This window comes from Rana temporaria, chromosome 3, assembly GCF_905171775.1.
Source record: "Rana temporaria chromosome 3, aRanTem1.1, whole genome shotgun sequence".
NCBI classification, from domain to species: Eukaryota; Metazoa; Chordata; class Amphibia; order Anura; family Ranidae; genus Rana; species Rana temporaria.
Genome location: NC_053491.1, coordinates 346,347,232 through 346,419,320, shown reverse-complemented (window position 1 = coordinate 346,419,320; position 72,089 = coordinate 346,347,232). Strand labels below are relative to the sequence as shown.

Here is a 72,089-nt window from a genome sequence, read left to right as displayed (position 1 = left end):
TGTAAAGGGGTCCAGAGGTGCAGTTGTGGAGAGGGGGTACACAGTAGTGACAAAGAGATATTGAAAGATGCAGGGGGCACAGTGGGGTGTTTTTACATTTTAACATGGGGGGGAGACACTTTTAACCCCCACTAGCAGTTGAAGAAAGGGTTAAATGCGACTGTGTATCGCCGCTGCTGAAGCGCACCCCCCCTGAAAAAAAATTCTGAGGCTGTTCACTTAGTAAAATGATAGCAACTGGGCATATGCTACATACAGTGTTTATGTCAAGCATGTCAAACCGGTGTACTTTGAGTTCTAGGCGGTCCTCTTACAATTCCTTTGTAGACCTTGGCCAGCCTTAAAGCTGAACTCCAACCAAAAATAAACAGTGATTAGCCAAATAAACTATTAACAATTTGATTCTATGCCCTTCATTTGACCATCCTGAATGGTATGAATTAAATACACTCCCCTGGGCTTTCTGCCTACTGATAAAAAGCAGCCAAGATAAATCTGTAGCATCAAACAGTTCTATATGAATTCATTTGTATTTCTACCATGCTCTGCGCAACCTTCAAAAGACCTAAACATTCAAACCATGTTACTTAAAGTGGAACTTCAGTCTATCAATCAACACTGACTATTTTTGATCCTTATGCTGCTAGCCAGGAGCGGACTGACAACTCATGGGGCCCCCAGGTAAAAGGAGATTATGGGGCCCCCGGGCAATAGGAGATTATGGGGCCCCTGGGCAATAAATTATGGGGCCACACAGTATACATACACACACATACAGTATACATAAACAGTATACACACAATATACACACACAGTATACATACACACAGAATACACATACACACACTAAAAAAGGTACTGGAGAGGCGGGGCAGCTTGTTTTACTGAGGCTGGCAACCCTGATGGGACCCCCTAGTGGCATGGGGCCCTCGGGCAGTGCCCGGGAGCCCGAATGGTCAGTCTGCCCCTGCTGCTAGCATTAGTAAAATCGATAAAAAAGTATATCTTTACTTGTTTTAAACCTTTTCCTTTTTTTTTTACATTTCTTCAGTGACTTTCTGGTTTGCAGGCCTAGGCATATGATAGCATACATCCCAGGAGTCTTCAGGAGTGAAGGAGGGATGTTCTCAGCTAAGCACACCTTCCTGTCTGCATGCCTAAGCTAAGGGCAGATGGATTCCTAGAAATAAATGCTACATGCCTTACTTAAGATGGCCATGGGCAGAAATGCTGAGGGGGGGGTGGATTTCTCAGCAAAATAAAGCATGAAGGCATGGATGGATAGGTGAGTTGGCTTTGAATATTTAAAATGAATTGAATAGAGTTTTTGGTTTGTGGTGCTCAGATGCAGTGTAGTTCCACTTTAAGAAAATATCATAGCTGTCTTTGGCCAGAATTCAAATTCAAGCATAAAATTAATTTGTCTGTCCACAGACACATTCCACAGCTAGGCAGGGCTGAAATTGAAAGAAATTGGCTTATGTAGCACCCTTCATGCTATAAAACCTCTCTTTTCTACAACGTGAAAACACCAATACATTGGAGGCTGGCACAGAAAATGTATGGGTATATGACACTGGATCCATTTTAATTGTTCACTGATTGCAAAGATAGTGGATAAAAACATAGGGCCAGATTCACAAAGCACTTACGCCGACGTATCTAGAGATGCGCGGCGTAATTGAAAAATGAGCCGCGCGTATCTTTGCGCCTGATCCTCAAAACGAAATACGCCTGAAAACCAGATTTTTCCGTCCTATGCTAATATGCAAATGAAGGAGATAGGGCTATCCACAAAAGTACGCTTGTGCGGCGTAGACTACGCCCTGTGCGCATCTGCTAGTTTCATGGTGTAAAATTACACCTTATAAAAGCTGCCCTAACTTTACACTAGCCGTGTAAATGTCAGCTAAAGCAACATCGTTAGGGAAGAGCTGAGCACACACACTTGCAGGACAAAAATCTGTATGCCAACATGCCAGGGGCATCCATGCTCATAGCTATACTAGTGACTTTAGTAACCAAGGGTACCCCCTCTTCTGAGGGAACAGCAGCCAGGAGACTCCTCGCAGAATGCATCTTTGCACAGTAAACACGCACATTAATCATGGCACAATGAGAATGCATGCATGCACACCCACTGTGGTCCCTAGCACAGACACATCACATGCACATCGAATTGGATTAGACCCAAGTACCCCCCGATGGTACTAGGGAGCAGCCACGCCACGGCTCCAATTATGTCACTGTGCATTCATACACCATTCACATGGACCTGGGATCACTTCTCCCTGGTCCTGGGGATCCCTAATCCACCAAAACTGAGGGTGAAACCCTTTTTCACCAGGAATGTCACCCCCACATTCATACATCATTCACACACATAAACCAAATCATAATCACAGTATAATAAAAAAAATAATAAAAATAAAAAAACAAAAGTACAACCAAAATTAACGGCGGCGGCCTGAGCTACGCCTGTGCCGGCCATGGGCACGGCCACGGCCAACCAGGGGAGACTCATGGGGGGGAGCAGGGGAAGGAAGAGCCTCCCCTGGTGACTGTCCTCCTGCTGGCCTGCCCTCCAAGGCCACGGCGATCCTGGTCAGACCCACAGTGAGGGCAGCCGTATTGGCCTGGACAGCCTGGGTGTTTGCGTGGACAGCTTGGGTCAGGGCACTCACCTCCAGGGACACGCCTGCTGTGGCGGTCTGCAGGTCACAAATGCAAGTTATGACCGCCAAGGAGTTTGTGCCCACATCACTGACCGAGTCCTTAATTGAGCCCAGGCTGTCCTGCATCTGGGCCAAAGACCGGGTGAGCTGACCCAGCCTTCCTGCCTGCAGCTGAGGCTTGTGGCCTGGGAGGAGGGGAGAGAGAGACCCTTGGGGCGGGAGCCCTGTTGGGGGAGGAGTGGGAGGGGAACCACATCCGTAGTTAAAAGGATTTCCCTGGCAAGGTCCATCCGATCATCCCCATCCTCCTCCCCCTCATCCTCCCCCCCTCAACCTCCTCATGAGGGGAGGTGTGGCCACTCCCCTCCCCTGAGGACTCCTGCCCTTCTTGGGGCTCTTCAGCAGCCTGTTGTCCTGGGGGTGGTGCAGCCTGGCCTGATGGCCCAGCAATCTCCTGGCCATCTGTGGAAGACACAAAACATTCACAGGTTGGAGGATCCACACACTTGGCACATATTCCCTTCCCCCCCCCCACACATGCTACACACCAGATAGAAATAAAATAAAACGTACCTGTCCTCACGCCCTCCTCGGAGTCAAAGCCAGGCAGGCCCACCACTTGTTGTCTGTGGAAGCACCGGGCCACTGCCCACTCCTCCTCAGTCAGCCTGACGGAGCAGGGTGGTCCTCCGTCAGTGCCGTGGCATGGGCATTTATCTTGGCCATCTTGTCACGGACCAGGCTCCTCAGGTCATTAATCTTCTTGGCTATCCCACTGGGGGTCCTCGTCTCCCTCCCCCTCCGCATTGATCTGATCCGTTATCTCCTGGATGATGGCCCTCTTCCTGGCCGGGGGGGTTTTCCCGGCTCTCAGGGCCATGCAAATATCACCCAAATCGGGTGATAGCCCTGGCAAGGATTTGCTTTTCTCTCACGGAAAAATTAAGCTTTCGTCTCTTTGGTGCCATAACACCCAACACTCAGCACCAAACACACACACAAAAATCTAACACAACAAACAAACACAAATACACACAGAACAAACACACACAAAAAGACACAGAACAAACACACACAAAAATCCAAACGCAAACACAAGACAGCAATATCAAACAACACAAGCAGACAGCTAATACAAATTCAAAAACAAACACAGAAAAAACAAACAGAAAAAACACTCAGAAAAAAAACACAACTACTACAACCTCCTACTACAATAAATCTTTTAGCTAACAATACACTCACCAACAAACACCAACAGACAACAGAGCAAAAGTAACTTGCTTTAGGAAAGGGGAACACAGGGATGTACTTTTGCAATGGAAGTGCGTTTGTGTGGGGCTATTTATACACATGGTGGATCTCACTTAGTCTGCTTGGCCTTTTTCCTATCTCACTGATTGCGCCGGCCCGAGTTCTGAGCATGCCCAGTGAGGTGCAGATTCCTGCGCGCATGCGCAGTACGGCCGGCCCTTCATTTGCATGGGGTCACGGCTCATTTCAATGGAGCACGCCCACTTCCTTCCCACTTGCAATAACCCTGCCTTACGCCTCGGTATTTACGTTACGCTGGCGCACATTTGGGCGCAAATGCTCTGTGGATACGGCACTTACGTCACAAAATTCAGCCGCCTTAACTTAACTGACATACGTTAGGACAAACTAAATGTGCGCCGCTCTACGTGAATCTGGCCCATAGGGCCAGATTCACAGAGGAGATACGACGGCGTATCTCCTGATACACCGTCGTATCTCCTGTCGTATCTATGTGGCTGATTCATAGAATCAGTTCCGCATAGATAGCCCTAAGATCCGACAGGTGTAATTGACTTACACCGTCGGATCTTAGAATGCAATACTTCGGCCGCCGCTGGGGGGAGTTTGCATCGTATTCCAGCGTCCGGTATGCAAATGAGGATTTACGGCGATCCACGAAGGTTTTTCCCGTCGTTAGGTCGTCGCTAGTAATTTTTTCCCGTCGCAAATTTACACCTGCTTTAACATGGCTTAACTTTAGTCGAGCCATGTTAAAGTATGGCCGTCGTTCCCAGGTCGAATTTCAATTTTTTTTTGTTTTCGCGTAAGACGTCCGGGAATACGAATGGGCGCTACGCACGTCGCCGTTCTAAAAAAATGACATCACATCGCACAAAGCACGGCGGGAATTTCAAAACTGAGCATGCGCAGTACGTCCGGCGCCGGAGCGCGCCTAATTTAAATGGTGCCCGCCCCATTTGAATTGGGCGGGCTTGCGCCGGACGTGTTTACGATACACCGCCGCAAGTTTACAGGTAAGTGCTTTGTGGATCGGGCACTTACACTGAAAACTTGCGGCGGTGTAACGTGTTACGGCCGCAATTCTACGAGACTCTAGCCCATAGCTCCCAACTGTCCCTTATTTAGAGGGACTGTCTCTTTTCTTGAACCAGATATCTTATTCCCTCTTTCTTCCTCAGCTGTCCCTCTTTTTTTAGTCTAGTGTATTGATCTCTGTTAAGAAAGTTGTATTTAACGATCAAAAGAGTTTCACTGCAAGAAAATGTATATCTCACCTTTAAATTATTCAATATGTTATTTTTTTGTGCATTAAAGCTTACAGTGGGGATCGAAATTTTGGGCACCCCAGGTAAAAATTTGTATTAATGTGCATAACTAAGCCAAGGAAAGATGGAAAAATCTCCAAAAGACATCAAATTACAGATTAGACATTCTTATAATATGTCAAAAAAAGTTAGATTTTATTTCCATCATTTACACTTTCAAAATTACAGAAAACAAAAAAATGGCATCTGCAAAAGTTTGGGGACCCTGCAGAGTTACTTAATATCTTGTACTGCCCCCTTTGGCAAGTATCACAGCTTGTAAACGCTTTTGTAGCCAGCCAAGAGCCTTTCAATTCTTGTTTGAGGTATCTTTGCCCATTCTTCCTTTCAAAAGTCTTCCAGTTCTTTGAGATTTCTGGGCTGTCTGTCACGCACTGCTCTTTTAAGGTCTATCCATAGATTTTCAATTATGTTGAGGTCAGGAGATTGTAAAGGCCATGGCAAAACCTTCAGCTTACGCCTCTTGATGTAATCCCCTGTGGGTTTTGAGATGTGTTTAGGATCATTATCCATTTGTAGAACCATCCTCTCTTTAACTTCAGCTTTTTCACAGATGGCATCAAGTTACCATCCAAAATTTGCTGAAATTTTATTGAATCCATTTTTCCTTTTACTCGTGAAATGTTCCCTGTGCCACTGGCTGCAATACAACCCCAAAGCATGATTGATCCACCCCCATGCTTAACAGTTGGACAGAGGTTCTTTTCATAAAATTCTGTGCCCTTTCTTCTCCAAACGTACCTTTGCTCATTCCATCCAAAAAGTTCTATTTGAACCTCATCGATCCACAGAACTTGTTTCCAAAATGCATCAGGCTTGTCTATATGTTCATTTGCAACGTTCAAACGCTGATTATTGTGGTGAGGATGTAGAAGAGGTTTTCTTCTGATGACTTTTCCATGAAGACCATATTTGTACAAGTATCTCTTTATAGTGGAATAGTGTACCACAACTCCAGTGTCTGCCAGATCTTTCTGGAGGGATCGTGCATTTAAATGTGGGTTTTGAATTGCTTTTCTCACAATCCTGCGAGCTGTTCTGTCTGATATTTTTCTTGGTCTTCCAGATCTTGCTTTGACTTCCACAGTTCCTAATGACTGCCATTTCTTAATTACATTCCGAACAGAGGATATTGACATCTGAAAATGCTTTGCTATCTTCTTATAGCCTTCTCCAGCTTTGTGAGCGTCAACTATTTTCAGTTTCAGTTTTCTAGACAACTGCTTAGAAGAACCCATGGTGCTAATTGTTGGGGCAAGGTCAGATGAGTCTGGGCATTTAAAGCCTTTGAGATTGACATCACCTGGTGTTCCCAGACGATGATTGAGAACAATCCATGACACTGGCAGTTCTCAGCTTTGCAAAGGGGGCAGTGCATGCTATTAATTCTGGAGACTGCCCAAACTTTTGCAGACGCCATTTTTTTGTTTTCTGTAAGTTTGAAAGTGTAAATGATGGAAATAAAATCTAACTTTTTTGACATATTATAAGAATGTCTAATCTGTAATTTGATGCCTTTTGGAGATTTTTCCATCTTTCCTTGGCTTCGTTATGCACATTAATACACATTTTAACTGGGGTGCCCAAACTTTCGATCCCCACTGTAGGTTCAGGTGCACAACTTCTGTCCGAAAACACTCCTGCTTCCAGCAACACAGCTTTCGTCGCCACTCTAGGCAGAGTGGGTATTGCGCACCCGGATTGGCCTCTCTCACTAGCCTAGCAGCCAGGATGGCACACGGAAATTGGTAAAGTCTCTGCCACAGACCTTCCCACAGATGGAGGTATGTTCAGTCCAAAATCTTCTCAACACAGGATTCCACACCCGGACCTCTCCCGATTAAGTTTTTGCAAACTTAGAACTGACAGGCGAACATCATTCAGCCTTTCAGTAAGGGTGCGTCCTTCGATGAAGTTCAAGGCCTCTCCTGAGATACCAGCCTTGTGCTCGGTGCTCTCCAAGACAGGTTCTTTATCAAGTGGCTTCCTCCCTCAGGACAGACAGCACAGGACCACTCTGCAAACATAGACCCTGTCTGACTACTGGGCCTACTTAGTAGATCACAACCCCGGAGCCAGGGACACATGAACACACACCCCCCGGCCAGGAGAGCCACTCATGGGGGGTGGTGGGATGACAGACTAGCAATCGATGACCCCGGTCCAATGACGTCTGTCCTTAAGTACTCCTCCCCAGCATGCACAGCGGGACGATCAACCCCCACTGATTGGCTGCCGAAGGGGAACACCCAAAACACCTTGACCTGACTGCTGCCACCCTTGGCCTTGGGACATGCACAGTTTAGAGCCGAGGGTCACAGCTATATTTTTTACTGGCAACCTTTTCTTGTCACTGGCATTGACTGGCAGGAAAAAAGTGCCAATTTTTTTCTGACAGTTTGCAACACTGAGCTGAGCATTTGCAGCTCGGTGAATGTTTAATAGCAGACTGCAAGTGGATAGGTAAAGCGCCGTACACACGATTAGATTATAGTTAAAAAAATATTGCTTTTAATGCGATCGTACGATAATCTGATCTTTAGTACACAGCTGTCATCCAATATTTTCCGCGTTTCACATCATAATTTGATGCTTACTCACACCTATGACTAAGCATCAAATTATGATATGAAATGCGTCAGCCATTTGTCCCTGTATGTCCACTTTCTGTCATTGACTGCTTTTGGATTATATTTTTGGATTTTATCCTTTGAAGTCCAGGATGTTCCTTCTTTCCATACACATTACATCACTTCCAAATTTTTATTTTGTCGTATGAGAATTTTCGTACTTTACTAAACTATTTGTATTCGATATGGAGACTAGCGTCCGAAAAAAAAGAAAATTCGGCCAATAATCTTATCGTGTTTACTAGGCTTAAAGTGTGCCTTATTGTACAAGAGACAGCAAGTCTCTTCTGCAATAAAGAGCTACCTGCTTGCAGTTTACATTATAGGTTTAGATCCACTTGATAAAACTATGGCTTGACAGTCCTGTGAATGACACCGGTATTTGAATACAGACAAGTCCATTTTACAGCAGCAGAGGGCAGCATAGTCCATTTACATGTAGATGTCATTCAATTGGAAAACTAACACTACACAGGCTTGGCAGAAATGACATCTCGTTGGCTGGTCACACTCTATAGGGAGAGAGATAAGGAAATAAATTTGTACAGTGAGATTGTAATCTTAAGTGTTTTTCTTGGCCTTCTTCCTAGGTGCTGTGCTTTTATGTGCTGATAAGCAGTGATTGCAGTGTGGATGTATTTATAGGGAGAGGAGATGTAGGTGTGATGAATACTCAGTGTAGATCCTGAGCTGCATTCTGCCAGTGGCTAGACTCTTTTGTACAGTTACTATGGCTAAGCTTGCCCTCTGCTATTTGCTTGCTTTTGCAGCTATAGCCCATTTCACTGATGCCTACGATTGGAAGACCTGGAACCTTGCTACGGTAAGCAGAGGTGGGGGGATCAGTATTTTCTAGATCAGCAAATTTTACATCACACAATTCAGGCTTATTCTGTGAGCAGAGCCCTGAATTTAGAAGGGACTGTGCTTGTGGAGCCAAGTTCCTCTATTCCTCTAAGGCCCCGTACACACGATAGAATCCATCCGCAGATAAATCCCAGCAAATGGGTTTCTGCGGATAGATCCTATGGTGTGTACACGCCAGCGGATCTTTTTCCGCGGATAAATCTCCCCTGGGATGGATTCCAGCAGATCGGATATTTGCTGACATGCACAACAAATCCATCTGCTGGAATCCATTCCAACGGATGGATCCGCTCGTCTGTACAGACTCACCGGATCCATCCGTCCAAAGGGATTCCCCGCACGCGTCGTAATGATTTGACGCATGCGTGGAATTCCTTATATGACAGCGTCGCGCCCGTCTCCGTGTCATAATCGCGGCGATGGCGCGACACATCATCGCCAGAGGATTTCCGCGCGGATTTCAATGCGATGGTGTGTACACTCCATCGCATAGAAATCTGCGGAAATCTTTGAGAGGATTTATCCGTGGAAACGGTCCGCTGGACCGTATCCGCGGATAAATTCTCTCGTGTGTATGGGGCCTTACGCTGGGTACATACAGTTCATTTCTTTTTGTTTAGCCGGTGGGTTAAATGAAAAAAAAAAAAAAACAGATGTCACCCCCCACATGAGCAAGGTGGATAGTGAAATCCTTCCCACTGTGTTATTTTATTCTGACAGCAAGGACTCCTCTGTCAGAATATACTGATCAGTACTGCAGCGGCTAATCAAATTCAAAGCGAAACTTTACCCATAACAACATAATACAAAATAATGTTCTCTAGCAAGGAACATACATTCCACATGAATAAGTATGCTACCAAAATGATTGTGTGCTGTAAATTGCCTCCAGCATGGTTCCTGTTTCTTCTTGCTGGAGGCTGCCATTTTGCTGAAGCCCAAAGCCCCTGAACAGCAGTAAATCATAAAGTCGTACTAAACCAATCAATTTAGCTGTTTTAAAAAAATGTTACATTCCTGGAATTGCAAACTGTCGCATTTGCTTGTGTCCTCCACCAAACTGTTGAACCCTCAAATAGCTGGTGTCATATCTGATCACATGTGCAGCACCATGGCAGTTGCAGATCAAACAGAAGCAGCTTCCTTGGCTGTAAAGGATAGGATTGTAGTTTGCACTTGTAGTGCAAAGGGGATTTGCCTTTCCTAAATAACCCCCAGTGTATTGCTGGATTTTAAAGCGGTAGTAAACCCTGCTTGGTTATTTTTACCTATTATAAGGCTCACCTGTAGGTAAAATTAATATCTCCTAAACGTGCACCGTTTAGGAGATATTCACCCTGCATGCAGTCAGTCATGTCACCGGCGAATGCACTCTGAAGGTCCAACATTCTTTACCAGACCTTCAGGGCTTCAAGAACCATGGCCTCCCGTGCGCATGTGCGAGAGTGACGTCATCGCAGCTCCGACCAATCACATAGCCAGAGCGTGCAAACCCAGAAGACAGACAGGGGGAACATCTAAGCCCTGTCAGCGGTGACCATACAGCTCCGGAGGGCTTAATTTCAAGGTGAGTATGCCATTGCCTTGCAGGTGTTTTTTTTTCTTTTCACAAGCCACACATCTGTGGTTTACAACCGCTTTAAACAGTATAGGCACTTGTTTTTAATGTTTTACATAGCTATACCTGAAAAAGGAGCCAGCCTAAAGTGATCCAGTAGGACTTAATTTTCTGACTAAAGTTCCACTTTAAGTTTTCAAACAGTCCCATTTGACAGAAGCCGATCTACTGATTGACTTTTGTTGAACAGGGAGGACCACACACAGATCTAAATCTGAAACTTGTTCCTGTTGAACCGGCCAAATTTCTATCTGTGTGTGCCCACCTTTACCTGCTTAGTTGTCCCTCTTTTTGATCTGATGTATAGATCTATATAAGTGCTGAGTGGGTGTAATTAAGATGACATACAGATGTGTACAGCATATGATTTTGTATGCATATGTATGCAGCGTTGTTGAAGTCTATGGGCCCATTTAGACAGCTGAGCCTAGCAACCTAATGTTCTTCTGCGTTGAGCAGTGTAAAAGAAAAATAGGACACAGCTGTATTTGGGGTTGTATTTTAACCTGTATGCATGTAAATATTTGTGCTAACATATACATGCGTCCAGAATACATTTATCATATTGGTTGCTAGAACACAGGTGGCCCCTGCTGCCTAATGTCCTTGGTTGCTAGGACGTGGACGGCTCTTGCTGCGTAAAGTTCTTGATTGTTAGGATGCAAAGCAGCTCAATGCCGCCCTGTGTGCTTGGTTTGTAGGATGCAGGTAGCCCCTACTGCCTAGTGTCCTTTGTTGTAACCCAAAAATACATAATTTAGGTGCCCTTCAGGTAGAGAGGCAAAGTCCAACTAGACCGTTGTGAGTGCAGGCCGGGACAGGGAGCTCGTCCAACTCCAAGCTGCAGCAATGTCAAAGGAATAGATCCATAAGCCACACATCATATAGCAGACCCATTTGCATGAAGTGAGATGCATGGCAGCCTCAGCCAGGACTCCAGCCAGGCCACACTACTAATGTGTTTTACTCCACCCCTTAGCGTAATCATGGGGAGCTAGAATGCAGATGGTTCCTACTCCCTAGTGTTCTTGGTTGCTAGGATGCAGGTGGTTCCTACTCCCTAGTGTTCTTGGTTGTAAGAATGCAGATGGTTCCTACCCCCTAGTGTTCTTGGTTGCTAGGATGCAGATGGTTCCTACTCCCTAGTGTTCTTGGTTTCTAGGATGCAGATGGTTCCTACTCCCTAGTGTTCTTGGTTGCTAGGATGCAGATGGTTCCTACTCCCTAGTGTTCTTGGTTGCAAGAATGCAGATGGTTCCTACTCCCTAGTGTTCTTGGTTGCTAGGATGCAGGTGGTCCCCTAGCGTCCTTGGTTGCTAGGACTCAATCACCTGAAGTGGTGGCACATGTGTAGAATTATCTCAGCAGTCATTCATAAAATCATGAAGGACCGAAGGCCAGTTATTCTGCACACGTGGCACTGCCAGATGAATGAATTGCTTAGGACCAACACGTTAACATAAGTAGTGTGTATTCTGTAGTGTCTTTTGGATATATACTTTGTGGTAAGTGATGGTCTTTCTAATCTCAAAAAGTTGGGAGGCATGAGTAAGTCAGGGTACATGGTACTGATGAGTTGTAAAATACAGTCACCCACATCAATGTATATAATGCTAGCCAAACATGTAACCAAATGATTGCTTGATAGAGGTTGTTTTGGCAAAAATATCTGTGAACAGAATACTACACTGCTATTTGGTTATATAATGCCAGTTTACATCGGCTGCCAGGATTCAGGATTGGCACAGGTAACCGTGGATAAGGCATATGCTTCAACTTATCTTGGAGCCCTGATAGGCCTGTGCAATGTTGTCAATGTTTTTGGCCATAGCACCATTTCTGCCATCTGTATTGTTTTTGACTCTCCAAGTCTTTCTTCTCCACAGCAAGTAAAAAGTATCTCCTGGGAGAACTGTGATTCGGGAAAGCTTCCAGGCACAATCAAAAGTCTGTCCATTAGCCCTGACCCTGTATCCATCCCAGGAGAAGTGGTCGTCTCAATGGTACTGAACACCGAAGTCCCTCTAAGCTCTCCACTCCAGGTGAGAAATCATCCTCAACAACCCAGTTTAGTAAACCCGCATAACCAAACATACTGGAATCATTAGATGTACAGGGCCAGATCCACAAAGGTCTGCCTATCTTTATGCAGGCATAGCGTATCTAAGATACACTACGCCGCCGTAACTTACTTTTTTTTTTGGAATCCTCAAAGAATTTGCGCCGTAAGTTACGGCGGCGTAGTGTATCTTTGGCGGCGTAAGGGCACGGAATTCAAATGGATGTGATGGGGGCGTGTTTTATGTAAATACGTTGTGACCCGACGTAAACAACGTTTTTTTTTTTAACGGCGCATGCGCCGTCTGTGGGGGTATCCCAGTGCGCATGCGCGAAATTAAACCGAAACAAGCCAATCCCCTGATGAAGTCACGTGATCGTGACGATACGCGTCGGGATTGGTAGGCAGGACACACCACAAACATCTGACGAACGGACATACGAGTTCGCCGCTCGTAAGGATTGTTGCTGAGTTTCCGCACTGATATGTGAGTTTTTATTGTTACTTTTAATAAAATCGGTTTATATTGCTGACTGGGCTATACTATGGGTATGTTTCTTTCACCCCTTTTCACATTGCAAACGCCATCTGAGCGCTCCATCTGAGCTAATGAGAGAGGGATAGGAGTTACTACAAGCCCACAGCAGCTGAGACAGTGTCACACACTGAGAAACCCTGGGGAGATCAAAACAGCCAGCATCTGAACCCTGAGAATTAGTGGAAAGAAGCAGAGGAAAGATAGAGGGACCGACGAGTGCGGTACTCGTGGATATGAGTCTGAGATCTCTCACTCACATGTGAGTGCATTCCCATTCGCCAAGATCCCATTTGCCAATATCTTTTTTGTGACGGTATTTCACCATCAGCCTCTTTTTGTCTTTTTACTTTGTGTTTTTTCATGTTAAACATCGGATGGAGACTTACATGTGTTATTTGTGGATTATAACCATCTAGACCATTTTAACCTGGACATACTGTGGTCAACTCGAGGTGAGCAGCTGGGTTCACCAAAGGTGTTTACATATAACTTTGGTGTTGGCTCAACTATCCTATTTTCACCTATATTACGGATCTAAGGGTCTCATATATACTTCCTTCAGGACTGTTTTCCGTGTACTTTCCGTATCTTCATTTTTTGATTGCATTTTTATTTTTACACTGGAGATTAGGATCAATCTCCGTCTGGAGCACATTAATGCACGGCAGGACTGCACTGGATCTGGACCTCCCTGGAGTGCAGACTTGCTCATTAAGGACTGTCTTTGTATTGGTCTCACTGTTATAATATTGTTTTCACCAAATAATATTTTCACTAGTCACTCATAAATATTATTGTCCATTACATATTCCCTGTTCCACACCCTACAGCGCAAGTATTGCAATTTAATCTTTCCGAAACAAGCCAATGTTTACGACGGTGACGTCATTCTACGCAAATCCCTATTCGCGAACGACTTACGCAAACGACGTAAAAAATTCAAAAGGCGACGCGGGAACGACAGCCATACTTAACATTGAGTATGCCTCATGATAGCAGGGGTAACTATACGCCGGAAAAACCCGAACGCAAACAACGTAAAAAAAAATGCGCCGGACGTACGTTCGTGGATCGTCGTAACTAGCTAATTTGCATACTCAACGTGGAATTCGACGGAAACGCCACCTAGCGGCCGCCGAAAAAATGCACCTAAGATCTGACGGCGTACTAAGACCTACGCCTGTCGGATCGATCCCTCATTCTGTCGTATCTTGTTTTGTGGATACAAAACAAAGATACGACGCGGGAACTTTGAAATTACGCGGCGTATCAATAGATACCCCAGCGTAATTTCTTTGTGGATCTGCCCCACAGTGTATATGCTGATAAACAGGGCTTTTTTTCTCAGAGGATAGGCGCCAGAACCCCCCCCCCTGAGTCACTCCTTGTTTCTGCCCCCTACCCACCTCTTATCACCATTCCTTGGCTCCACCCCCTACCCACCTCCCAGTACGTCCCCTTTTTGAGAATACAGAACCAAGTACCATTTTGTGGTGCTAAGTAATTTTTATGAAAAGTGTTAATGATAACAGGAAAGCCATTAAAATAGATCCCCTGCCGCTAGCAATAGTAGACCCCCCCCCTGCAACAACAGATCCTCCTTCGCAATAATGGACCCCCACAGTAACAATCGACCCCCCCTCCCCAACAACAATAGTTCCCTCCTCCACCAACAGATTCTCCTCACAACAATAGACCCCACTCCAGCAACAATCGACCCCCTGCAACAAAATAGCACCCCAGCAACAATAGACCCCCAGCAGCAACAACAAATATCAACAGCCAGCATCAATAGAGCCTCCAGTAGTCAGCATCAATAGACCTTTCCTTCAACAGTAGAGTCCTCCCAGCAACATAGAACCCCGCCCCCCAGCAACAATAGCCCCTATGCAAAAATAGATCTCCCCAATGACAATAGATCCCCCAGAAGCCAGCAACAATAGACCTTCCAGCACACCCATCACCCCTTGCCATTACATGCATTCAGTGCTGTAACTGTGTTCCCCCTGAAAAAAAGCCCTGTTGATAGATAATTCTACACAAAGGGGGTTATTTACTAAAGGCAAATCCACTTTGCACTGCAAGTGCAAAGTGCACTTGAAATTGCACTGAAAGTGCACTTGGAAGTGCAGTCACTGTAGATCCGAGGGGAACGTGCAAGGGGAATAATAAACAGCATTTTAGCTTTCACATGATTGGATAATAAAATCAGCAGAGCTTCCCCTCATTTAAAATCTACCCCTCAGATTTACCCCCTACCAATCACAGCCTACCTCTTAAACATTCCCCCTGCCATACTGTTATAACTGTATTAGAAAGTGTATATAACTATAAAGTGTCTAAAACATTGTATGTTCACAACTACTCTAACTGTTTGCTGACCGCCCCATGTACAGTGCCTTGAAAAAGTATTCACACCCCTTGAAATTTTCCACATTTTGTCATGTTACAGCCAAAAACGTAAATAAGAAGGCCAGTATGGTGGCCTGAGTTTATGGGAGGAGCCCGGAGGGTATTTAAGCAGCCCACTCACACATGCTCTTTGTCGGTTCAGTGTGCGGTACTACACGTCACTGGGCCGACTCTTCCCAGCTCACCTCATGTCCGTGAGTCTGCGCATTCAATCGCATTCGACATCGCAAGCGCTTTGCGGCTTCTCCCTTCACGGTCTTCGCCGGCGGTTCCCGCTTACTGTCGCAGGTAGGATTCAAACCTTTTCGTATCTTGTGCAATCTTGCAATTCGTTATGCTTCCTATCCTGCATCCCTTTTGGGAAAAAATCTGCTTCTGAGTTACTTTTGCTCATGTTCCAACATCATTCGGCTCAGGCGTAGTACATTTGTAACTTCCTTCTGCCAAACATACGATTCATTTGTAAATCCATTTGGAGATTGACATGTGTTTGTATGGGTTCTTTGGCAGATTGAGGTGGTAATTGGACTCACATGGTGCCTTGTCTGCACTTGATTAGCCTGGGGGGATGGGTGGTTGGTAGGTGTTCGGTTTCAAAGCAAGGGGTAGCATACACTCTACAACCAATTCGTATCAGATTCGTTCAATACTCCTTACTATCAATTCGTATCGGATTCATTTCATGCATTTTACAACCGTTTTGTATCAGATACATTGCATACTTTCTACCGTTAAAAATGAAAAAGTGAAGGGGTCGTGGCGCTGTCTGAACTAGAGGCTGAGTGTACCAAGTGGAAGGTACAGTACTAACTTGAATGTGATCCAAAATGAGTGAGTGATGGATCTAATAAATACAAGTGCCTAAGTGTATTGATACGTGAAAGCCTAATTGGCATGTATTGAACACTCTAACATACATGTGATGAAAGCATGGTGTGTAATATGCAAACGCTGAAAATACAAAATAAATTGTGGCACTTGGCCGCAAGGGTGGTCGGCCACTAGGTGAACTACTAGAGTGAGTAGCCACCAGGGGCTGTGGTACTAAGTGAGTTAAAATAAAACTAAACGGTGATCGCCTAGCAGCGGTGAGTGAAATACAAAAAATACCAACGTAATGGTGGATAACCAGTGGGTATATAACACAGCAATAAAAAATTAAACTATAAACAAATATAAATATATATAAAAGTCCAATGGCTAAGGCTCAGCAAAAGCTCATCAGTCCACATAAATAACAAAGTGAAGGTGTTCGTGGGCCGGTGCACCCACTCTGGGTGATAAATCACAAAGTACAGTTGTGTGAATTCGCACAGTGTTCCGGTGCTCCCCCTCCTGGGTCCCTACTCACCGAAGGCACTCACCCCTGCAGGGGTAAAGTGCAAGTATAATTGCTCTCCAGCAGCTGCGATTTCGTCTTCCTGGGTCCTATGGGTGCGTGGGTCTCCTGGTCTGGATGGCTCCACTTCTTTTTAGGTTATCCAAGAGTCCTCCAGGGAAAAAGACAATCTCATGGCGCAGTATGTTCAAAGTATAAAAAAGTTTTATTTAGCACTGCCAGATAGGCATGTGCAACAAAGCAGGCAGTTACAAAAAACTACTAGAACCAGGTTCCATATGAGATAAAAACGATCCTGCCTGGATATGTGTGATTTGATTAATTGGATCTCAGCTGCGGAGGTTTCTCAGGTGTAAACCAATTAGTCACTCTAATATTTGATAAGAGTTAATGGTTTATATCATCACAACCTCAAACGGAGTACCAACAAAATCAATGAGCTTATTATTTCATAAGCATGTATTCTGCAGCATAAGAGTTAAGTAACATATGTGAATGAGCCCTTATTATTTATGATGAGCGTTGTAAAGATTCAAAACAAAGTCTCTGAAGCAAACAGTGATAGCGAATCAGTAATTAGGCAATCCCAGGTTATACAGGTATAAGTTCAGGCAAAGTTCAAACTGAGTAGCTATGTCTATATGATAAGCAAAGTTCCACGTGACTACAGCATAGCTAGATAATGCTATTATGTCTTATAAAGATACTTGCGGTACTGCTGGTTTGTCAGTTCAAGAAGGTAAAACCACGTCTCCTGAGTGCAAGGCTGAAAGGAATCCTCCCTGTAGTGAGTTGCAATGCTGGGCTGCTATGCCTGGAGGGTTGAGCCTGTAAAGGGTGAGCTGGAGACCGGAGAGGTGCGGATGGGTCTTCTGGCTGGGAGGACTGAGCCTCACTGTAGCAGGTTCTCTGGGGTCTGTAGAGCGGTTCCCGGGGGACGGCAGGGGTCCGACAAAATAGTGGAACACCCTGCCGTCATTTCTATTGATTTAAATAGCCGCCAGGGCGCGGGAAACAGCAGAGCACGCTGGGCGCGCTTCCGCGTTCCAGCGTGGAACGCAAACACTGGCGCGGCGGAAGTGACGCGACCAGTGCAGAGAGAGGAGCGCAGCCGATGGAATAGGTAAGGCTGCGCTCGTCTTATACTGAATAACGCCAGTGGCATTACACTCACTCATTTTGGATCACATTCAAGTTAGTACTGTACCTTCCACTTGGTACACTCAGCCTCTAGTTCAGACAGCACCACGACCCCTTCACTTTTTCATTTTTATTTTTCTCTGCGTCCCTTAGGGGATCACTTATCAGGGGGGCTGCAGTCTTTAGCCGCTCTCACACCTAGCGTGTTTTGAGTTTATTCATATTTATCTTTTGGTCATTACCTTTACCACCCAAGTTCTTTGCTCCACCCACACTATTCGCTCCTAAGCGCGGTACCCTCCCTACCTACTTTCTACCGTTGTCATTCATTGTTTCCCCCATGTCGTGTGTTTTAGTTCCCGCAGCGGAACTTACGAATTGCTTGTACACGGTTCTTCTCTCTCATTTATTTACCAAAGTTATTGCCTGTGTGTCATGCATGGCACCACACCACACTCTTGGGATGTGTTGCACATCCACTCCAGTCCAAAGCAAACCCAGTCGCATGTTCACTGTCCCAGGTAGGATTCGTTAGCTTGTTTGTCATGTCAAATTTGTGGCCACTCATGGTGTCACCTATACCATATGTTTGGTTCCCGCAGTGGAGCTTGCAAAGCTTTGATACGCACTTCTCGTGTACTATTTTCTACACCAAACCTCGTTGTTTTGCCCCATGCATGGCATCACGCTACACGTTCCCGACATGTTTCACTCCAGCCACAGTCCGCCGCAAACTCACTCGCATGGCCCACTGTCGCAAGTAAGATTTGTTATTGCATTCTTTATGTCTTATCAATTTGCTACCATTCATTGTCTCCCATATCGTTCATTAGTGGCCCCTGCGGAACCTACGATTCAAACAGGCGTTGTCCTTCTACCTTATACTGCTTGCTTAAGGTACAAACAAACCAGGTGTTTCTATAATTTCTCAGTAACCCAATTATTATTGATTGAGACCTTGCAACCATGCAAATCATCTAAGCAGTCTGATACCCTTGCTGAGACCCTTGCAACACATGACCCTTACAAAATGCAAAAAAGAAAAAAAATATATAAAACGCAAAAAACAAAAACAATTGCCACCACGTAATCTCAGCCCAGCAACCTGACACCTGTTGAGACCGTTGCAACGACGCAAAATTCGTCTCCACAGCCTGACACCCTTGTTGAGACCCTTGCAAACGCAATACCGTCTCAGCAGCCCCATACTCATCGAGACTCTTGCAACCACACAAAATCGTCTCAGCAGCCTGACACCCTTGTTAAGACCCTTGCAACACATGACCCTTACAAAACGCAAAAAAAGAAAAATGCAGAAAAAAAATTGTCACCACACAATCTCGGCCCAGCAACCTGACACCTGAGACCATTGCAACCATACCAAATCGTCTCAGCAGCCTTACACCATTGTTGAGACCCTTGCAAACGCAATACCGTCTCAGCAGCCCTACACTCATCAAGACTCTTGCAACCACGCAATACCATCTCAGTAGCCTCACACCATTGTTGAGACCCATGCAAACGCAATACCATCTCAGCAGCCCTACACTCATCAAGACCCTTGCAACCACGCAATACCATCTCAGTAGCCTCACACCATTGTTGAGACCCATGCAAACGCAATACCATCTCAGCAGCCCTACACTCATCAAGACCCTTGCAACCATGCAATACCGTCTCAGCAGCCTCACACCATAGTTCAGACCCTTGCAAACACAATACCGTCTCAGCAGCGCCACACTCATCGAGACCCTTGCAACCACGCAATACTGTCTTGAGCAACCTCCTACTCGTCAAAGACCTTTGTGACCATGCAGTCTTGCCCCAGCAACCTGGCATTCATTGAGACCCTTGCAGCCAGACAAATCATCTTTGGCCTCATGTACACTTCTGTTGGTAAACAGACGTTTAGGAACAGTTGGGTGTTTTTCAGACGCCCCTGATTTCTCCTCTATGTTATCTTATCAGTACATGTACACAGGATCATTTATAGTCGTTTCTAGGCAGTTGAGTTAGAAACCTTCCCGGAAAAAAAAAATGGGTTCAGACGGATGTTCAGAGGCATTCGAAACGCCAATGCCTGTAACAGCTTGTAAACACTGCCAGATGCGGTAACTCGTGTTTACCAGCGTTTCATTCACAGTCGTATTAAAAAAAAATAATAATAAAGGGGAATATTGTCTCAGCAACTTGACACTCATTTGAGACCCTTGCTAAATGTAATATCTCAGCTACCTCACACCCGTCTAGACCTTTGCAACCACACAATCTCATCTCAGCAACCTGACACCCGTTCAGACCTTTGCAGCCATACAAAGTCGTCTTAGCAACCTGACACTCATTTGAGACCATTGCAAATGCAATATCGTCTCAGCAACCTGACACCCATTCAGACCCCTGCAGCCATACAAAGTTGTCTTAGCGGCCGACACTCATTTGAGACCATTTCAAAACGCAACATTGTCTCAGCAACCCCTCACTTGTTGAGACCCGTGCAACCACACAATGCCATCTCAAAACAAACCTCATAATCATCGAGACCTTTGCAACCACGCAATACCATCTTGGCAAACCAGACTCAGACCCTTGCAACCACGCAATGCCGTCTCAAAACAAGCCTTCATACTCAAGGCCCCTGCAACCACACAATATCGTCCCAGCAACCTGACACTCATTGACACCCTTGCAACCGCACAATATTGTCTGCAGTAGTATAAAACACTTTGCGGCACGCACCTATGTGCAAACCCGAATACAAACTAAACTTGCAAACACACCTCAGTGACAAACAATCAGCCACACAAACACACAGTGGCACCCAGTTGGCCATTCATCTTCAGTGGCACGCGGGCCACTCATCTTTTCTCTGTGTTTTTTCCCTGCGGTTAGTTCAGGTTTTCATCCAGCACCAGCGAGTGCACGTTGGCCTGCAAATGCACGTTGGCCTGCAAATGCACGTTGGCCTGCGAGTGCATGTATATCGTCTTGTTGAGCACCTGTGTATTGTCTTGATTTTCTCACACCAATGCAAGATCCAGTCCAAGTTCTCAAACAGACCAAGCATCAGTAGCAGACTTAGCTATGTGGGACAACTTCCCCACCTGATAGAACAGCATTTCAATCTTCATCCTGGCAGTGTCAGCCGAGCCACCAAAGGCTTTTGCAGCCATTTTTAGGCCGCCACTGGTTCTCCAAACCTTGGCCCCCAGAAATTCTCTTAAATTTTTCTTCACCCAGTCTTCATCACGCCTCGTGCTGCACCCCATCGTGGCAGCTGCCCAGGTCTGGGACCACACTTGAACAGGACAGACACTGTTCTTCACCACAGACAATCAGGCCACAGCCGACATCATCAATTAAGGTAGATATAAGTCACTCCCCATCACTTCCTGCGTAGGCTCGCGCAGCTGTCACTCCGTCACCAGTTAATATCTTATGTAGACCTTTTCCAGGCAAATGCAAAAAGCAGCTGATGCGCTTTCCTATTCCAACCTTGGAATGGATGTTTTTTCCAGCAAGAGCCTGGAGCCGACCCAACAACTATCCCTGTCCCACCATGGACATTGCTGACGATGGACTGAAGTCGCATCTCACCAACGCAATCCAACTTATTAACCACTCCTTGGCACGCAACACACTGAAGGCCTATCGCACTGCTTGGAACACTAATCGCAAATTTTTGGCCCCTTGCCCCGGAGCAGCAATAGGCAACGTTGGACACATCCTAGACTTCATATCGTATTGCCACATGCAGCTGACCATTTCTCAATACTATCACGCCATATCTAGATGGCATCCAGCATTTCCTGTCCCTGCAGGACCCCAGTAAACCGTCAGTATTCTCGAGCCCATGCAGTCAAGTCCCTCCTACAGGGCATACAGAAGCACCAACCTGTAGTCAGTGGCAAGCGCCTACCTTTCAAGAGTCCCCTCTTTAGGGACATGTCTAAAATCCTTACTCGTTCCCTGTTTGGGGCTTTGCCCAGACTAGTCACCCAAACAGCCATCTACCAGGCCTTCTACGGTTCCCTACAACCTAGTGAATTTAGTCAGCGGCTCCGGCAGTCACACACTGCTCCGACGCCACCCGACTCGCTTTCGAACCACTACACTCTCACAGTCTGCAAACGCAACAAACCAGCCCCTGGGGTTGACATCAACCTGTTTCAGACTGACAACGCCTGACGCCCAGTGACGGTGCTCGACCCACTACTGCTCCATCTACCCAGCCAATCTGATTGTAGCTTGTTGCTACCCTTTCTAAACCAGCTCCCTGAGTGTCAGCCAGTGTGTCAAGCATGTCAGAATCCTCCTAAGTAACTTGGGCTTCAAACCCCAGTCAGTTCTCTGGACATTCTTTCCGAATTAGAGCAGCCTCAGTTGCCTCCCAACAGGGAGTACCAGACCACGTAATCAAGATACCAGGCTGATGGAAGTCTCCTTGTTTTGCCACATACATCCCAAATCCTCATGAAGGAATGGCACAAGCCTTTACCAAGCTGGCTCAATAAATACAAGAAATCAATATAAACTATTTCCCTATGTGAGTCTTTTGCCCCCTTTTCTTGGCATACTGACCAGACCACCAAGGCACACTTCAGGTCTATTTATGTTGTAAGTCTTGTTGCGTGTTTATGTGATCCACATCTCTCTCGGTCAGAGGGTAATGACCATAAATGTATTTTATTGGATTTTTATGTGATAGACCAACACAAAGTGGAAGGAAAATGATAAATGGTTTTCCAAATTTTACAAATAAATATGTGAAAAGTGTGGCATGCATTTGTATTCAGTCCCCCTGAGTCAATACATTGTAGAACCTCCTTTCCCTGCAATTACAGCTGCAAGTCTTTTTGGGGTATGTCTCTACCAGCTTTGCACATCTAGAGTGACATTTTTGCCCATTCTTCTTTGCAAAATAGTTCAAGCTCTGTCAGATTGGATGGAGAGCATCTGTGAGCAGCAATTTTCAAGTCTTGCCACAAATTCTCAATTGGATTTAGGTCTGGACTTTGACTGGACCATTCTAACACATAAATATGCTTTGATCCAAACCATTCCATTGTAGCTCTGTCTGTATGTTTAGGGTCGTTGTCCTGCTGGAAGGTGAACCTCTGCTCAAGTCTTTTCTTGCCCAGTGTTTTGCTCCATCCATCTTCCTATCCTGCTGAAGAAAAGCATCCCCACAACATGATGCTGCCACCACCATGTTTCACAGTAGGGATGTGTTCTGCTTTTATGCCAAAAAGTTCAATTTTGGTCTCAACTGACCAGAGCACCTTCACATGTTTGCTGTATCCCCCACATGGCTTCTCACAAACTGCAAACAGTACTTCTTATGGCTTTCTTCCAACAATGGCTTTCCTCTTGCCACTCTTTGATAAAGGTCAGCATTGTGAAGAGCACAACTAATAGTCTTCCTGTGGACAGATTCTCCCACCTGAGCTGTGGATCTCTGCAGCTCCTCCTTTTTTTTTAAAGACATGTAGCAGAATTAATTTTATTAAAAATAAATACATTTTTAACCAAAAGAAAACTATTTGTGTCAAAAAAAATGATATAAAGTTAATTTACGTACATTGTTGCATGACTGCGCAATTGTCAGTTAAAGTGCTGAATGCAAGAAATGGCCTGGTCATGAAGGGGGTAAAACCTTCTGGAGTGCAAGTGGCTAAAGTCATTGTTGTAACCCCTTCACAGTGCCATAAGAAAACATTAAAATCCTGTGTTTGATACCACTGCATGAGACAACACACAATGAATGTAATGATGTATGGTCACTTCTATAATATTTATGGGTTGGGTGGCATGCTGAGGAAACACAATCTATTACAGAGGTGCCCATGGTAATTGCTCTTCGCTACAAGGAAGATGTGAAAAGGCAAAACAATTCTTCTAAGTTTGACATTGGTTTTTCTTCTCTTATGAACAGATCAAAATTACTGCAGAGAAGGAGCTGTTTGGCGATTGGCTGGCTGCCCCCTGTATTGATAAGTTTGGCAGCTGCACCTACACTGAGGTTTGCGATCTGCTGGATGCTTTCTTTAAGCCAGGACAGCAGTGCCCAGGACCCCTAAAGACTTATGGACTTCCCTGCCATTGTCCATTCAAAGCTGTAAGTAGCCTCACTCCAGGTGGTTGTTATTGTATAAGGTGAAGTGCAAGTATACTGTAGATCAAACGTAAAATTTCATGTGCGTTCTTCAGCTTTCCCCACTTGCTGTATTTTTAAAAGGATAGAATGGGGAAATGTGCATTTATTGTAGAGATGTAATGAGAGTGCAGTTTGACTTACTCTTTATACACTGTCATTCAAAGTGCAAAACGCATTGACAAATACTTCCTCTTCTAGAGGTATTTTTAGTTTAACATTAGGGCTCTATTCACACCTATGCATGTGTGATGGTGTGCATGTTTTTTTTGCATATTTTCATGCTTAGCGTAGCCCATTCATTTCAATAGGATGCCTTTACACACCTAAGTTGCCCAAAAGAAGTGCATAAACCTTTTGAAATATTGTGCCACACAATAAATCGCTTGGTACTTTGCAGGGATGTGCAGTCAGGGGAAGCAGATGAGCTAGAGTGAACATTTAAAGAAAATCAATAAATCGAGCTTCGAGGGTCATAGCTCGTCAAACCTGAGGTCACAGAGACCCTAAATTTGGTAAAACACTGGTAAAAATGTAGGGCTCCTATGACTTATGGTTCCGGAGATTTGGGGCTCCTTGCGCAGCCTGTCAGAAGCTACATACAGAGCAGCCAGTTTAAATGCAATCTGGCACACACTGTTTGCAGCAGACTGAGAGGATGAGCTCACAGTGCCTCTCCTCACTTCTTGTCAGAGGCACTGAGCTCAATGGACAGCTTGGGGTCTTGGACCAATGGTAAAGTACCATTGGTCCAAGCTGTCCAATAAAAATGCTGCAGTGGAGGCTCTCTTCTCACTGCAGTGTCATAGAAGGGACATGTGTCTAAAAGACACATACTCCCTTTCAGCCCAGCCCTCTTAACTACAGGAAAAAACATGTGTTTATGGGTATAAGAGTGAAGCGGAAGAATGAATTCTGCTGCTGCTGAAAAGGTACAAGCTAAATCATATTTTGGAAAGAAACTCATGAATAAAAAATAAATAAAAACACTAAAGTTTGCCCGTTTTTTTTTTTTGTATACTATGAAAGATGATGTTACGCCGAGTAAATAGATACCTAACATGTCACTCTTTATAATGCGCACACTTGTGAAATGGCGCCAAACTTCAGTACTTAAAAGTTTCCATAGGCAAAGCTTTACATTTTTTTTTTTACAGGTTACATGTTTAGAGTTACAGAGGAGATCTAGTGCTAGAATTATTGTTCTCGCTCTAACGATCACGGTGTATGTAACCTGTGTGTATCTGGCTCTGATACTAGCCAGTGCCTCACCAGCCACTGACCTCACCACACATCCCTGGTACTTTAATACCATGCATTTTGACACACGCACGTTAGAAATTTGCATGAGGATACCATTAAGGGTTATTGGCACCTCTGTGTGCTTGCAAAAGGGATGCATGTTTTTATGCATTACAGAAACATGGGCAATTTTGCATATGCAATCCTGCAACGCATGAATGTGAACGTAGCATAATAATGGTGGAAGTCTCTCTTGTGTAGGTACTTAATTTCAGTGTTTAACGTGAACATGTCCTATGTACAAATGTTTACATATTCTGCACATTCAGTAAAATGTTTTTGAAACAAGCCCACATTTATCTCTGTAGCTAAAGGCACTGTGGAGAGATTGCTTTTCAAACTTCACAACTGAGGCACTGAAATATCACCTTTCATGAGAGCAGATTTTGACAGTCTCCCATCAGTCCAACTTAAAAATAAATAGCACAAAATACCCAGCAGGCTTCTAAGCTGTTAGAAACCGACTGAACCCCAACTTCAAAGTCTTGTTATCTTTGAGGATCTTTTAAAGGAGAACTTCACCCCTATGTTTTTTTGTTTTCACTGGAGTTATCTACAAAAAACATATTTACATGCCCAGCAAGTCCAGCATCGCCTTGCTGTAATTTGCTGTTGCATTCCGGATCTCGTGCTGCTGTCTTCTTTCGTAAAGTCATCGGGAGCCATATTTTTCCTCTATGTTCTTGCAGCCCACCCCCTGGTGACATCCTCCTCCAGCTGCACTGTGAAAGCATATGCCCCATGGGATATCTGATGTGGAGATAGCATGAGATGAAGTGAGAAATAAAATAAAAAAGTAAATATGCTTTTTGAAATTAAGGTTTGTTTTATGAATTAATTACTTCACAGAACAAGCAGGTAGAGAGGTGAGTGAAGGCTTATTTTAACCTCTATGGCTACAACGTGACTCTCCAGTTCTGGGAGGGCATCCCTGGATGTCCTTCCAAGAACACGCATTGGGACGTGTCTTTGATTGCTGTGTCCCTTGGACACAGCAGATCACAGATTTAGGGTAAAGGGCCAAACACAGTGCTCCCTTTTACCATGTGATCAGCTGTGTCCAATCACAGCTGGTCACATGTAAACAGACTTGCCTTTTATTAGCTCTCCTTTCTCAAACAGAGATAGAGAGTGAGGAAAAGAGAGCTAATCTGACAGGGCACAGTGAGTACAGCATTTAACCCAGGTTCACACTGAGCTGCGGGAATGAAGCCGTGCGAGTTCAGCTGATCGCACGATTTTACTCCCGCATGTCAGTCAAAATTTCAGGCTGCAATTTCAGAGACATCTGTGCAGGTGTAAATCCCAGCCCGAAATCGCAAAAAGTATTACAGAAACTAGTTTTTGAAATTGGTGCAGTGCCACAGATGCGGCGTTGCATCGATTAGGACGGTGCCATTGACGGCTTACACTGGTTATCAGTTTAGCCCATCAGTCCCTCACCAGCAAACCCCATTAGTGCAGCCTCATCAGTGCATATCAGTGAAAAAAAGTTTTTTTGCAAAAATGTTGGTCTTTTTAAATTTTATTTAGCAAAAATAAAAACCAGAGTGTTGATTAAATACCACCAAAAGAAAGAAGTCTCTATCTGTCTCAAAAAAGGACACAAAATTCATTTAGATACAGTGTTGTACGACCGCGCAATTGTCATTCAAATTGTGATAATGCTGAAAGCTGGAAATTAGCCTGGGCAGGAAGGGGGTGAACGTGCCCGGTATTGAAGTGGTTAAAGCTCCCTTTTTACTTGTTAAGAATATGCAATGACCATGGTCAGAGCGCAGGTGCATTTTAAAGCCTCGTACACACGATCGGATTATCCAACAGGAATTGTGTGATGGCAGGCTGTTGTTGGAAATCCAACCATTTGTATGCTCCATCGGACAATTGTTGTCGGATTTTCCGTGGACAAATGTGGGGTAGCATGCTTTAAAATTGTCTGCCAACAAATATGTGTTGTCGGATTATCCGATTGTGTGTAGACAAAGTGCAAACACGCATGCTCCGAAGCAATGCTCACCATAACATTAGCAGAAGTTGCTCAAATGGTGGCGCTAAAGAGCTGAAAAAACATGTTGTTTCGTGTTTGTTGGCCCACAATCTTTTGCAATTTGTATGCAATACAAGTTCCTGGCCAACGCCCTTCGGAAAAAAGTCCTACTCTTTGTCTGCAGAAAATCCGATCGTTTGTATGAGGCTTAAAGTGTAGCTTGAACTATACAGTAATAGTATCCTTTTCTCTCTCTTTGTTTCTCTCGTCCAGGGTTCCTACAGTCTCCCCACAACCAGTTTTAAGATACCCAGCTTCTCTCTACCATCATGGCTTGCTGAGGGCAACTACAGAGTTACTGGAATTCTCAGCCACAACAATCAGGAAATTGGATGTGCCAAATTTACTTTCACTCTGGCCGAACCCTCCTCCTGGTGGTGGTAAGAAGGATGCCTAATTCACTGGAACAAAGAAGACATTTTATCACTTACTTGATTAACCTTCATCTCATCTATGACAATACTAGACTCTACCCTTGCCAGCCAGCATGGTCCCTGCCTTCCCCATTGGTGCCTGCACATTAAACTGAGACTAATAATGCAGATTTTATATGGCTGTCTTCAGTGCAATATAGCTTGGAAAACCAATTAGAACAGTTGATTTGTCCACTCCGGGATCAGTTACCTATGGATTATTTTGTGAGACCACAGAACACCCATCTTTAGACTTACAAAAAAAAAACGATTTTCCTTAATGTGCGCCACCACAGCCCCCCTCCCAACATGCACAGTTGTCATTTATTTTCTCTACTTTTTCCTTTCGAAAAGTCCGTTCTGCCAACAAAACAAAATGAACTACCTCCCTTGCCTCTCACTTGCTATAGAAGATCCTACGATCCTGCCACCTCAACACCACAAAAGTGTCTCCATATGTCATGTGTGCAGGAGGCATAAACAAATATATGGCTGAATTACAGAATTTCTTTAATTTGTTCATTAACCACTTGCAATACGGCAATGCGTCGCTTTAACTGACAATTGCGCGGTCGTGCGCTGCTGTACCCAAATGCTATAAACAATTTCGAAAAAAACACAATATTTTGTACTTGTTGCCATACTAAATATCCCCAATTTTTTTTTTAAAAGCTATTTTTTTTCCTCAGTTAAGGCAGATATGTATTCTTCTACATATTTTTGGTAATACAAATTGCAATAAGCGTATATTGATTGGTTTACGCAAAAGTTATAGCATCTACAAAATAGGGAATAGATTTATGCCATTTTTATTATTATTATTATTTTTTACTAGTAATGGTGGCGATCTGCGTTTTTTATCAGCACTGCAACATTATGGCGGACACATCGGACACTTTTGACACATTTTTGGGACGATTGACAATTATACAGCGATCAGTGCTATAAAAATGCACTAATTACTGTATAAAAGTCACTTGCAGAGAAGGGTTAACACTAGGGGGCGATCAAGGGATTAACTGTGCTCCCTAGTGTGTGTTCTAAATGTGGGGAGAGGGGACTGACTATAGGAGATGACAGATCGTGATTCCTAGCTATTAGAAACTCACAATCTGCATCTCCTCTCCTCACAGACACGACCCTGTTCAGCCTCTCGTGCCCACGATCGCGTGTGGCCGGCGATCATCACGACTGCCGGTTACGAGCATCGGCACCCCCGCAGTCCCACTTAAAAGAGCCAACGTACAGCTACAACGGCTCGCGGGATCGTGCCGACCAAAAAAAGAAGAAAACAAATGTAGCCACTACATCTAATGATTGGTAAGCTGCAGCATTTACTTCCCCTGTCCTCGTGAGCAAGCCAGTAGTGGTGAAACGTGTGAATTACAGGGGCTTTGGGGGTAGGAGATATTAATGTATGCTGTTTTTATCTTTTGCCAAATTAAATGGAAAGAAGATCTCTTTTGGAGTGCAGCTTACCTTTACTTTTAAGCTGCAGTGAATATTACATTTTTGGTTTTGGGTTTAATACAGCTTTAATTTACAATACTAGAATAACTATTTACTAGAATTGTAATCTTCAGAGAAAGTAATCTCTTCTTTTTTCAGTTTTGCATATTTGCTACATAGAAAAACATGTTATGGGTGTCTTGACATACTAACAATTACAATAATAAATATATTTTTGGCCTGTTTAATAAAAAGGAATTTGCAGCGATGGGAATCACCCTTAGCAACCAATCAGAACTGCTGATCTGTAGCAGGTTGATTACTGCACACCATTTGTTCCACCATTGCATTAAAGTTCTATGAGACTAAAAAACATTTCTGGAGTTTCAATTACCGACCTCACTATTATCTAAAATATATATCTCTTTACCGAAATGCTCTTATAATCATTATCCAATCAGAAACAATAATGTTCTATCAACTTTATGTGTTTGTTTGATGTACTTTATTTTTAAACGCAAATATTTAGAGCTCGTTCACACTTTTCACTTTCTGCAACACACTATGCACCTGCTCTTTGTGTGGTGCATTGCCTTTCCGTCAACTATAAATGGTCTAACGCTCCCCTTCCACCAGACTGAAAATGCTGTTGTCTAAAGGTGCCCCCTGTTCTCCTTCATCCAGAGTGGGGGCCCTCTAATACAGGAGGTGTCTTACTGGTCGGATCACCAAGTGAATACAGAGGGGAAAAAGGCCTAAAAAAAGAGAACTAATGCCGCCACCACATCTAATGATTGACAAACTGAAATATATTACATATTTGGTTTTGGGTTTGATATCACTTTAAATTAGCACAACATTTTTTAGTCTCCAAAAATAATTCATACACACCCACTACTTGATCTTCTGCTCACATATGCATATGTGCGGCGGGAAAGAGGGTAGACTTTAACGCCCACAGGTGGCACATATACGCCCATGGGCGTCAAAGATATTTCTTATTTTATACAAATGATTGGGAGTGAACTGAACCAGCTGCTGATCATGTGACCACTGAGACAACCACAAAGAATTTGCACTTATTCAGCGTGCGGGGCTCCGGGAGTAATTATTGTGAGTGGAGAAACCCAGCTTTCTCTGACTTTTGTAGTCCCAGATTGGAGCTTGAAGGCTTCAAAGTGTCTTGGGTGGGACAAGGCCCAGACTGGCCATAGGGCATTCCATGCATTTTCCTAGTGAGCGGGGGCCGCATTTTCTAACAAGAGCTGGCTAAGGTAACAGAGAGCTCCAGAGGATAAGAACCACGATATGAAATATGCAATTATATTGCATATATCATGTAACTGGCTCTCACCCGTGGGTCTCTGTCTGCCACAGGCCATGTAGGCCTCTAGGTAATGACACTGACCGAGCAGGACTCTGAGTTCTCCCAGACCGGTCCTCTTTTTGGCCTCACAGCAGCACAAGCCTGGAGGGGGAAGACAGAAAACAAAATCTGTTACATGATGTGTGTAGCCAGATTCTGTTTTCTACTTCCATACTGGGTCTGGTGCAGGCCTCCAGGGAGGGACTGTGACGTGGGCAGGAACATACTCTGCTCAAGTAATCCTCCCACTTCAGTGTGTCACCTCTTGCGGCGCTCAGTAGAGGATGCCTGCATTCAGCGAGGGACAGTAGCAGGGCTGGTGCAAGGAATTTTGCCGCCCCCCCTGGTTCCACCCCTGACCCCACCCCTTTGCCCTGCCCATGTATACCCCACCTTTTTAATGAAGCGCCCATCAAATGCAGCCTCACCAGTGCCCATGGAATGCAGCCTCAACAGCACCCATCAATGAATGTTTGCCTGATTCCATTCATTCGGGAGTCGGGACACAGACACAGTCCTCCGCTGCCGCTGCACCTCTGACACTATGTGCAAATGGAGCGGTGGCTGCCTGCTGATGCTGAGACTTAGTTGCAGAGAGAAGAGAGTAGGAACACCAGTGGCCGGGCGCCCCCTAGGCAGCAGTGCCTCCTAGGCGGCTGCCTAGTTTGCCTAGTGGTAGCACCGGCCCTGGGAAGTAGGCTGGTAGCTAGACCACCAGCTAGACCACCAGCCAGAGGAGGAATAAAGATATATTAGGCTATACACTTTGTGTAGGATATGCAATGTGCATAGGATACACTATGGGTGTAGCAAGATCTTTATTCTTCTTGAAATTTGGTTTAAAAAAAATGGGCTGCTCAGTCTAGAATGCCCAGGCCTATTTTTTGTCCCAGTCCAGGCCTGAGTGGGACCAAGCCTTTAATCCTGTGTCCAGCTCTTGTTACCCAAAGGTGTCAAAGTAATATAAGGAGGTCATGGGGACTACACAGAGAATAATAAGAAATATAAGTCAGTACAGGGTATCCATAATTACTGCAGACAAAACACATTCATTTATACCAGCCCTGCTATCCCCCTCCAGTACACTCTAGAGAACCATCAACCCATTACAAAGGTGCAGCCCATTGAACCAAAAACCACCATGAAGAATATAAAATAAATTAAAAAGACAGTTGAGAGTCCGAAGTATGAAGTCATTTAAAATACCTACTTCTGGGAGTCCGAGGCACTGGAAGATAGAGAGTACAGTAGTTTCAAAGAGAAAACAAGTCCCGCAAATAATTAGACAACAGTGGACAAACCCAAAACATGTGGAAAAGGTCCGCACCCCTGAGTTCACAATGGGGACAAGCGGCAGTAGACCCCAAACCCCATGCAAGCCAGTCTGGCCAGTGTATAATGAAGATGATGGATGAACTTAAATGATATAAGCCGATCAGCCGTGGTAATAATATCTTGAAAACAAACTTTAGTGGTTTCATCCAAACCCGGGTACCAATGCAAGCCATTTGCAATGGGAAACCTGGCAAGGTTGAGTCCCAGTCCACTGAAGACAGTTTTAAATAGTAGTAACTAAATTAGTGATGTCTAGGTAAGATAGTAGCTTCTCCAGTGGAGCTCCAGGGTCCCGGATGGCAGCAAATATTTAAAAAACGTATTATCCATACATATTATCCAACATTCAGTTCCTCAAAAGAAACAAAAATATTGTTTGCGAACACGTGTGAAACAGCGGTGATACCAAGACCACCCCACAGTCAAACTGGGGTGGCCCAAGGTACTGGGAAGTTTGGATTTAACCACAACGGGGGATGGGGTAACCACTTTCACGCCAAGCTAGAAAACATGCATCCACAGGGGAGAATCTGAAGCATCAAAAAACAGAAGACCTTTGGATTTAATTCTTTAGTGAAGAGGCAGAACCATAGAATGCGGATAATAGGGTAGTGCAAGAGCTTGAAAAAGTGGAGTGGAACAAGTCGTATACAAAATTAAGATGAGATGCGGTGATATAATTATGGAAAATTAAGAAAGGCCAGGCCTCCATCAGATTTTGGGGCTTGTCGGGAACACCTGGCCATGTGAGGCAGACTCAATACTTTGAAAAACTTGTAGGCCTGAGACATCCCTGAACTCTGCCACCACCCGCATCAGATTATGAAAGTAGGCTTCAGCACCATCAAGGTACAACAAAGCATTGTCTGCATATAAAATGTTCTTATCCAGTAAATCGTAGCAGATACCCCACAAACGACATCTGGTGAACAGCCAGAGGCTCAATTGCAAGTGCAAATAGAAGCGTCAAAATCCCTGCCTTGTCCCTCTCTGCAAGGAAATGCTGGGAATATGTCTTTATTAGTACACACTCTAGTCCAAGGATAGGCAACCTTTCCCCTCCAGCTGTGGTGAAACTACAAGCCCCATGAGACATTGCAAGATCCCAACAATCACAGGCATGACTCCCAGAGGCAGAGGCATGATGGGATTTGTAGTTTCACCACAGCTGGAGTACCAAGGTTGCCTACCCCTGCGCTAGTCCTTGGATCGGTATACAAAATGTGAACCCATTGAATAAAATGTGGGCCAAAGCCAATATGAGACATACTTTTCCACAAACATGGCCACCTAACATTATAAAATGCCTTTAGCACATCTAATAATAGTACCAACCCACTGCGCTTTGTGGTAGCAGCTTTATAGATTTGTAGATACAAGCAGTGGATATTATCAAAGGTGCTCTTTCCAGAAAATAAACCCAGATTGGTCAGACACAAGAGACAAAAATCACCTTCTGCTATCTAAGTGCTAAAAGCTTGGCCAACACTTTGACATCACTATTTAGGAGAGAAATGGGATGATATGACCCACATAGTAGCTTATCTTTACCCAGTTTGGGCACTACCACAATCATGGATTCAGTCATGGAGTCAGGGAGCACACCCTCCTTAAAGGGGTTGTAAACCCTCCTGTTTTTTCACCTTAATGCATCGTATGCATAGGGATGAAAATGAATATTCATCCTATATTTTTTTATCAACCATTTAGCTTTTTCTAATATTCAGTTAAATAAAGTAACTAAATGTCAGATCCTGGTTTTCACAAGTGTAAAAAAAATCTATACAGTGAAGGGGAAAATTTACTTATTCGCAATTAAGTTATAACAGAAACTAAGAAAACCTTTTTATTTTTTAAATGTTTTCTTTTTTTCGTTTATTTAGAAAAAAAATACAAAACCCATTGGTGGTTAAAGCGGAGGTTCACACAAAAAGTGAAGCTCCGCTTTTTGGTTCCCTCCCCCCCTCCGGTGACACATTTGGCACCTTTCAGGGGGAGGGGGGTGCAGATACCTGTCTGAGACAGGTATTTGCACCACTTCCGGGTCTAATCCCCCACAGGGAATCCAGCCTGTGACGTCACTCACCACGCTGTCTTCTGGGAAACCAGTGACGGCGTGCCGCAATCCTCGCGCATGCGCAGTAGGGAATCTGGCAGTGAAGCCGTCAGGCTTCACTTCCTGATTCCCTCACCGAGGATGGCGGCGGAAGCAGCCGAAGACCGAGCGATTGCTCAGCCTCGGCTGCTGACATCGCGGGCGCGCTGGACAGGTAAGTGTCCATTTTTTAAATGTCAGCAGCTGGTGTATTTGTAGCTGCTGACTTAAAAAAGAAAAAATTAAATACTTTAAATACCACCAAAAGAAGGCTCTATCTCTCCCAAACAATGATAAAAAAAAATTAGGCCTGCGGAAATTAAAGATTAATTGCTTGATTAATCGTTAATTTCTTTGATCGATTAAAATAATTTTGATCGAGGACGATCTGCGGAGTGAGCTCCGCGGTCTCGCCCATAGGAAAGGCCGCAGCTTCGGCCTAGCTCCGGAGCCGCGGCCATCTTGGTCCACCCGGCGGCAGCCGAGTAGCGGCGCGCTGACGTCATCATCACCCGCCCGCCTGCTTGTGTACTCTGCCGACGGGTCTGCCTGCCTGATGTATATTTCGGTAAGAGAGGACAACCTTCCTGTGTGTAGTTACAGTAACAGTATGGGGGCAGATGTGTATATTCTTGCAGTATGGGGGCAGAGATGTATATTCTTGCAGTATGGGGGCAGATGTGTATATTACAGTATGGGGGCAGATGTGTATAATCTTGCAGTATGGGGGAAGATGTGTATATTCTTGCAGTATGGGGGCAGATGTGTATATTACAGTATGGGGGCAAATGTGTATATTACTGTATGGGGGCAGATGTGTATATTCTTGCAGTATGGAAAGGGAAAAGGTGTATATTCTTGCAGTATGTGGGCAGCTGTGTATATTACAGTATGGGGGCAGATGTGTATATTCTTACAGTATGGGAGGCAGATGTGTATATTACAGTATAGGGACAGATGTATATATTACAGTATGGGGGCAGATGTGTATATTCTTGCAGTATGGGAGGCAGATGTGTATATTACAGTATGGGGCAGATGTGTATATTACAGTATGGGGGCAGATGTGTATATTCTTGCAGTATGGGAGGCAGATGTGTATATTACAGTATGGGAGGCAGATGTGTATATTACAGTATGGGGGCAGATGTGTATATTACAGTATGGGGGCAGATGTGTATATTCTTGCAGTATGGGAGGCAGATGTGTATATTACAGTATGGGGGCAGATGTGTATATTACAGTATGGGGGCAGATGTGTATATTCTTGCAGTATGGGAGGCAGATGTGTATATTACAGTATGGGAGGCAGATGTGTATATTACAGTATGGGGGCAGATGTGTATATTACAGTATGGGGCAGATGTGTGTGTGTGTATATATATACACTATACAATCGAGTGATTGTATATAGTGTATACCACATTTACCACTGACTAATGCAGAGTTGCAATGCAAAGAGATCAGCTATAAGTAGTTGGATCTGTATGTGCGTTATAATTAATCGAAATTAGTAGAATAATCGATTTTTAAAAAAAAACGATTAATCGAACACGTAACAGCCCTAAAAAATGTATATGGGTACAGTGTTGCATGACCGCGCAATTGTCATTCAAAGTGTGACAGCACTGTAAGCTGAAATTTTGCCTGGGCAGGAAGAGTATGAAAGTGCCGGTATTGAAGCGGTTAATCGTGTATGCACAAGCAATTCAAATTTTGTTTCTATCAATGGTATCTCCTGAAGAAGCTTTCTGTGAAACCTGTTGAGACAAATCCCCCACCTCTCATTAGCACATGAGCGATGAATATACTTGGACCCATACCATGTTTATTACTGGCGTGCTATGTGCTATCCCTTTGGGATCTTATACAAGACAAGGGGGTGTGGGGATGTATGTGAGCTGTTTTCCTGTCTCTTATGACAAAACACTATACAGTATGTACCAAGGTCCCAGGCCTCCTTTGATCTAATGAGAACCTCCAGGGCCAGGGATAGCTGACATCCTTCTGTATGTAGTGGGTTGTGAGGCATGGTGGGTGCAGAGTAGTTAAAGTTACTGGGCGCCAGACACTTCTTGAATGCAAAAGAAAGTTTATTTCTCTTAACAAACTTTTTTGGGGAGAGAAGGTATAGGGCCAGGACACCCTTAGGTAATTGTAAGATTAATTGGCAGACCCCAAGACTTCAATAGGAGGAAGACAGCAATGCAGGGAAAGGCATCCAGCAAGACGCCACATCTGCATGTGCAGGAATGCTGTCTCCTATGGCAACAGTCTTTAACAGTTCCTAGCACAAACGTAACAGTTCTTCCATTTTCACTACAATCGCTCCTTGGAGTTCTTCAGCCCATTGAGCTCCTGGTCCCTCACTAGACCCAATCATTCACTGCCACTGAATCCCTTGAGCTCCTCCAGTCTTCACAGTGGTATCTTCCTCAAGCGTCACCCCCACCTCTCTGCTGGGTCCCTAGCTTGGCACTCTAGATACCTCTCAAGCTTCACCCCACTGATCTGTTCAGCCCCTGGCTTGACTCACAAGGCTTCTCTGCAAGCGTCACCTCCGCTGGTTGGGTTCCTGGTTTGATACCCACTGAAGTTTCCAGATTCTTCACCGTCCCCGGTTGGTGAGAATACTGCTTCGGTACTTGCTTTAGTTACTCACTGTGGTCCCTGGTAATTAGGTGGATAGTCCCTTACTGCCCACAGCTTCCCTTCTACCCCCGACCACGAGAAGTTCCTCGGCCGAGCCGAACCGTCACCTCTGGTTGGTCTGCAGGCTGCAGTCCCAACCCTGCGCTGCTCTCTCTTGCTTCTGGATAGGCCCTCAGACAGCCTAGCAGCCAGATGTGCAGGATAGGCCCAATCTCCAGCCTAGCAGCCTAGGCAGTATAACACATGCCCACCCAGACAGACGTCCAGGTGGCACAAACCTAGATCATCCGCCCAAATATATAGGCCCTTTTAGCAGGCCAAGAGATTCAATAAAACCCCTGCCCATTGGCTGAGACACCCCATATACCATATACATATCTAGTACCACCAAGTACCCGGCCACCTAGTGGTAGAAGAGAAAAGTGCAACTAGGCCAAACTTAGGGAGAAATCAATAGATCTCTAACAATCAACCAGGATAATTATTCCTGGCAAGTACATTTTGTGAGGAGCATCCCTCCAGGGTGCCACAATATATTCATGCACAAGCATACCAGTAAATGCGCCAAAGTCTGTGTGGATCTAAAGGCAAAAAGTTCTAAGTGTTCAATTAAGATCCATCAAAGTAGAGGTTAAGTCTCTTGGGCCTTGCTGCTCTCTAAAGGCCCGTACACACGATCAGATATTCCTGACAACAATTGCCTGATGGACGTGTTTTGTCGGATAATCTGACCGTCTGTATGCTCCAACGGACAATTGTTGTCGGAATTTCCGACAACAAAGGTTGGATGGTCATGCTCTCAAATTGTCCAACAACAAATGTGTTCCATCGGATTATCCGATTGTGTATAAACAAATCCGTCTGACTAAAATCCAAAGTACAAACACGCATGCTCAAAACCAATGCTAACCATAGGACAACATTAGCAGAAGTTGCCCAAAGGGTGGCGCTAAAGAGCAGAAAAAACACGTAGTTTCGTGAATGTTGGCTGAAAAAGTTCTGCTGTCTGTATGCAGAACAAGTTCACGGCCAACGCCCTTCGGACAAAAATCCACGGATTTGTCCGATCGTGTGTATGAGGCTTAAATCAGCGGGATACTGTGGACTGTCAAAACAGTCATCTCTCTTTTCATTGTGTTTTGACAGTCCACAGTATATTAATGCAGAATGATTTTCTAATTTTTTTTTTTTTTTTTTTTTTACAGAAACTTTATTTACAGACGTTAAATAAAATACAACAACAATAAAACCTGAATATAAAAAAAAAAGTTGAACTCCTCCTGGGTGTGTCAGTCCTCGTACTCCCCGGTGTAGTGACAGATGACATCATAGCTGAGGGTGGCCTCACCATCCTGGTGCCCCTGTAACTGTACCAGAGCACGGCTCTTCTGCCAGTCCCTGTGCAGGATTCTCCCCACCTGCCCACGATGTTTGCCCAGAACCACCATGACATGGGCTCCCTCTTCTTTTGGTATGACCGTTTCCAGCTTTTTCTGTTTTATATCTTCTAAGATCCGTCCGGATTCCGTACGACAAATGCAGCTTGTGGGACTCACGACGTCCTCCACCAACATCTTAGAAATATAATATTTCCCTCCACTATAGTGCTTGTTGATGAAGCGCACTTTCAGATCCTGATGTAACCAGCTGGGCTCCTCCTGCTTGGGTTTCTTCTTGTCTTTGTCTCGGTCTGGACTCCTCGTTTGGGGTCTTTTGCTGCCGGAACTTTCCTTCTTTTTCCCCTCCGAGGTTTCCTCTCTTCTACTCTTCTCCTTTTCCGGGGAACGCTCTTTGGGTTTCTCCTCTTTGGGTTTCTCCTCTTTGGCGTCCTTCTCCTCCCTCTTCTTCTCTGCTTTACTAAACCGGCTCAGATCTTTGGCGTATTTTGTGTACTCTGCGCTGCTGACCAAGTTTAACCCGAACTGCGACACCGTCACCACTTTTCCTCTGATCGCCAGCTTTACCATCGCTCGGCAATTGTCCGCGTCAATGCCTTCCACCTTTCCGTAGAGCTCCTTGTGGGTTCCATTCTGTATCAGAACTGCACTTCCAGTGCCCAGGCCTTTGGCTTCTTCCTTGGGCTCCTCGCCGGGCTTCAGGGGCTTACGGGCTTACGCCGGGGCGGCGGCGGTGATTGACGAGGAGGAGGAGGAGAAGAGGGAGAAGAAGGAGTTCCTGTTGGGGGCGGAGGGGAAGGAGCTGCTCAGCGCTAACCCGACGCCTGTGGTGAAGCCTCTGGTCATCCCCCTCATACAGAAGAACAGGTGGTCACTGCAAAGCAAGACCAAAGAGAAGCCTGAAGATGGAGGAGGGATGGAGGAGGACGCCGTTCTCTCGCAGGCTGTGCAAGAGCTGATTGCAGAGTCCCGAAAGACGGAGGTGGAGGATTCCGGGGATCAGTCGCTCAGCATCCCCCTCCCCCTCCTCATGCAGAACAAAGTTCCCACCGGGTTTGAAGATGGAGACAAAGTGAATGTGGACCTGAAGCCAGAACCTGCGGAGGCGGCAGACTATGAAGTGGTTCCTGTGGAGCAGTATGGGATGTCCATGCTTCGAGGAATGGGCTGGAAAGAGGGGGAAGGCATTGGGAAGACGTTTAAACAAGACATTAAGCCTATGGAACAGAAGTTGCGCCCCAGAGGTCTGGGATTAGGTGCCGATCGCGGTGCTTTACATGATCTGGAGCCCCAGAAACCCCGTAAGCCCCTGAAGCCCGGCGAGGAGCCCAAGGAAGATTTTATACGTTTTTAATGTTTGTATATAATAAAAAATCTTTTAGATAATGTGTCTAATGATTGCTTCCTGAGAACTTTAGCAACTAAAAAGTCCTAGTGCTTTTTTTTTTTGTATCTTTAATATGACCATTTGCTGTACACGCGATACGAAATTCGTATGGAAAAATTTGTACGACCAGCTGTCTGCCGAATTTCAGATCATTAGTATGGTGCTTTCAGAAGCCGATTTCGCTTTTTCAGGAGACATAAGCTGGATGTGCAGACTATAATTTTTTTGTCAGATGTGAACTCAACATCCGATTTTTGTTTCATTAGTACGGTTTTCATATGTAAAAAAAAAATCATAAGAGCAAGAAAAAACACATACAAAACTATTTAACACATTACGTCACTTCTGATGTTGTATTCTGTCGTACGAAAATGTTCGTATTGTGAGTAACCTCTTCACTTTCGACATGAGACTAGCATGCCACAAAAAAAGGAAAATCTAAGCGTGTGTACGACGAGGCTTTAGTCATATGTGCAGTCGCCTTTATAATCCTGTTATTTTCAGCTTTTACCAGCAGATGGCAGCAGCACACCTCCTACATGTACGGTCACTCCCACAATCCTCCTTGTTGTACAATGACACATAACAACACAGTAGAGTCATGTGATTGACTGTGCTTTAGGGCTGGGAGGAGGAATAACTTGAGCAGAAAGTCACTGCTGCAATACATGATTTCCTGTATTATCTCTTATGACCCTGGTAGGTTACTGTGAGGACTGGCAGCACCAGCTTAGTGCACATTTGGAAACAGCAGCAGATGCAGAGGCAGCAAAGCTCTCTATAGACTAAGCTGCATCCTTTTTGCTGAGCCTACAACAAGCAACGATCCACTATGGGGCAGGTGCATTATTATTTCCTCTTTGCCTGCGCTGCTTTAGGGTACTTCAATATGGTGAGCGCTACAGGATTTGTCATCAACCGGATACCAATGAGGGTCACAGCGGTAAGATTTAAAGCATCACGCCAATGAATGCTCATTTAATAAAGTAACAAGTTATATGGAACGCACAGTTACCCATAGCAAACAATGTTATCCTTCACTGATCTGAGTTTAGCTGATTGCATTTAGTGGGTTCGGGCTCTGGGAACATCATCATTGTGCTTTTTACTGCTTTGTTTCTTTTATACTTTTGTATACCTCATGTTATACAGTGCTATTATATATATATATATATATATATATATACACACACACACACTTTAATGGTTGAACATTAATTTGTGACCGCAAAATATATATTTATATATCCAAATGTAAAATGCCCCTTGCGGTGACAACACTTAACCTTGCAGCACAGAACTAGGAATGTGCAGCGTTGTGTGTTTTTAGTGCTAAGACTTGTTGTCAATCAGAAAATGTAGTCATAGTGTTATTGTCACGTTAACGCACATCAGCACAACAAAACTTGGCCTGGACGTAAAAAAAAAGGTTAGAAAAGGGTTAAACTATTTTTTTTTTTTAAAGCCTGGTGGAGGCTGTAATATTGTTACTCCTGGTAGACCATAGTTTACCCTTTTCATTTCCAGCAGTTGCTTCCTTCTTGGTTGGGAACAGCTTTGGCTTCATTATTAAAACTCCACTGTTGTAGGGAGAAAAAAATCTATTGCAAAAAAAATTAAATAAAAATAATAGCATATACAATTGTGACACAAGCCATATTGTAGTATTAGTAAAAATCATCCTTTTAAATCTGCAGCGTTGTAATTTTCTGTAAAATGCAATGTGTCTACCTGGAGGTGTTCTGTACACAGACTGTGTACAGAACGCCCCCTGAAAATGTCATTTCCTCCTGTAGGATTGGCTTGCTGATTTTTTTATTTTTTCCCAGAAGTCTGCACTAGGATACAGGTCGGATTTTGGGGAACCCCTGCAAAAAAAAAAAAACAGTTTTGGTTTGATGCTAAAGGGCTAATCACTTCTAAAGGAATGCAGACCCTGCCACTCTCCTTATTAGAGCCCCACAAGTACATCAGCTGATCAGCAATGAAAAGGTCACTGCCTTACAGAATAAAGCCCCACACACACTATTAGATTTTCTGCAGATTTTTGTCTTCAGATTTACCAAAACCATGTAGTGCAAGGGCCTGCCTGATTGCATACAATTTGAAACTCTTATGCCGCGTACACACGGTCGTTTTTCGGCATGAAAAAAAAAGACGTTTTTTAAAACGTCATTTAAAATGATCGTGTGTTGGCTTCACATCGTTTTTCGACGAAATTTTTTTTTGAACATGCTGCATTTTTTCATGTCGTTTTTCAAAATGTCGTTTTTCGTGTTGTACAAAATGATCGTGTGTGGGCAAAAACTACGTTTTAAACCCGCGCATGACCAGAGGCAAGTTATGAGACGGGAGCGCTCGTTCTGGTAAAACTACCGTTCATAATGGAGTAAGCACATTCATCACGCTGTAACAGTCAAAAAAGTGCCGTGGTACGTGTTGTACGTCACCGCGCTTTGTTCATCATTTTTCAAAAACGATGGTGTGTGGGCAACGTTGTTTTTAATGATGAAGTTGGAAAAACGTTGTTTTTTGGACATGCTGAAAAATTACATTTTTTTTTTCATGCCGAAAAATGATCATGTGTACGCGGCATTAAGGTTTGACCTCATATTATATGGTTTTGGTAAGCTGAAAACAAAAATCTGCAGAAAATCTAAAAGTGTGTATTAGGGTTGCACCGATACTAGTATCGATATCGGTGCCGACCAGGTATTTGCACAAGTATCAATACTCGTGCAAATGCACCGATACTTTCAGGCTCGGTTCTTCGAGCTGTCAGTGGGTCTCCCCTGTTGACTGCTGAAGTGTTAACCACGTCTACACTGAGGACGTCATATGACGTCCTCGACTTTGTGCGGTGATATCTGAATGATGCCTGCAGCTACAGGCATCATTCTTTTCTGCCGGTGATTCTGCGCACCATAAGAACGATCATAGCAGCAGTTCCACCAATTGATCGTTCTTATAGGCGGCGGGAAGGGACATCCCCTCTTCTGCCGCCATCCGGTGCTTCTCTGGGCTCTCCCGTACCATCGGAGGCCCGGAAGAACGAATCGGCCGCCGGCTCACGACGATAGAGATTTCTGGTGACCAGATGGTCACCAGTCATCTCTATGGCCATCCTAGGCCCGTGCGCGACGTTACCCGGAAGTAAACATGGCTGAAAGCATTTTTTTTCCCCCGATCTCATGCTTTTCAGCCTGGAGGAGAGATTTGGGATCTTATTGACCCTGCATCTCTCCATAAAGAGGACCTGTCACCAATATATTCCTATTACAAGGGATGTTTACATTTCCTTGTAATAGGAAAAAAAGTGATACAAAAAAAAAAATGTAAAAAAAAAAAATGAAGTAAAAAATAATTTTTAAAACGCCCCTGTCCCCGGTAGCTTGCGCTCAGAATCGAACACGCATGTAAGTCGTTAGAGCGAGTGCAAAATTCTAGCACTAGACCTCCTCTGGAACTCAAGAATAGTAACCTGTAAAATAAATTTAAGCGTCGCCTATGGAGATTTTTAAGTGCCGAAGTTTGGCGCCATTCCATGAGTGTGCATAATTTTAAAGCGTGACGTGTAAGGTATCTATTTCCTCGGCGTAACATCATCTTTCACATTATACAAAAAAATTGGGCTAACTTTACTGTTTAGTTATTTTTTAATTCATGAAACCGTTTTTTCCCCCCCAAAAAAAGGCGTTTGAAAAATGATTGCACAAATACCGTGCGAGATAAAAAGTTGCAATGACCGCCATTTTATTCCCTAGGGGTGTCCACTAAAAATATATATGTTTGGGGGTTCTGAGTAATTTTCTAGCAAAAAAAATATGATTTTTACATGAAGGAGAGAAGTGCCAGAGTAGGCCCGGTGCTAAAGTGGTTAAAAAAGTTTGGAGCTGTGAAAAAAAAAAAGCAGCCCGCAATGTTTATTAACAACATTGCTCAGCCACTGAAACAAAATAAACATTGTTCAGTGCTTCTTCATCTGCAGATCAAAGGGATAAACAAATGTTCCTCTGTTTAACCCCTTATTAACACTTAATTTACACTAATCAGCAATAATTAACTCCCTATTCTCTGCCATTTAATTATTATTTTCCTGTCTATTTTATAAACGATAAACAATGAAAACTTTTTTTGTTTGCTTTGTTAGTGAATATTTTTACACATATATATTAACATATATTTACACATTTCACAAAGTTTGTTAGAGTGGAAGTAACGTTTTTTTAATCAAATGGCTGACAGGCAGGGAGGGTATTTCTGACAGAAGCGACCCTATTGGTCTTTTCTGTCCTAAATGCATCCTTCTGCCTGTCAGCTGTCATGTTCAGCATGCGCAGCTAATCGATCATTTACGAGCCCCCAACGAATCCATACCAAGGTGATGTGACATGCGCAGGAGTGGCGTCATTGCGGCTGGGCATTTGATAGGCCAGGCCGCAATGACGCCACTCCTGCGCATGTCACATCACCTTGGTATGGATTCGTTGGGGGCTCGTAAATGATCGATTAGCTGCGCACGCAATCCGGCGGGCAAAGATGGAAGTGCCGGGGGCCCGCCGGATTGGTCGCTACGCTGGTGGGCACCATATGACAGGTAATTCTGCCATATTGTAGTAATATGCTATGCATACTAGAAACATTACGGCATAGCCCACCTGGAGGGGCCTTAAAGAAAAGTCCATGCAGTGTACATTGATAACCCAGAGGGACATTTTTTTTTTCCTCAACAAAAGTTAAAGCCGAAGTGTATTGTACATATATATATATATATATATATATATATATATATATATATATATATATATATATATATATATAAACTAATGACAGCTAGTCATATCATAAATATTGATAATTACCATCCCAGCTCTTTTGCTTGCTCTATCTTTAAGGTACCTATTCATTTCCCATGGAGTCTCCTTGCGACATCCTCTCTTTGGCCTGGTTCACACCTATGCAGTTTGCCTTTGATATGTTTCTGCAGTGCTTTCTGCGTCTTTACACTTTTTTTTAACATGTTTTTTGATGCGTTTTGCATTTTTATTTATTTATTTATTTATTTATTTTTTGGCCAATTCGTTTTTGGTCAGATTACAAAACACAAATCACTGCAAAATTGAGGCAAAAATGCACTACATGCTTTTCTGCAGCTTCTCCATTGAAGTCTATTGAAGCAACAGCGCACGGCTTTGTGTTTTTAAAAAGTCCTTGACACTTTCCAAAAATGCAGCAGCAAAAAAAAAAAACGTGTTCCATAGTAAACCATGTTAACTACTTGGCGACCAGGCCGGCTCCCCTGCGCGAGAACCCGTAGCTCTACGTGGGCTCTCTCGCAGGCCACTAGGGGCGGCAGCGCACGCCCCCGGCTCGCTCGCGTGCCCGGTGGGCGCGATCGTCGCCGGACACCCGCGATCGCTCGTTACAGAGCGGGGACCGGGAGCTGTGTGTGTAAACACACAGCTCCCGTTCCTGTCAGGGAGAGAAATGCTGATCTTCTGTTCATACAATGTATGAACAGGAGATCAGTCATTTTCCCTAGTGAGGCCACCCCCCCTACAGTTAGAACATACCCAGGGAACATACTTAACACCTTCCCCGCCACCCAGTGTTAACCCCTTCACTGCCAGTGGCATTTTTATAGTAATCAATGCATTTTTATAGCACTGATCGCTATAAAAATGCCAATGGTCCCAAAAATGTGTCCGAAGTGTCCGCCATAATGTCGCAGTACCGAAAAAAAACGCTTCAACCTTTGCGCAAACCAATCAATAAACGCTTATTGCAATTTTTTTTTTATTTTATTTTTATTTTTTACGAAAAATATGTAGAAGTATACGTATCGGCCTAAACTGAGGAATTTTTTTTTTTTTTTATAGATATTTTTTTCAAAATTGTCGCTCTATTTTTGTTTATAGCGCAAAAAATAAAAACTGCAGAGGTGATCAAATACCACCAAAAGAAAGCTCTATTTTTGAGAAAAAAAGGACGCCAATTTTGTTTGGGAGCCACATCGCACGACCGAGCAATTGTCTGTTAAAGCCTTTAGCTGCATTTTGGTCCGGGTCTTAAGTGGTTAAATGGACTGTAGTGCGTTTCTGCAAAAAGCACAAAAAAACGCATTGGTGTGAACCAGGCCTTCCTTTCCATGTATGCTCCATCCAACTTGTCAGCCACTGAAGCTTGAAGACTCTATGCAATTGATAAATATACTGCACACAGTATTGGCAGTGCTATGTCATAGCTCCCAACTGTCCCCGATTTGGAGAAATGTCCCTCTTTCCCTCTAACTTCCTCCATTTGTCCCTCGTTTTTGTCTGACCTATATACAGTAGTTGTATATAAAATGCACTATTTATCTTTCAAAGTGTTTCCCATTGCTAAACCTTTAATCCAAATTATAAATTGCCGCATTTATACATTTTAAAAGCCAATATAAAGAAATCTATGCATATAGAGGCTGCCCGGGCCAAATATGACAGGGTGTGGGATGATTGGGTGAGGAATGCTGCTACGTGCAATGCCCTGCCTGATTGAGCTTGATGACCCTCCCCCTTGGCCCGACTGCATATCCTGGATGTGTGACCGACTGGCCCTTTTGATCTCCCACGTTCCTATGTCTTCATGACTGTTTAATGGTATTGTGATGTTACCTGCACTGTACTTCTAATGTTCACTGTATGCATTGACTCCTGTATTGTACTTGCTTCACCTGCACAAGATGGACTGTTGCATATTCTGTATGCCACTTCTCCTTTCAACTAATAAAACACCACGTTATTTGTAAAAAATAAATAAAAAAAAAGCCAATGTAAAGGAATAGTAGTGGTAAAACAAAAAAGTCCCTTTGTGGATTCAATTCTCCTTTAAGGGGGTTTCCTATGCCTACATTTGCTAGTAGGTGTCCCTCATTCCCATGGTATGCCTATTTCATGGGGGGGGGGGGGGGGAAGCATTGCAGAGTATCAAACACTCCTTGACAGGCACAATATGATCGGGACCTCGCTGCTTGACATGAGAACTGAGTATCAAAAAGATGCGGGTAGAGTTTTAAATAGTTGTTACAGTGTACCCTTGCCTTCTAAAAATAAAGACTTCTTTGCAAAGTTATTACATGTACAGCAGTAAGGGCTCACCCATACATGTCAGTTAAAGAGGAACTGCAGTCTGCTCACATAATTTGTAATTGAAACCTCTTTGCCATTCTGAAGCACTTTGTGTATTATTTTATATATACTGTGATTCTGTACTTGTCAAATATGCTGCAGAAATCTCCCTCCACTAAGTCTGGTTGCATCTATTTTAACTGTGGGCAGCTGAAGCTTCTGCCTGTTCACTTCCTGGATTTATGACCAGACAAGAAACAGGAAGTGGGCTGTATGAGGTATTTACTGGCAGAAAAAAAAATGTTTTACTATACAAAGTTAAAACAACAAGGACAGAAGCTTTAATAGATGGAAAGATAACTAATAAATAAATAATAAGGTCCGCTTTAAGCTGTGCGATCTGTTAACACCATACATATGCAGTGTCATTCCCTGCGTAAAAATGCAGTATGCCTGTAATTATATGTAGCGCAACTCATCGCACTGCTGCACATTGCAACATGCATAGACTTAATTGTAATTTAGACATTTAAATAAAAAAATAAAAAAAAGGTAAACAGTGCCTCACATTTTTAATGATGCAAAGCAGTGCCCCTGCACAATAGACACCAGCCTGCACTCATTTTAGGGTGCAGTCTGGTATGATCGGGTCCTTAACATGTATGGCGATATCACTTTTACATTATTTTTAGGTATCATTCAGATGCATGTTATTTGTCCCCCATTTCATCTTCCTGTTCCTCTTGTGTATAGGTGAATGGCTTCTCCTGGGCTAATTGTGATAGCGAAAGTCTGCCTGGGAAAATACAGACGCTCACCATTCTCCCAGACCCACTGATGTTCCCTGGAGAGATGACTTTGTCTACTATCCTGAACACTACAGTAGCACTGACCTCCCCCGTCAAGGTATGTACTCTGTACACCAATATCATGAAAGATTTGATAAAATACTTTATTTAGGGGGGACTTCACTCTTAAAGCTTTATTAGCGGCAAACTGCAAAAAAAAAAAAATGGGTAAATGGGGGAATGCCTCCCACAGTGCTGTTGTGTTTTTCCGTTCCAGTAGGCAGGGGTGGGGGCACAGGGAGCCTTCCCGGCTGGCAGAACACAATGATTACTGCTAGCAGCTATAGCCACCAGCAGCAGTCGCTTGTAAAAAATACGACACGCTGGTTGTACCCAAGTTCATTCAATCAGCCTGCCCATAAATGGATCAAGTCTCAGTCAGTCCGTCTCTGTTGAACCAGTTGAATTTTGATCCATGGATGCCCAGCTTTAGATTTGGAGCCAGGATTCAGAGGTCTCTTGAAGTAGTCTCGAGCAACAAACCTGTGTAATCCATTGTTAGGACAATGGCACGGCAAAGTCCCCCCTTCTCCTGGCTTTTTCTGATTGTATTTAGGCCAGGCCTGGAACTTCCCTTCTTTTATCATAGTTGATTTTGGACGTCTTACTTATTTACACATGTAAGTTGGCTTGTCGCTCCACACCATAGTTTGCTGCATTGCTTGTACAATATACACTCACCCGTCATTTTATAAGGTACAATTGCTTGCTAACGCAAATTGCTAATCAGCCAATCACATGGCAACAACTCAATGCATTTAGGCATCTAGACGTGGTGAAGATGATTTGCTGAAGTTCAAACCAAGCATCAGAATAGGGAAGAAAGGGAATGTAGGTGACTGTGAACATGGCATGGTTGTTGGTGCTAGACGTGCTGGTCTGCGTATTTAAAAAACTGCTGATCTACTGGGATTTTCATGCACAACCATCTCTGGGGTTTGCAGAGAATGGTCAGAAAAAGAGAAACTATCCAGTGCGCGGCAGTAGTATGGACGAAAATGCCTTGTTGATGTCAGAGGAGAATGGGCAGACTGGTTCAAGATGATAGAAAGGCAACAGTAACTCAAATAACCACATGTTACTACCAAGGTACGCAGAATACCATCTCTGAATGCACAACACGTCAAACCTGGAAGTGGATGGGCTACAGCAGCAGAAGACCACACCGGGTGCCACTCCTGTCAGCTAAGAACAGACAACTGAGGCTACAATTCACACAGGGTTATCAATATTGGACAATAGAAGACTGGTTTCCTGGACTGATGAGTCTCGATTTCAGCTGTGACATTCAGATGGTAGGGTCAGAATTTGGCGTAAACAACATGAAAGCATGGATCCATCCTGCCGTATCAACGGTGCAGGCTGGTTATGTAATAGGGTGGGGCATATTTTATTGGCACACTTTGCGCCCCTTAGTAACAATTGAGCAACGTTAAATGCTGCAGCCTACCTGAGTATTGTTGCTGACCATGTCCATCCCTTTATGACTACAATGTACCTATCTTCTGATGGCTCCTTCCAGCAGGATAATGCACCATGTCACAAAGTTCAAATCATCTCACCACTGGTTTCTTGAACATGACAATGAGGTCACTGTACTCCAATGGCCTCCACAGTCACCAGATCTCAATCCAATAGAGCACCTTTGGGATGTGGTGGAACAGGAGTAATGCTATCATGTTGATATGGACCAAAATCTCGGAGGAATGTTTCCAACACCTTGTTGAGTCTATGCCACAGAGATTTAGGCCGGGTTCACATCTATGCGAATTGAATGCGCATTTCCCCGTATTCAATTTGCATAGCAGGCGAATGTGACTGGCTCTCTATGGAGCCGGTTCACATATCTCCACAGCGGGTCTGCATACAGTGCGCCTGAAAACACATGCCTTTTTTGGTGTGTTTCAGGTATGATTTCAGCCCAAAATTCGGGCTGAAATCGGACCTGAACCGGTGAACCGGCACGCACCTGACCCCTGCTGTGCGCCGCATGCGGCGACAGTGTGAATCCGGCCTTAAGGTAGTTCTGGAGGTAAAAGGGGGTCCAACTTGGTACTAGCAAGGTGTACCTAATAAAGTGGCCAGTGGGTGTATAGTCGAGTCATCTATGGCTGCACTTAATGCAGAGATAGCTTACCTGGCTACCTCCTGCTTACATACCGGTCTTATCACCTTGTTTAGTATCAGTCTGAGGGAATGCTGATTCTCTATAAACAATCACACTGAACTCTGCACACAAGGTAACCTATACCAGCACTGGAAGAGGAGGAGAAAGGGGGTTGTCAGGCTGTGCACCTAGTCACTCTTTATAATCACCTCTCTTTATGGCCCTGTTATTGCCAGTCTGATATTTGTGGCAACAAATGCTTGGCAGGATTTTAGAGTGCCCCCCCCCCCCCCCCCTCACTGATGCTTTTTCTGCTTTGCTGTACTCACCCTGATCAGCTCAATCTGAAATTACAAAGTAAGTTTTATATTATTATAAGGACAATCACATGTCCAAAGATCCAGCAAAGTCCTCATCCAAGCTGATTAATCAAACGGCTTTGGGTCCGGGCGCATTGTGCTTTTGGGAATGGTCCGGCAGTCTTATGGAAACAGAAGGGGGAGTGGGTACCTGTCAAAACCAGGTACCTGCTCTCCCCCCAAAAAGTGTCAAATGTAGCAGTGGAGGGGGGTTGCAAACAAGTGGAACTTCCCCTTTTGGATGAAGTTCTGTCTTAAGCTAAAGTGAGTAGACTTTCTGACTAAGGATATCTTCAGTGTTTTCTGGGCAGCATTATCAGCTCACAAATTATTTTGCTGGTGCCCTTTAGGGCTTGATCATACCAATTCAATTGCTAAAATGTGTGTGGACTAGTACCTGGTGTTTAGGGGCAGGGGCAGTGCGGCACTTCGTGGTGTTGTGGTGTTAAAGTGGTCAACAGAGAGGACTTAAAGGGGTTGTAAAGGTTTGTTTTTTATTTTCTAAATGGGTTCCTTTAAGCTAGTGCATTGTTGGTTCACTTACCTTTTCCTTCGATTTCCCTTCTAAATGTTTTTTGGGGACGGCCCCTTTCTGTTCCAACATGACTTCACACCAGTGCACAAAGCAAGGTCCATAAACACATGCGTTTGGGGTGAAGGAACTTGACTGACCTGCACAGAGTCTTGACCTCAACCCGATAGAACACTTTTGGGATGAATTAGAGCAGAAACTGCGTGTCTGACCTCACAAATGCGCTTCTGGAAGAATGGTCAAACATTTCCATGGACACACTCCTAAACCTCGTGGAGAGCCTTCCCGGAAAAGTTGAAGCTGTTATAGCTGCAAAGGGCGGGCCAACTCAATATTGAACCCTACAGACTAAGACTGGAATTCCACTAAAGTTCATGTGCATGTAAAGACAGGTATACCAATACTTTTGGTAAAATAGTGTATGTGTTTGCACAGATTAACAGCTTCTTTACCAAACAAGAGTTGTTTTAACTGATATGTCTGGGCAGATCGTACTTTGGGCAGCTTTTTCATTATTACACTTGTTCCTTTTTCACTTCTGTATGGACCTGCTCCCTGGCATGCAAAATGAACTGGCAGTCGCTAAAAAAAAGAGGAAGCAATGATTTTCTATTGTAAGAATTAACAATATAAGCAGAAGTGTACTTCTTCTAAACAAATCACATAGGCATTTAGTTTTTTTGTATTTCACAAAAAAAATAAAAACGACTTTTCCTATGTGGGTGATATGGCAATAATATATCCAGAATACTGTAATAAAGAGATGGTCCTCATTGCCTGTAACACCCAGTTTAAAAAATCCACATGTGACCCATTTATTACATTGAATCTTTTATTGCCATCCGATTCACTGCTACCTCTAGAACAGATGTGCCCAACCGTTGGCCCCCATGTCTTGCTCTGAGATGGCGGGTCAGCAAGCCCAGATCGCAGGTTCCCAACCCACCATCTCCGAGCAGTAGTGTGAAGAATGGGGTCATGTGCGGCGGCCGCGGCGGGGCTAGCCTATCCGTGATCGTGGCGGGGCTGGCCTATCAGTGATCATGGTTGGGCCGGCCTATCCATGATCGTGGCCAGCCTGGAGTCCTGCCTCCGCCTCACAGCATTGTGAACACCGCTGCCTTCACCTCCTCCAGGCTCCCCCTCTCCTCCGGACTGATGAAAGTCAGTATAAATAAAAAAAGTCTGGTGTCAGTATAAGTGTAGTGTAGTGGTCAGTGTAGTGTAGTGTAGTGGTCAGTGTAGTGTATTGGCAGTGTAGTGTAGTGGTCAGTGCAGTGAGGTGGACAGTGCAGTGGTCAGTGCAGTGGAATGTGTAGTGTAGTGGTCAGTTGGAGTCAGTATAAATAAAAAAAAGTCTGGTGTCAGTATAAGTGTAGTGTGGTGGTAAGTGTAGTGTGGTGGTAAGTGTAGTGTAGTGGTCAGTACAGTGTAGTGGTCAGTGTAGTGTAGTGGTCAGTGTAGTGGGTAGTGTAGTGGACAGTGTAGGAATCAGGTAGAGTAGTGTTCAGGATAGTGGACAGGTAGGTCAGTGTAGTGGCAAGTATGGGACGCAGGTAGGTTAGTGTAGTGGTCAGTGTAGGTATCAGGTAGGTCAGTGTAGGAATCAGGTAGGTTAATGCAGAGGTCATGTAGGTCAGTGTAGGAATCGGGTAGGTTAGTGCAGTGGTCAGGTAGGTCAGTGTAGGAATTAGGTAGGTAGGTTAGTGTAGTGGTCAGTGTGGGAATCAGGCTGGTCAGTACTATTGTAGGAAGGGAAGGGACTCAGCGAGTGCTAAAAGCCCACAGGTTAGGGGGCGCAAATTACTTGCCTTGCCCCGGGCGCTGACAACCCACGCTACGCCACTGACGCTCATTGTGGCCCTCGACCGGTTACCAAGTCGATAAAGTGGCCCTCGCTCCTCAAAAAGTTGGGCAACCATGGAGATGTCTATTATTAAAACTTAGATTTTTGTATTAGAAGACATAAAAAACATTACAGTCATAGATTAGACAAAAAATTGCCCAGTTTGCCCAAACTTCATTTCATTAGGAATCAAAATTCGGCAACACAGTCTATTTATGGTGGCAGTACAGGTTTTCTGTAAGGATGGTATGTGAGGCTGATGAAATTTGGTGAGTAGGTAGTCACATACTGGAGTGGCCTATAGTCCAGGCTTCCATGCTCAGTCTGATGCTGTACCTCACAGTACAAATGTCCTCAGTCGACAGATGTGCAATTACAATTATTAGTGCTGAGTTGCCCACACCTAATATACATTTTTATCACTTATTAGTTACCGTATTTGCCGGCGTATAAGACGACTGGGCGTATAAGACGACCCCCTAATTTTCCAGCTAAAATTTTGGTTTTGGGATATACTCGGTGTATAAGACGACCCCCTTCCTACTAGTCTGTCTGGAAGCTGAGGGGTAGCCAGAACAACCGTTGACAGCAACAACCGCTGACAGAAACAGGCTTTTTTCAAATCTCACTGTGCTATTACATTACATGCCCCATTGTGATTTTACACATGCCCCACTGTGATTTTACACATGCCCCACTGTGCCTTTACACATGCCCCACTGTGCCATTACATATGCCCCACAGTGTCATTACACATGCCCCATTGTGCCATTGCCAAACTCACTGTCACGATCTCCCTACCGTCTCCTGTTTGTACGGTTTGGCAGGCTGCAGGCGTCTATTATTCAAAAGCCGCGCCTCCTCCTCCATGCTGTTCCGTGATATGTGGAACACTAATTTTCCCAGCAGAGCCTCTGTTCAGTGTTCCGCCTATCACGGATGTCCTCTCGTCCAAGACCGAGAAAGAGAAGGCATCCGTGATAGGCGGAACACTGAAACAGAGGCTCTGCTGGGAAAATGAATGTTCCGCCTATCGCGGAACAGCATGGAGGAGGAGGCGCGGCTTTTGAATAATGGATGCCCGTAGCCTGAACACACAGGTACCGGCGTATAAGACGACCCCCGAGTTTTAAGGCATTTTTTTACATGCCAAAAGTCATCTTATACGCTGGAAAATACGGTATTTAAAATGATAAATGCCTTTACACTATTGCCACTTCTGCTCTTTTTGATCCACGTCAGTATCTGGAACCTGGGGAAGAACAATTCAAGGTGGAGCAAGATCCAGGGGGGGCTACAATGGAGGTCTTACAAAGCCAAATTCCATGTTTTCATGTTTCCGTCACTTTTTAAAATACTGTACAACGAATACAAAGCTTCCTCAGAATGGCTGCAGTGGAGATTATGACGTCATCCGCCTGCCTCTCCAGCCAATCGGAGGAAGCTTTGTATTCACTGATGAGAATTCAAGGCTTCTTCTAAATAGCTGAGAAGAATTCGTGACTGAGACAATTTTGTTCTGGCAGCAAACAAGAAGTCCCTCGTACTGCTCCCAGAACACAGCGCTACATATGGTATGTAGCCACATGCATAGCTCTCTGATTTCCAGGGACTGTCCCTGATTTGGAACAACGTCCCACAGTTCCTCCTCATTTGTCCCTCATTTTGGTCTGATCTATATAGTTATCTATATATAAAATGCACTATTTCTTTTTCAAAAAGTTTTTTTCCAGTGTTAAACCCTTGATCTGATTTCTAAATTGTTGCATACAGTGATGAAAATAAGTATTTGAACACCCTGCTATTTTGCAAGTTCTCCCACTTGGAAATCATGGAGGGGTCTGAAATTGTTATTGTAGGTGCATGTCCACTGTGAGAGACATAATCAAAAAAAAAAATCCAGAAATCACAATGTATGATTTTTTTTAACTATTTATTTGTATGATACAGCTGCAAATAAGTATTTGAACACCTGAGAAAATCAATGTTAATATTTGGTACAGTAGCCTTTGTTTGCAATTACAGAGGTCAAACGTTTCTTGTAGTTTTTCACCAGGTTTGCACACACTGGAGGAGGGATTTTGGCCCACTCCTCCACACAGATCTTCTTCAGATCAGTCAGGTTTCTGGGCTGTCGCTGAGAAACACGGAGTTTGAGCTCCCTCCAAAGATTCTCTATTGGGTTTAGGTCTGGAGACTGGCTAGGCCACGCCAGAACCTTGATATGCTTCTTACAGAGCCACTCCTTGGTTATCCTGGCTGTGTGCTTTGGGTCATTGTCATGTTGGAAGACCCAGCCTCGACCCATCTTCAAAGCTCTAACTGAGGGAAGGAGGTTGTTGCCCAAAATCTCGCAATACATGGCCCCAGTCATCCTCTCCTTAATACAGTGCAGTCGCCCTGTCCCATGTGCAGAAAAACACCCCCAAAGCATGATGCTACCACCCCCATGCTTCACAGTAGGGATGGTGTTCTTGGGATGGTACTCATCATTCTTCTTCCTCCAAACACGGTTAGTGGAATTATGACCAAAAAGTTATATTTTGGTCTTATCTGACCACATGACTTTCTCCCATGACTCCTCTGGATCATCCAAATGGTCATTGGCAAACTTAAGACGGGCCTTGACATGTGCTGGTTTAAGCAGGGGAACCTTCCGTGCCATGCATGATTTCAAACCATGACGTCTTAGTGTATTACCAACAGTAACCTTGGAAACGGTGGTCCCAGCTCTTTTCAGGTCATTGACCAGCTCCTCCCGTGTAGTCCTGGGCTGATTTCTCACCTTTCTTAGGATCATTGAGACCCCACGAGGTGAGATTTTGCATGGAGCCCCAGTCCGAGGGAGATTGACAGTCATGTTTAGCTTCTTCCATTTTCTAATGATTGCTCCAACAGTGGACCTTTTTTCACCAAGCTGCTTGGCAATTTCCCCGTAGCCCTTTCCAGCCTTGTGGAGGTGTACAATTTTGTCTCTAGTGTCTTTGGACAGCTCTTTGGTCTTGGCCATGTTAGTAGTTGGATTCTTACTGATTGTATGGGGTGGACAGGTGTCTTTATGCAGCTAATGACCTCAAACAGGTGCATCTAATTTAGGATAGTAAATGGAGTGGAGGTGGACATTTTAAAGCAGGGATAAGCAATTAGCGGACCTCCAGATGTTGCCAAACTACAAGTCCCATGAGGCATAGCGAGACTCTGACAGCATCAAGCATGACACCCAGAGGCAGAGGCATGATGGGACTTGTAGTTTGGCAACAGCTGGAGGTCCGCTAATTGCTTATCCCCGTTTTAAAGGCAGACTAACAGGTCTTTGAGGGTCAGAATTCTAGCTGATAGACAGGTGTTCAAATACTTATTTGCAGCTGTATCATACAAATAAATAGTTAAAAAATCATAAATTGTGATTTCTTAGTTTTTTTTTTTTTGATTATGTCTCTCACAGTGGACATGCACCTACGATGACAATTTCAGACCCCTCCATGATTTCCAAGTGGGAGAACTTGCAAAATAGCAGGGTGTTCAAATACTTATTTTCCTCACTGTATATAAATGTCAAAAGCCAATAGAGAGGAATAGTAGTGGTAAAAAAAAAAAAGCACTTGTGGGGATAACTAATATTTTTTTGTATAATTCTCCTTTGGGGGCGTGGCAGGGAGTGTGTCCTATGACTACATACATTTGTAATAGGTGTCCTTCGTTCCCATCTCAAAAAGTTGGGAGGTATGCACATGTACTACAGTAAAGTGCAGCGGAAACAGCGGCCGCATCAGTTACTAAGCTTGTGTATAAAAAATTCACTTTGCATAGGTCTTCAGCATTCACCCAGGCATTATGATCACTGTATTGTTATTAATAAGGATAATCCCTTATGATCATCGTCTCCATCTAGAAGCCGAAATGAAGTATTTTATTTATTTATTTTTAGGAATATCAGCAAAATTCTGCATTATGGCCACTAGATGGAGTTTGACAATCATAGGGGATAATCCTTTTACAAACAATACAGTAATAATTTGTTGTGCCAGCTGAAGACATCCGCACAGTGAACTTTTTATACATCGACCTCTATATGAAGAGACCTAAATTTTTCTGCACAAACAAAAAAAAATTAAAGTCAGCAGCTACAAATACTACAGCTGCTGACTTTTAATATATGGACACTTACCTGTCCTGGGCGCCCGCGATGGTGGCACCCGAAGCCGATCTGTCTCTCGGGTGGAGGTGCCACCATCTTCGGTAATAGAATCCTTGCTGCTTCACTTCCTGGTTTTCTACTGCACACATGCGAGTCACGCTGCACGATCCCACTGGTTTGTGCTGTCTTCTGGGACCTGCGTGTCTCCCAGAAGACAGCAGGGGGACAGAAGAGGCGCTCGACGTGGCATAGATCACCGTGGAAACCTATGCCCGGAAGTGGGAGCAAATACCTGGATTACACAGATATCTGCTTCCTCCTCTCCCCTGAAAGGTGCCAAATGTAAAAACCCGAAGGGGTAAGGATTCGGAAAAGTGGAAGTTCCATTTTTGGGTTCACACAGGGTGTAAGAATTCGTACCTTATATGAGTTCTGTGTTTAACTCAGGGCTCGACAAATCCCGGGCGCCAGGACCCTAGAAATAGGGTCCTGGTGACTTGGCTTGGAAGGGGGGGCAAAAATTTTTTTTTTTTTTTTTTTTTTTTGTGAGCTGGCTCCATCTGGTGGTGATCCGTTGGTATTACAAGTTATAACCACCAGATGTGTAAGCTGGCGCCATCTGGTGGTGGCCGTTGGTATTACAAGTTAAGCATTACAAGTTAAACAGCAATTCTAATGTAATTTTTCACTATTTTCACTGCCATCTTCTTCCCTCTAATTAGAACCCCCAAACATTATATATATTTTTTATCCTAACACCCTAGAAAATAAAATGGCGATCGTTGCAATACTTTCTGTCACGCCGTATTTGCGCAGCGGTCTTACAAGCGCACTTTTTTGGGGAAAAAATTACACTTTTTTTAATTAAAAAATAAGACAACAGTAAAGTTATCCCCATTTTTTTTAATATTATGAAAGATAATGTTACGCTGAGTAAATTGATACCCAACATGTCACGCTTCAAAATTACGTCCGCTCGTGGAATGGCGTCAAAATTTTACCCTTTAAAATCTCCATAGGCGACGTTTAAAAAACTCTACAGGTTGCATGTTTTGAGTTACAGAGGAGGTCTAGGGCTAGAATTATTGCTTTCGCTCTACCAATCGCGGCGATACCTCACATGTGTGGTTTGAACACCGTTTACATATGCGGTCGCTGCTCACGTATGTGTTCGCTTCTCGTCGGGACACGTTTTCTGGCTCCTAACTTTTTTAGCTGGCTCCTAGATTCCAAGCAAATTTGTCAACCCCTGGTTTAACTACATGAGGTTGCACAGGTGCTGTCAATTGGGATACAGCGGGTGCTTCCAAAGTGACATCCCCGTGGGTGCAGAGCCTAGGGCACTCACACTGCATACAGATTCATATGAACTAGACCTAAAAAAATGTGTGTCTTTTAAGGGTGAACAAAAACTATGGTTTTCTAGGTGCCCCATTTACACCACAATGGAACAATGCGGAGTGGAGAGGTGCAGAAAAATGTTGCATGTCTCCTGAAGTCTCCATCCATCAAACATTTCAATAAAGTAGAAAAATTGAAAAGAAAGTGTAAAAAGTTTGTAAAAACGCTGAAATCAAAGACTGTGTGTGTTATTGGAGTACCATTTTGAAATAAAGCTGGTTTTGTTAAGCCAAAGGTGATTTAAAGAGTCATTGTAATCATTTGATGAAGATTTTTCTTTTGTTTGTTCACTTTGCTGCATACAAAAAGAAAACCAATATAACATTTGCGTTTCGACCAATTTGAAAATGTATTCATTTGAACGTTTCGAATCGGTAGATAAAAAATAAAAAAATAAAATCCCCCAAATACGAATTCCAAATACTATTTTGTACGAATCAACCAAATGAATCAAAATTAAAAAACTAGATTTAACGAATTGAAATGAGACACGTCTCATTTCCAGCCAAGATTGTTTGTGCATATCCACATTACAACACAAAGGACCATTCTCTTACTTTAGTTATATATTTTTTCTGACATATTATTATCTTTTATATATATATATAATTTTTTTTTTTTTTTTTTTCAGGTGAAAGTCACTGCAGAGAAGGAGTTTATGCATGAGTGGATACATATTCCCTGCTTGGATGAGGTTGGAAGCTGCACTTACGATGATTTCTGTGAAATTTTGGATCAGCTAATTCAGCCAGGGCAGCCCTGTCCAGAGCCTCTTCATACCTATGGATTACCCTGCCACTGCCCCTTCCAATCAGTAAGTGTCACCACAACTTGAGTCTCAAATAATAACACCACGCAACAAAACAAGGTCTGCTTACCTTTAACCCCACTCTAAAAAAAAGTGTTATGTGTAAAAAAAGATCACACATTAGGAGAAAAAGCTAATTTGCCTTAAAACCCCCATTCCATCCATAGTGGCATGTGACGACATATGACTTCCCCTAAGTTCCTGGGAAAGCTATTAAGGGGTTTGTAAAGGAAAAACATTTTTTTTTTAAATAACAAACTTGTTATACTTACCTCCACTGTGCAGCTCGTTTTGCACAGAGTGGCCCCGAACCTGGTCTTCTGGGGTTCCTCGGCGGCTGTCTCTGGTCCTCCCCGCAAGAACTCCACACATTCATGCGAGAGAGCTTGCATTGTGTGGAGTCCTTGCGGGTGTGCTCCCGAGATACAGCGAGCGGCCATAGCCGCTCACTGTATCACTTGGCCCCACCCCTCGGCGGGCCACGTCATTGGATGTGATTAACAGCAGCGCCAGCCAGCTTTTGCGCTATAAACAAAAATAGAGCAACAATTTTGAAAAAAAATAATATTTTTTACTTTTTGCTATAATAAATATCCCCAAAAATATATATAAAAAAATCATTTTTTCTCAGTTTAGGCCGATACGTATTCTTCTACATATTTTTCGTAAAAAAAAATCGCAATAAGCGTTTATTGATTGGCTTGCGCAAAAGTTATAGCGTCTACAAAATAGGGGATAGTTTTATGGCATTTTTATTAATATTTACTAGTAACGGCGGTGATCTGCGTGGTGGACACATCGGACACTTTTGACACATCTTTGGGACCATTGGCATTTTTATAGCGATCAGTGCTATAAAAATGCATTTATTACTGTAAAAATGTCACTGGCAGGGAAGGGGTTAACACTAGGGGGCGATCAAGGGGTTAATTATGTTCCCCCATTGTGTTCTAACTGAAGGGGGCGTGGGACTGACTAGGGGAAATGACAGATTGCTGTTCATACATTGTATGAACATACAATCAGTCATTTCTCCCCCTGAAAGGACCGGGAGCTGTGTGTTTACCAGGGGCGAGCAGGGGGCGCAATGCAAAATCACATTATATTACGTGATTTTGCGCAGCTGAGCCGAAAAACTATGGTGGGCAGTCGGCAAGCGGTTAAAGGAACCTATTTAGAAAAAAAAAAAAAAAAACTTTAATCCCGGTAATCCAAAATCTGATGAAAAGAGCACTCTGAAAGAGTGTCTTCTCATGGAATTTGGGATCTCCAGCTTTCCCAGGTTTCCATTGGAAGGTCTGTGAAATTCACCCAGTTGCCAAGGGTGTAGGATAAGTATGTTGCTTCTTCTCCTTATGTATGTAACACTTTTTTTACATGGGGGGGGGGGTCTAAAGGACACATTTACACTATTGTGGTGCATTAACACACTTGAGTTGTGTTAGGACATCCATATGAATGGGCTGCTACTGCATTTAAAAAAGTTGTATGTAATTTGTTTGGCAGGGTACCAAAAGTCAAGGTGCGCTGGGGGTGCTATTTGGAATGAATGCATCACTGTGTGTGTGTTCCTGCTCACTTGCGCGCCTTCGTCAGTCTCCACTCAATGCGGATGATGGTCATATTGTGGGTCATATTGTGTTGGGGCGGTTCCACCAATAATGCCTCGCACACTCTGGTTCACATGAGTTGCTCACAGTCACATCCTCTCGTGATAACATAATCCCAGATGTTTGCAAACCTCATATATACTATCCTAATGCATAAAAGATGAGTGAGAAGAGAGCGCAGGAGCTGACATATATATTTTATAAAAATTCCACAGACTTAAAAACAAAATAAAACTGATTTCAAATGCACCAAAGGAATAGGAATTGACAGATGTGTTTGATAAAGTATGTTGAAGTACGTTTGCAAACATCATGGTGTAATGTAAAGATTAAAGCGCTGCGTAAACTGTTAGCGCTATAGAAATCCTGTATAATAATAATGTGACCACTGTCTAAATGGCTGAGGAGCTCTAGTAAGTGAATGTGCTTACAGGGTAAGGTGGATGAGCATAGGAATGACCGTGTATTGATTGCAGTAAAAGTCTCCCCAGCTTGTCGCACGTGTGTAGAGGTCACTCGTATACCAAAGGTGCATTTACCCCTCATCCTCATGCTCACGCTCGCAACACGGTCCTGTCCTCCGTCGCCTGTGTCCCGCGATCGGGTCACAGAGCGGAAGAACGGGGAGAGGTGAGTGTAAACAAACCTTCCCCGTTCTTCCTAGTGTGGGTGTCAGTGATCGTCTGTTCCCTGTGTTAGGGAACAACGATCAGTGACATCACACGCACAGCCACGCCCCCCCCCACAGTAAGAACACTGCCTTAGAACACACTTAACCCCTACAGCGCCCCCTCCTGGTTAACCCCTTTACTGCCAGTGTCATTTTCACAGTATCAGTGCATTTTTATAACACTTTTCGCTGTGAAAATGACAATGGTCCCAAAAATGTGTCAAAAGTAACCGATATGTCCGCCATAATGTCGCAGTCATGAAAAAAATCGCTGATCGCCGCCACTAGTAGTAAAAAAAAAAATTAACAAAAATGCCATAAAACTATCCCCTATTTTGTAAACGCTATACATTTTGCGCAAACCAATCAATAAACGCTTATTGCGATTTTTTTTTTTTACCAAAAATATGAAGAAGAATACGTATCAGCCTAAACTGAGGAAAATAAATATATTTTTTTATATATTTTTTGGGGATATTTTTTTATAGCAAAAAGTAAAAAATATTGCATTTTTTTTTAAATTGTCGCTCTAATTTTGTTTATAGCGCAAAAAAATAAAAACCGCAGAGGGTATCAAATCCCACCAAAAGAAAGCTCTATTTGTGGGAAAAAAAGGACGCCAATTTTGTTTGGGAGCCACGTCGAACGACCGCGCAATTGTCAGTTAAAGCGACACAGTGCCGAATCGCAAAAAGGGGCCAGGTCCTTTACCTGTATATTGGTCCGGGTCTTAAGTGGTTAAATTGCATGATAAGCTGCAGGTATAGGTGTGATGTAGCCACGTTGTGATAAATGGGAATTCATCTGAAGAAGAAGTTGCCTTTCTGGTGGCCCTTGTATTAAAAAGCCACTGCTTCTCCACTTCCCAGTCCCACTGCAAGTATTTTACACATGCAGCCGCTGTTTCACATTCATCTCTACAGGAGGTATGAGTTCGATGGGAAAGCAAGTATCTGACTCATCCAATGATTGAATACTTGTAGTTACTGGAAGGCAGAGATGTGACAGTGGTTCAGTGCATGGGCTGCCATCAGGCTCGGTTCACACTGCGACGACTTGGAATCCGATTTGTGAGACCCCAAGTCGTGTGACATGTGAAATCTAATGTTAGTCAATAAGAGCTGTCTTTTTTGGCACTACTGAAGTCGCTCTGACTTTAGAAAAGGTTATTGTACTACTTCAATGTGACTTCTGTCTGACCTGTGCACAAAGACTTTACTACCTTCAAGTCATATCCTCATCTATATTGATGTGATTTCGAGCTGACATTACAATAATATTCCCAAGGCATTCCCTAAAATTTGCTTCAATGTTCAATCAAGTCGCTAGCAAATCGGCAGGAAGTTGCCTGGCAAAGTCGCACCGTAAGTTGCACGACTTTCAGGTCACGACAATCGTGCAAATTCAGCTGAATTCGCACGATTTCATACCCGCATGTCAGTCCCGACTTCAGGGGTGAAATTGCTGAAATGTGAACCAGGGCTAAAGATAAAGTAATAAAGGTAATTTTAATGCTTCTTTTGTTAGTTATTCTATTCGTTAAGAGTCACTTTAAAAAAGAAGGCACGCAAAATAGAAAAGTATAAACGGGTCCTCAGATTCTGCAGCCACAACGCTTAAACCTGTTGTGTCCCATGGAAAATAGGACCCAATGTATTGGTATATAACTGTGCCCAATTTTGATTGACTAACCCAATGTTGTGTTTGTGTGCTTTTTTCCAGGGTTCCTATTATCTCCCTGTTACCCAAATCTACGTCCCAGATTTACCTCTGCCAGCTACGTTTACTAGCGGCAGTTATCGTGTCAGTGTTGTCCTGAGCCATGGAGACCAAGAAATTGGATGTGCCAAAATCACTTTTTCTTTAGCTAGCTCTTTTTCTCATTGGCCATAAATGGAAAGTCACAACCATGAACACAGATGGAATTTTACTGCTTATTCAATAAAGCAATGCAGAGAACAAGGACCATGTGGAGAGTGTAGAAATTAACTATCGGTCTGAATTTGGTTGATCGTAGCCATCTCATCAATGATTTTTATTGGTTTTACATTTAGCTCTGAGATTGTTTTAATCAGTTGTTGCATTTAGCGACACTTTGCTTTGTCTTACCGTATCAGCCCAGTTTTTCTGTAGATAGCCCGTAGACATGTAGAAGTCAAAATAACAAAGTGTGACTTTTTATATAACATGACTAAATTTGTTTTACATACTCAGCCTTTCTCTGTTTCCGCTAACGACTCACATGACTACCAGAAGACTGTAAAATGATTTCCATGCCAATTTTTATATCTGTTACACTTTTATCTTTCCGTTTAGTTCAGAGAGCAATAACATTAACGTGTTGGATCACTTTTTTACTGTTTAATGTGAATATCTTGACCCCAGTTCGATCATTGATGACAAGAGTTCATCTCCACTATATATCTGAACTCTGACAAAAGGCTCAATTGATACATTAAAGAGGAAGTAAACCCTGATGGGTTTTACTTCCTCTTTGTTGCCCTGCAAAGGTAAAGCATAATGGGCTACTATGCATCGCATAGTAGCCCATTATGTGTCACTTACCTGGAACCTGCGATGTCCCCGATTTCCTCGCCGGCTAGAAACGCCCATTTTCCTTCCGGGGTCGCGAACTCTGGCTCTGTGACTGTCCGGAGTCACTTGACATCACTCCCGCGCATGCACGCGGGAGCCGCTTTTAATCTAGTTTTACCTGTAGGTGAAAGCGTGTTGTAAGGGTTTACAACCACTTTAAGCTAGCTTCTGGTTCAGTTTGCCCATTATAGAAATATTTGTGTTGGACGGAGCTGTCCTTCAAACATAATCTCCAGTCAAATTTGAGGCAACCAACTGAAAACTCAATTGAAGTCTCACACCCTTTTTATCGCTTCATAATCCGGTTTTCCGGAAGGTTATTTGTGACTTATTGATTTTATTTTTTTAAAGATTTGCCATTAAAATACCATGTCTTCCTCCTTCACAATTCAGTGCTCTGTGCATGAGTAAAGTTGGTCATACATTACTCCAGTTTTTTTCATGCAACCAGCTGGCTGCCTAAAATTGAGCCATTTTATATAGCCACACATTTGAGGTGGATAGGGAAATCCTCCCTGCTGTGTTTTTGTACTCCTTCTAGGAGAATACACTGAGCAGCACTGCAGCCTATTGGCTGCACAGGGTGATCAAATTCTGGTTTTCCAGCAGGACAATTGGACCGGCAAAATTGTAATCCATAAATGGCCAGTTTAACAGTCACACTCCTCAGCAAAGGTTTCCTCATACAGACGTGTAGCAGAGAAGGGGTGGAGGTTCTCAGACATTGGGGTTGATTTACTAAAACTGGAGAGTGCAGAATCAGGTGCAGCTGTGCATTGTAGCCAATCAGCTTCTAACTTCAGCTTGTTAAATAAAGCTTTGACAATAAAACCTGCAAACGGATTGGTTTCTATGCACATTGCTCCGGATTATGCACTCTCCAGTTTTAGTAAATCTCCCCCCATGTTTTTTACAAAGAGCTAATTTGAGTGCACTGAGTCTAAACACACGGGCTGAATATTGGCTGATTCAACAGAAACCAGCCGACCAGCCTATGTGTACATCAGCCTGTCCGGTTCAGCCGGCTTCTGAGGAACGGACATGCTTAAAAGAAGGCATCCAATTAGCGGTAGCAGCCAATGGTGTTTTTGGCTATTGTCAGAACACAATAGCTCAGCAGGCGGATCGATGTACTAAAGTTGCATAATTGATACAGCGGGTCCTCTCAGGCTCCTCAGATTTTTTTTATTCAGCCAGTGTTTAGTTTGGGTGTGTAGTAGGCTTAAATCTGGTGCATACTGGACTGCACATTTATGTTTAGACACCCTACACAACTGCTGTAGAAATAAGGCTAGAAACATGGTCGATGTTAGTACAAAGTCTTTATACCGGTGTGTAAAATATATATTTTATATTGGTGACTTTGGTGCCATTCCTGAAGTGCACAAATCCAATTCAGTACTTGTTAATAATGTGATCTAAGTACACCTTTTTGTGATACAAGAGAAACATTCCCAAAAACACCTACAGCAGGATCCTTGCGGTCTCTTCAAGTGGCCATGCACTGGTAGATTGTCAGATGAACATTCGTACGAATATTTGTATAAACAGTCTTATAAAAATTCTCAGCACTTTCTAGGACTTGACGAATGACATTTGAAAGTACTTAAAAATGTTGTTTGCTGTTGGTTTTGGAATGAATGTCATTTCCCAAATGATAACAACATGGAAACCCACGCATGCTCGAAATGACTTTGACGCATGCGCCGTAGCCTACACGGCATAGGTAGGGTGAAGCAAGGTGGCGGCGACGGCATTGAATGTGACGAGCGCATGCTCGTCATACGCGATGATGTCACTGCGTTCTTTCCTTTCAAGAGAACCGCGGTTCTTTTGAAATGAAAGTCAGTACACTCCGGCGACAAGAGTTTCTTGCCAAGAATCTCGTCAGGGAAAACAACGGGTTTTTCCTGATGAGATTCTCTAACGTGTGTACGAGGCCTTAGAAATGTGTTTGTTCAAGAAACATTTTCTATCCTGGTCCTTATGCCGCGTACACACAATCATTTTTCGGCTTGTAAAAAAACAAAGTTTTTCAGCCGCTAGAAAAAAAAAAAAAATTCCAACATCATCATTAAAACAACGTTGCCCACACACGATCGTTAAAAAAAATGCTCTAGCAAAGCGCGGTGACGTACAACACGGACAACGGCACTATAAAGGGGAAGTTTCATGCGGATGACGCCACCCTTGGGGCTGCTTTTGCTGATTTCGTGTTAGTAAAAGACGATTCGCGCTTTTCAGTCTGTTAAAGCGTGATGAATGTGCTCACTCCATTACGAACGGTAGTTTTACCAGAACGAGCACTCCCTTCTCATAACTTCCTTCTGAGCATGTGCGGGTTTTTCACGTTGTTAAAGCCCACACACGATCATTTTTTACAACCTGAAAAACAGCATAGTTTAAAACGTCGTGAAAAAATAGAGCATGTTCGATTTTTTTTTTTTACGTTTTTCAGAACCCGAAAAATGCTGTGAAGCCCACACACGATCGTTTTAAATTACATTTTTAAAAAACTTTGTTTTTTACAAGCTGAAAAATTACCGTGTGTACATTAGAATTTCCTCATCATTAGGGTTAAAAATTAATGTGATTTGGACTCCACTAACACTTCGTAAATCGAACAAACTTTTTTTTAAAACAAATTTCAAACAAAATTCACACGATCGGATATCTGATGGAATCTAATCCGATGGATTGTTTCGTCTGATATCCGATGAAGCTGACTTTCATCAGTCTTGCCTACACACCATCAGTCAAAAATCCGACCTTGCCAAAACGCGGTGACGTAAAACATTACGAAGTGCTGAGAAAAATGAAGTTCAATGCTTCCGAGCATGCGTCGACTTGATTCTGAGCATGGATTTTTGACCGAAGGACTTCCACACAGACGATCGTTTTTTTTCTATCGTTTTTTTGTCCATAGGAAAAATGTAAAACATGTTCTACTTCTTGTTCACTGATAGAAAACAAACCGATGGGGCCCACACACGATCGGTTTGTCCGATGAAAACAGTCCATCGGTCTGTTTTCATCGGACAAACCGATCTTGTGTGCAGGGCTTTAGTGTACAGCAAGCATAAGAAGTTTGAATGTTTGAGAGGAAGTTTTGGTTGAATGGAAAAAAAAACCTCAATGTGTTTGCCCTGATTAGATAGTGAGTGGCTCAGACAAAGGGTCAGAGACTCCTAGGTGTGTCCATTACTGTACATTGAAAGCTGACCAATTATGTCACTACTCATTTTACAAAGAACTACAGTGTACAAGACCTGTGGCCTGGGGGGTGCATAGCGGCCACCAGTCTTATAGAGAGGATATTATTACGAAGCAATGAAGGCTGGGTTCCTAATTGCCCGTAGGACTGTGTATTCTAACACAAAATATTATTTTTAACATTACATTCAGCCGAGTTGTCATAATGACAATCGGCTGTTTTTTTTTATTTTATCCCCGTACATACCGTATTTTCACCGCCGCTTCCGGGTATGTCTTCTGCGGGACTGGGCGTTCCTAATTGATTGACAGGCTTCCGACCGTCGCATACAGAGCGTCACGAGTTGCCGAAAGAAGCCGGACAGCGAGTCGGCTCTATACGGCGCTTGCGCACCGACGTTCGGCTTCTTTCGGCAACTCGTGACGCGCAGTATGCGACGGTCGGAAGCCTGTCAATCAATTAGGAACGGCCAGTCCCGCAGAAGACATACCCGGAAGCGGCGGTGAAAATACGGTATGTACGGGATAAAATTTAACCACTTTGTTACCGGGCCTATTTTGGCACTTTTCTCCTTTATGTAAAAATCAAAAAAATTTTGCTAGAAAATTAATCAGAACCCCCAAACATTATATATATATTTTTTTAGCAGACACCCTAGGGAAAAAAATGGCGGTCATTGCAACTTTTTTTCTCGCACGGTATTTGCGCAATAATTTTTCAAACGCCTTTCAAACGTTTCATGAATTAAAAAATAACAAAACAGTAAAGTTAGCCCAATTTTTTTGTATAATGTAAAAGACGCAGTTACGCCGAGTAAATAGATACCTAACATGTCACGCTTTAAAATTGCGCACACTCATGGAATGGCGCCAAACTTCGGTACTTAAAAATCTCCATAGGCGACGCTTTAAATTTTTTTACAGGTTACTATTTTTGAGTTACAGAGGAGGTCTAGTGCTAGAATTGTTGCACACGCTCTAACGCACGCGATGATACCTCACATGTGGGGTTTAAACGGTGTTTACATATGTGGGCGGGACTTGCATGCGCGTTCGCTTCTGCACGCGAGCGACTGGGACAGGGGCGTTTTAAATTTTATTTTTTATTTTTTTTACTTAATTTTTTTATTTTTACACTTTTTGTAACTTTTTTTTTTTTTGATCACTTTTATTCCTATTACAAGGAATGTACACATCCCTTGTAATAGGAATCACTGTGACAGGTCCTCTTTATGGAGAGATGTGGGGTCAATAAGACCCCACATCTCTCCTACAGGCTTACAAGCATGAAATCGGTGAAAAAAAATCACCGATTACATGCCAACAGCCGCGATGGCGGCTTTGTTTACTTCCGGGTACCGGGCGTGACGTCATAACGTCGCGCCCGGTCCTCTGACGGTCATAGAGATGACTGTGACCGTCTGGTCACCAGTCATCTCTATGCTTCACCAACGAGCGCCGGCCGATTCTCTCTCCGGGCCCCCGATGGCACGGGAGAGCCCGGAGAAGCACCGGATGGAGGGGGGGGGCGTCCCCTCCCGCTGCCTAGAAGAACGATCGAGCGGCGGAACCGCCGCTTTGATCGTTCTTCTGGTGCACAGAATCGCCGGCTGAAGATATAACCGCACAGATATCACCGCACAAAGCCGAGGACGTCCCAGGAGTGGTTAAAAAAACAGCCGATTTGTCATTGTGACAACTCGGCTGAATGTAATGTTAAAAATATTTTTCTGGGGTGAACCCCCGCTTTAAAGGTATGAAAGCTTCGTTCTACACATTTATTACAACAAATTTCCCAGGGTCCACCTTTAAAAAAGACAATGGGCTGTAGCATCCAATTGTAATCTTTTATCTGTCTGATTAATTACCCAAACTGGTAAAAGCTAATTTTTGAAGAAACTGCTATGATTTTCTCTTACCATTGAACTTCTTAAGTTTTGTCTTGAACTAAACCCTTATGCATCAGGACAATTAACATCCAGTGCATTATGAGGCAAAGCTGCTGGATCATGGAGAAGAGGAATATCTAAACATGCATAGTTGCCTGCTGTTACTGAGTCCAGAAGCGGTCTCGGGTTTTACAGATCTGACAATTTGTGCTGTGAATGTGTAATGTGAATTTTTACCATTCATTTACACTGCTCTGGCTATATTGCTTATTCTTTACTGTATTTTTATTCTACTTTGAAGTATTTAAGATGTGAAATAAAATATTTTATAAAGCAGTTTACTGGATAAAATAAAGTCTAGTACACATTCTAGAATGATCAGTTTAGGAATATTGCAAGAATTTTATAATGTTTGTGACAATAAGCAAAAGTATTGCACACACAGGATTCTTCTTATGCCGCGTACACATGACCGTTTTTCGGGTTGTAAAAAATGACTTTTTTTTTTTATTTCATTAAAAACGATCGTGTGTGGGCTCCAGAGCATTTTTCACAATGTAAAAAATGGCCATTAAAAATTTCAAACATGCTATCATTTTTCACTGCGTTTTTAACGTCATAAAAAAGCTGAGTTAGGCTTTTCTGAGAGTCTTCCAGGACAGCCCATGAGACCTAGGGGTCCTGGTAGGAGGAGCCCTAGGTTTAATGGGCTGTCCTGGAAGACGCTTGAGAGAAAAATGGTTGTGTGTGGGCTTTAACGACGTGAAAAAAACATGCATGCTCAGAAGCAAGTTATGAGACGGGAGCGCTCGTTCTGGTAAAACTAGCGTTCGTAATGGAGTAAGCACATTCATCACGCTGTAACAGACTGAAAAGCGCAAATTGTCTTTTACTAACATGAAAGCAGCCCAAAGGCTGGCACCATCCGAATGGAACTTCCCCTTTATAGTGCCGTTGTACGTGTTGTATGTCACCGCGCTTTGCTAGAGCATTTTTTTTTCACGATCGTGTGTAGGCAAGGCCGTTTTAACGATCGGGTTGAGAAAAACTTTTTTCTAGACCATTAAAAATGTCATTTTTTACAACCCGAAAAACGGTCGTGTGTACGCGGCATTAGTTTTGAGGTTTGTGGTTATTTACTTTGTAAATACCATCTAATGTAAAATGGTGGCTTTGCGTGGGTGTTCATAGTTGTCTAGTCCAGTTAATTTGCTTCCTTATCATAATATGCACCTTGCTCTGTGCTTTTGTACATGATACACTTAAAGACATTTGTTAAAGAAAAAAAAAAAAACTAGATGCAAATTTGGCTACCTCCTCCATTAAGCAAAGTCTCTGTGAAAGGTTTACAATGTAGAGTGCCTTGTGAAAGTATTCACCCCCAGTATTTAGTTTTTCCTGTTTTGTTTCATTATATCCTGGAATTAAATGGATTTTTTTTAGGCTGCATTCACATCTCAGCGTTTTGAATCGCGGGCAAATTTGCTGCGATTTTAAAGCGGCGAGGTGTGAATGATGAATTGCAGAAAGCACATTTCACATGGCATTCATTTGAATGGCACCTAAAATTGCAGTCCGGTTCTGTCGCAATTATCGTGCTGCAATCGCGGCAACCCGCATCGCGAGAAGCTTGTCACCCAAAAGCTACTTTTAGCACAACAAAACCGGACCGCAAATTTAGGTGCCATTCAAATGAATGCCATGTCAAATGTGCTTTCTGCAATTCATCATTCACACTTTGCCACTTTGAAATCGCGGGCAGAATCACGGCAAATCTGCCTGCGATTCAAAACGCTGTAAAGTAAATACTTTGTACAGGAGACCCACCATTTGCTGCAATCTTGTGAGGTATGTCTCTTTTAGCTTAGCACATCTAGCCACTGTGATTTTGGCCATTCTTCAAGGCAAATTTGCTCCAGCTACTTTAAAGTGGAGGTTCACCCTCAAAAAAATCTCTGACATCACACGGAGTCGCTCCATCCTACCGACAGAATGCCAGTGTTTTTTTTTTTTTCTCAGGACATACCTCGTTATCACGATTTTGACCTCACGGCGATCCCACGGGAGTGGGCGTTCCCAAGCACTGCCTGTGATTGACAGGCTTCCGAACGGCGCATACTGCGCGTCACAGGTTGCCGAAAAAATCCGAACGTCGGTGCGGCTCTATACGGCGCCTGCGCACCGACGTTCGGGTTCTGTCGGCAACTTGTGACGCGCAGTATGCGCCGTTCGAAAGCCTGTCAATCACAGGCAGTGCTTGGGAACGCCCACTCCCGCGGGATCGCCGTGAGGTCAAAATCGTGATAACGAGGTATGTCCTGAGAAAAAAGAAAAACCACCAGCATTCTGTCGGTAGGATGGCACGACTCCGTGTGATGTCAGACATTTTTTTAAAGGGTGAACCTCCACTTTAAGTTGGATGGGCTGCATTGGTATACAGGAATTTTCAAGTTGAGCTACAGATTCTCAATTGGATTGAGGTCTGAGCTTTGACTAGGCCATTATAAGACATTTAAATGTCTACCTTTATCCATGCCAGTGTATCTTTAGCAGTATGCAGAACACTTTTCAGAGACCAACACAGGTATACACAAGCCCTAAAAGTATACATAAAATTTTCTTCTGACTAATGTGCCTTAAGGCTGGATGCACACTGGCTTAAAAAACGTTACTTCTACGGGAGTTTTGTTTTCTGAATGTAGAAGCAGCTCAATGTTATCCTATAGGGGTTATTTACTAAGGCTGGAGAGTGCAAAATCTGATGCAGCTCTGCATAGGTTTTATTGCCAAAGCTTATTTAACCACTTCAATACCAGGCACTTTCACCCCTTCCTGCACAGGACAATTTTTAGCTTTCAGCACTGTCGCACTTTGACAATTGCATTGTCATGCAACACTACCCAAACTACATTTTTATTATTTTCTTCCCACAAATAGAGCTTTCTTTTGGTGGTATTTGATCACCACTGGGGTTTTTATTTTTTGCTCAACAAACTAAAAGATTTTTCTTTGTTTCGGTTATAAAATTTTGTTTTCTCCTTCACTGACTGACACTGATGAGTTGGCACTGATATGTAAAAATTGATGGGCACCAAAAGGCAGCACTGATATGCAGCACTGATGGGCACTGATAGATGGCACTAACAGGTGGCTGTGATGGGCACTGACAGTCAGTACTGATTGGCACTGACAGGTGGCACTGATGGGCGGTACTGATGAGGTTCTGACAGGTGTTACTGTAGGGCACTGGTTGGCACTGAGATGGTCACATACAGCTGTTTCTGATGGGGCACTGACTGGCAGCTGATGGGCACCTTTTTGGCAGCTGTGGTGGCACATCTGATGGGGCTGTGCTGATAATCAATGTTCTGATTATCAGCACAGACCCCCCCCCCTCCTCTGACAGGGAGAGCCACGATCGGCTCTCCCTGTCAGTGCGAACCGAGGAATGACGTTTACCGGCACTTCCTGGTTCACGCAATGATCAGCTGT

At 43.7% G+C, this 72,089-nt stretch overlaps 3 protein-coding genes across 3 annotated transcripts; 2 read left to right on the top strand and 1 right to left on the bottom strand.

Moving 5' to 3' along the window:
* Positions 1–8,561: 8,561 nt before the first annotated feature.
* On the top strand, positions 8,562–28,399 carry LOC120932619 (ganglioside GM2 activator-like). Its single transcript, XM_040345133.1, has 4 exons — positions 8,562–8,731; positions 12,280–12,435; positions 23,814–23,996; positions 27,595–28,399. Exons 1-4 carry the CDS (start codon positions 8,639–8,641, stop codon positions 27,763–27,765), a joined length of 603 nt encoding a protein of 200 aa, XP_040201067.1. The 5' UTR covers positions 8,562–8,638; the 3' UTR covers positions 27,766–28,399.
* A 9,560-nt stretch (positions 28,400–37,959) lies between these two features.
* LOC120932618 (G-patch domain and KOW motifs-containing protein-like) lies at positions 37,960–38,799 on the bottom strand (the record flags this gene model as incomplete). Its single annotated transcript, XM_040345132.1, has 1 exon — positions 37,960–38,799. A coding segment is annotated over one exon (819 nt), but the record flags the coding sequence as incomplete, so codon positions are not given.
* Positions 38,800–40,068: 1,269 nt separating this feature from the next.
* LOC120932617 (ganglioside GM2 activator-like) lies at positions 40,069–63,878 on the top strand. Its single transcript, XM_040345131.1, has 4 exons — positions 40,069–40,418; positions 47,335–47,487; positions 58,444–58,626; positions 62,623–63,878. The coding sequence occupies exons 1-4, from the start codon at positions 40,308–40,310 to the stop codon at positions 62,791–62,793; spliced, it is 618 nt and encodes a 205-aa protein (XP_040201065.1). The 5' UTR covers positions 40,069–40,307; the 3' UTR covers positions 62,794–63,878.
* The last annotated feature ends 8,211 nt before the right edge of the window (positions 63,879–72,089 follow it).

Excerpts from the sequence above, each read along its gene's own strand:
- LOC120932619 (XM_040345133.1), top strand. The coding sequence starts at position 8,639 with ATGGCTAAGCTTGCCCTCTGCTATTTGCTTGCTTTTGCAGCTATAGCC. Across the intron at positions 8,732-12,279 it reads AGACCTGGAACCTTGCTACG|CAAGTAAAAAGTATCTCCTG; the intron begins GTAAGCAGAGGT and ends TCTTCTCCACAG. Across the intron at positions 23,997-27,594 it reads GCCATTGTCCATTCAAAGCT|GGTTCCTACAGTCTCCCCAC; the intron begins GTAAGTAGCCTC and ends TCTCTCGTCCAG.
- LOC120932617 (XM_040345131.1), top strand. The coding sequence starts at position 40,308 with ATGGGGCAGGTGCATTATTATTTCCTCTTTGCCTGCGCTGCTTTAGGG. Across the intron at positions 40,419-47,334 it reads TACCAATGAGGGTCACAGCG|GTGAATGGCTTCTCCTGGGC; the intron begins GTAAGATTTAAA and ends TCTTGTGTATAG. Across the intron at positions 58,627-62,622 it reads GCCACTGCCCCTTCCAATCA|GGTTCCTATTATCTCCCTGT; the intron begins GTAAGTGTCACC and ends GCTTTTTTCCAG.